Source organism: Triturus cristatus, chromosome 12 (genome assembly GCF_964204655.1).
Source record: "Triturus cristatus chromosome 12, aTriCri1.1, whole genome shotgun sequence".
Lineage (NCBI taxonomy): Eukaryota > Metazoa > Chordata > Amphibia > Caudata > Salamandridae > Triturus > Triturus cristatus.
The window spans coordinates 321,278,038-321,350,126 of record NC_140595.1 but is presented as its reverse complement, the minus strand read 5'-3'; positions in this window follow the sequence as shown (position 1 = coordinate 321,350,126).

The window sequence follows — 72,089 nt, the reverse complement described above, 5'->3', positions numbered from 1 at the left end:
TACACCCATTGGCCGCCACCGTGACTTAAAGTGCATCCCAAAATGTGGTGCCAATTTATTTTTGTGCATAGTATAACTCATAAGCGAAACATATTTATAATGTTAAACCTCCGCCGTGACTATTAATGCATCAGTGGAAAAGTGTCCATTGGAATATAAAATATTATATAAGTCAGTCAGTCAGTGTGATACATTATTTATCTATAATTACAGGCATTTTAGTATTGGTAGAACAGTGAAAAGACCTCATTCTTTATTAAGGTGTGTTATGTGTATGTTTATGTCTAATATGTATCTATTCACCAATATGGACGTGGGCCATGAAAGAATACAAAGAACCAACAACCCAAAACGAGAAATTAAGTGGACAGTCACCCCCAGATTCGAAAAAGTAATAGTTTAAAATACCACAGACCTTATTCTTTTCTTTTTGGACCGCTAGGTGTAGCAAAAAGGGAAGGAGACAGAGTCGCAATTAAAGCTTTCCCTAATGAAATAGGATGGTTATTTAAGCAAGATAAAATCGTCTAGGAAACGCCAAAGTACCTACTTGAAGTGTGGTGTTAATTCCGACCCACACAGACCTTGGGCGTGGGTAAATGCTGGCGCGGCTGGTAATATATCAAAGGCGCTGGATCCAGAATCTTGTATCCAAGCTAAAATAGATTTAGGAGTAGTGGCTAGTATATATCCAATCCACAAACGCTTGCAGTCTATGGCTAAGATCTAGAACATAGGTGCTCTAAATCATACAGGTGTATACAGAATTGTATTGGGGCCATATTTAAATGTATATAGAGCATAATTATAAAAAGGAGCTGCTTACATGTTAAACACGAGCTATGCAACAGATTGGGGGAGTGTACTCTCCGCTCATCTGTTCAAGAGATATCAGCGCCTGCTCGTAATGCAACTGTCATATGAACTAAACACAAGTAGCGTCTGAGTTACGCAACCCTTAATGAATATCTGGTGAGGATACGTACGTCAAAAAAGCAAGCTACCGAAATATCGAAGTTGCTTCTGCATGTCACCTAAGGCTCATAGGGTGACAAAGTAGGTGCATCTAATCTAGATCGCGCATTAACGCATAAGCTAACGGAGGGATGTACACCAGTGATAAGTAACTTATCCATTAGAACACCGCTGTTAAAGTGCAAGTGTGACGGCGTACATAACCAGATCGGGCATGACACTCACCGCAATAGTTCCGAAGTAGCCCGTAGTAGCCGCCCCTTCACGCCGTCTTCCTCGAGTACGAGGTAGGACGAGCGCCATTTCCGTATTTTTAAATCTTCCCCGTTCCCGTTCCGTAAAAATACGGAAATGGCGCTTGTCCTACCTCGTACTCGAGGAAGACGGCGTGAAGGGGCGGAATGTCATGCAAAATACTGTTAAGTTGTGAAGGGCCAGGTACCTGGAATTTGTCAGTATATGTTTAGGGCTCTCCACCAACCACTGCTGGGTTATGACCATATCTTCCAGCTCAAACCACTTGCAAATAGGACCATTGTTTGAATTTGGGGAGAGAGGCAGAAGACTTGCAAGGAATGTTTCTTATGATCCCTGTCAAGACAATTGAATTGTGTTGCTCTTAACTTGTGTTTCTTAGCTGCTACAGAACTGTCTTCCCAGAATTGGCTGTACCAATTCCTAAATTCTAATCCAGGACCAATGAGGAGTGAATGTGCTGTACTGCGATTGACTAGCCTGGATATGCTAGCTTCTGTAATAGTGGACTACCTGGATTGCCCTGGTGCTAGATATGACACAGGAAGAGGAGGCTGGAAAGGAGCCAGAAGAGAAGGTGGAACCTTACTTACCTGTCACTCCCTCGCTGGCTCACTCGGTGTCCTGCACAACACCATCTTAAATCAGAACAAAGAAAGGAGGGGCATTAAAAAACAAAGAATGACAAACGAAAGAAGGCAAAAAACACAAACAGACCAAGGACTCGCTTCTCTTTTTCAGAATGCAGGAAGAGAGATAGAATAAGCATACAAAGAGGAAGTACAAGAGCCATTGAGAGAGCAAACAATGGATCGAGAAGGAGGAGAAAAGATGCCAGTGGCAGACCACACAAGGAGAAGCGACAGCAGGAGGAGTCGAGGAGCTCATGGAGAGAGAAGAGAGGCAGTCACTTTGGCCACCAAGCCTCCAAGACCCCAAGGCAACCAGAGAGGAGCCCGGCCACAGCCAAGCTCACTGAGGAGAGTAGCTTGACCAGGTTAGTTCCCTATACAGGAGTGGTGGGGCGCACATCCAAAGGAGGAGGGAATTGGGCCTAGGAAAGGGCTATATAAGAGGAGAAGATGGGTAAGGGACACCCACAGAAGTAGGAATGCTATGTTGAATTACCAATTTGTGCAGTGTTTATTTTGTTTTATACTTACCCTCAACAGAAGGAAGAATTAGGAAGGCATAAAAGAATGGAGTATTCCTGGTTGGCGGCAAAAGAGGTGTTTTTTGTTTTGGGCTCCCCACCAACGTGTTGTTCTTTGGGCTAAAGATGGAACTGATGCTTTAGAAGGAGTTTATTCCAAAAAACCCAGAGCAGGGTAAAAATGAGATAAGGAATTCTTAAGAAGCAGCAAGAAAAGGATGAATGAGATGAAGATCATATTGGGAAACCTTTAGACAAATACAAAGAAATATATTAGGGAAGGAAAGAAGAAACAACAAGAGAAAAACAAAATGGAAAAGTAAAAGAGCACACAAACTTAACTGTCACCTTCTGTTCTGTCTGGGGTATCCGGTCCTCCTGAGGGAAGAACCTAGAAAGAAAAGTGAAGAGACTGTCAAGAGTGAAGACCAAGTAGACAAGTACTAAAATTCTCATGTGCTATAAGATCTACCAGAAAACCTAAAAACAGAAACAAATTAAGAAAGCATACTCTATAAAAGAGAAAAACATTTTCTTCTAATACGGAGTGTTCTTTTCACCAACCCACATCCAACCCACATCCTTGCATTATGTCAGAAGTGGAATCACACTCATTTGAAACAAGATGGAGAACCTTGTACACCGGTTCGCGGAAGGCCAATAGAAATTAGAATAGGCACTTGAACGCTATGCCAAGTCAGTCGACTTAGAGCGGGGAGTCTTTCATGACACTCTGAAAATTGAAGCTGATCAGTTGCATCTGAAAACCGTTTGCAATTAGCAACAGGAATATCTCAAAGCAAAGGATTGGTTCAGGTTGGCCTAAGCATATTGTTTTAGAAATCTACTCTGAGTGAAGATCCAACAACCTTTCTTGTAAACTTAGAGACAGCAGCCAAAGCCAGCAGTTGGCTGGACGATAGGTTGTGTGAGAAGTTGAGGAAACAATAACAAAGGGGGGGGGGGGCGGAGTTAAGAGGTATATAGGTAGAATCTACCTCCTGTATAACTTTTTATAAACAATGTGATTCTACCCTGTAAAAGTGAAACTTATTTATTAATTTGTAGTTTTTTAGTGATACTAGATAAAGTAAAGTGCTTCATGAATTGTCATAGGAAGGCACTAAGTGTTTTTAAAATACCCCTCACACACTATGAATCCCATGGTGTCATGCTTTATCATAGGGGTCTTCCCGTCCCTCTACGGGGCGGGGCGTGCTGCGACCAGCGAATACGCTGGAGCACTGTTGTTTGTGAAGGAATAGGCTATGTGTAATGTGGGAGTGAGAGTGGTAGGGTTGGTGAATAGTTACAAAAAATTAAAAATTCTCTGGCTAGTGGAAAAAACAAATTTATTCACTTCCCTGGCTGAGAACATTAAAAATGGGGATATGTAGGGGATGTACCTTAATTTAATACTCCCTACTGGGTCAACATGTTTCGTAAGCAGTCCCCACTGCTTTACTCATCAGGGCCTAGTTTGATCCCTACTACACTCGAATATAATACTTGGTTTATATCAATTGTATGCCTATTTCTCAACAATAAAAAAACTGCAAAAGTTGTGCAAGTCTGGAGAATGTTTATAAGGGTGCAATGACCTTTATCGTTTGTAATAATCAAAGTCGGTATCTGAAATGATAAGAGAACATGAAGTAAATAACCCTGTGGTTTTTCATTTGAACACATCACCATTCTGTGGCGTCACCTTATTAAAAAGAAAATGTGATATATTTTTCTCTCTTGCTGTTATTGGCAGTAAGGGTAGTTGTTCTAAAAATCAATGAGAGGCTGCCCGACATTTGCGTAACATAATTGCTGGTTTTTGCACTTGGTTAAGACACAAAACAACATACACACACGTTCATCCCACTCATCTAGTGTTGTTTAGTATTGTATCAAGAGTGATGAATTGTTCATCTATGTAAACAAACATGCTTGTGGTAACGGACTCATCCCGGTTCGTTTCACACATACGTAATGATAGTTAGGTACATACACTATTGGGAAAAAATATCCGGCATCATGAGCTTGCACCGGAAGGAAGGATGCCTTGTAATGGTCACTGTAGATAAAGTGATAAAGCATATATGGCATTAGCATTTATCGATCTCGCCATGTCATCATGGCGCGATTGCAAAGACCTCTGAGCATACGGTGAAAGTGCCTGGTTTTTAAAGACTTTTGTCTCAGTGTTACTCACATGTGAAAAGGTCTCTCCTCGCCTCTGTCTGCCTCCGTGCTGCTCCGTGCGATGTGGTGCAAACATTGGCAAGGAATATTTAACTGATTCGTAATTGGTTAGAACCGGGAACAGCGCCCATCTGAAAAAAGACTAGAGCGTTGCATACCTTCAAAATGGCTACTCTTTTCGTCCAGAGCGGGGGATCTGGAAAGCCTTACTTCCTGGTTTGGCGGGAGGTTTTGAGACCACGGGATTCCCTTTGGTTTTATTAAGAAAGATTGGAGCGTGAGGTTGCTAAGGATGGCTATTCTCTTAGCGCCGTAATATCGAAATGGAAATGTTCGCTTCCTGAAATTGTGATTGAAAAAAGGTTGATTCACCCTGTGTGGTGGAATGAATAACTGCTGGACGGCTATTGTTAATGAGATATCTGCAACTAGTTGTTCTTTGATTTTGCCAAGGCTAAAAAAATGAATGTGCGTGTTTCTCGATTACGTGCTTTTGGTTGTTCCCCAAATTTTTTTAGGAAATATGAATAAGGTATGTGTCATGATCCTATATACTGTTAGTAAGGGGGCGCATTTCGAATTAAAAACAACAATGCCATCTTTTTTTGTGCTGGTTGTGAAAAAAGTGGTGTTAACCATAGTTCAGAGGGTATTCTTTCTTCATTCATGAGCAATGGCAGTTAATGAGGCTCATCATTATTTTCCTGCTGTGTATAAAAGACTCCAAAAATGGAAAGAAAATTGTGGTAGTCTTTAGACATGGCTAACATGGTAAAAAAATGTATTTTAGGCTTTTAATGAAGATTCATTATAATTGGCCCCATGGAATTTCATCGTTCAATCCTCTGATATTTGTTTTGAGACGAAACACCCATCTCTGTTCCTTTTCAAGAAGATACTTTTCATTTGGCACTTGTTCAATCACTGTCCAGGTTATATCTTCTAGTTTATGGCTTAGTTCCAGGAAATGTGATGCCATTTTTGTGGTGTCTTTTTTGCACTTGACGTTGCTTTTGTGTTCACCTATCCTTGTTTTAACTAGTCATGATGTCATACCTATATATTCAAGCAGACATGGACAGGTGATGAGGTATACTACGTTGCTACTGATACACTAGGTACATTTTCTCTGTTCCCACTTGGTACCATTTAGGAAGGTAATTACTTTGCTTTTCTTAGTGAGTGAGCAGACTTTACATTTCCCACATGGATGATGTCCATGTATGTTGGCCATTGCTGTTGATTGGCATGTGGGTTAATTTTTGCGGGGTCTTGTGTGTACAATCATGTCACAAATACTTTTCCCTCTTCTATGAGAGAAAACCGGTTTTGGGAGATTTCGACTTCCACTGTTAAGGATACGCCAATGTTTGTTGATGATCTTGGTGACTTGGTTTGAGTTAGTGTTGTATGTTGCCCATGGCTGTCCTGGGGTCCAGCGGCCCCACAATGTCAATCCCCACTCGCTCAAAGGGGGTACTGACCACAGGGAATGGTTGGAGAGGAGCCTTCTGCTTCCTCCCACTCTTTCCACTTGCCTGGCAAGTCTGGCAGGTCCTGCAGTGAGTGTCTGAACTCCTGCGCATTTGGGGCCAAAAGAAGTGGGTGACAAGCCTTTCAAAGGTCTTGTCCTGCCCCAAATGTCCTGCCAATGGCACATCGTGAGCCAGCCCCAGTAGGAAGGCTCTGAAGCACTGTAGTACCACCAGCATACGGGCTGACCCAGGCTCAGCGACCTTAGGCTCAGAATACAGGAGGTCGTTCTCCCAGTAAATAAAATGTGTTCCAGACTGATCACCGTTGGCCTGGTCTGCAGCCTGCTGCCGCATACCCACGAGAGAAGGGCATTCTTTCTGCTCCCTGCAGAATTCTTCCCTGGAGGGTCCTCCTTCTTGCTGCCAATGGGTCAGCTCAGGCAGGTCTCCCAGTTCGGCTATCTGTTCCCCTGTAAGTTCCAGGGCATCCCCCTCAAGGTCTGCTTCCTCCTGGACCGTGGGAACTTCGGGGGCCGGTTTCCCGTGCCCCTTGCCTCTTCTCCCTAAGGCCGGTTCCTGGTCCTCCCTCTCAGGCTCCAGGTCCTCTTGAGCACCCCTACTGGCTGCCATGGACCGTGTGATGACATACGCCCAATCAGGCATACCCAACATCTCCAGGTGAGCACTCCGCTCCACCTTAGCCCAAGTTGAGCTCTCCAGATCGTTCCCTAACAGACAGTCTACTGGCATGGCGGGCCTCACAGCTACCTGAAGAGTACCAGAGACCCCCCCCCCCCCACTCAAAGGGAACCTGAACCACCGGGCAGTGACTCTCTGTGTTGTCAGCGGCAACAACCAGATAGAATGCTCCTGGGACAACCTTCTCCTGAGACACCAGGTGGCGCTTGACAGCCGTCACACTGGCTCCTGTATCTCTCAGAGCTTCAACCCTATGGCCATTTATGGTCACCCATTGTCTGTATTTCTTAGTGTTCTGAGGCAGCTGGGTTTTGGGGACCACTTCACGGTCTCCTAATGAGACCAGGGACATTTCTACGGAACCCCACCCACCTTGGACACCCATTTCTCCACCCAGGGCTACACTAGCCGTCTGCCGGGGGGTTGCACCAGTGGGTGCTGGCTTACCAAACTGGCGACACTTGAGATCATTGGCAAAATGACCCAGCTCACCACATCTGTAACAGTTTGGGGGCCCTCTTTGAACAGGGGTACCTGTCAGGGCCCCGGTCGGTTTCTGGGGTGGGGGAGGCTGAGAACCCTTCCCTTGGTTCCCTTGGGGATTACTTTGGGGCCTCTTCTGGAACTCCCTCTGTTTACCCTTGTCCCCCCGCTCTTCTGCTGGGGACCCTGCTCACCCTTGGTGGAGTCTCCCACGTGACCCTTGTGGACCCTGGTACTGACCCAGCGGTCCGCCTCCTCAGCAAGCTTTCTAGGGTTAGTCAGCCTACTATCAATCAGGTGTTGGCGTAGCTCAGGAAAGAAAACAATTACTGGACAAGTGCTCCCATGCCATTAAATCAAGAAACCCTTGAAAATGATCAACCTTGCTACCCTTTACCCAACCATCCAGTGCTCTGCAAAAAAAAGTCACATACTCCACATACGTAATATTGGGAATCTTAGTGCAACCCCTGAACCTCTGCCTATACATTTCAGGAGTTAACCCATACCTAGTCATTAAAGCATCCTTCATATGGGGGTAAGAGTTATACACATCTGAGGGCAAATCTAGCAGTGTGTCCCGCCCTTCACTCAAGAACCGCCCCCACAACCCCACTCCCCAATCCTTCTCAGGGACCCGGTGGGAGGACATGGCTACTTCGTAGGCTTTGAGCCACTGCCCTATGTCATCATTTGAAAAAAATTCCTTCACTACATCTTTGGGTATGTACACTCTGGACTCTACCTGCACTGGGGGTGTGCTGCCACCAGAGGGAGTGCTTCCCAAGCCCTGGGCTTTCAACTCCAGCTCCCTCAATTTCATCTCATGCTCCATTTGGCTTCTCTTCTCTTTCCATTGCCAGTTGTCCATTTAGTTTCGCCATCTCTATCTCATGAGCTCTGGTTTCCTTCCTATCGGCCAATTCCTCTGGAGACAGGCCTCTGCCCAAGCTAGCCATGCTCTCTGCCTGCTCAATTTCCTCCACCTCATCAGAGTCTTTTCTTGACTCCATCCAGGCCCTCAGCGCCTTGCAAAGATCTACTTTGAGCTTACATCCAACAGTGGGGACTTTGAATTTTCTGCAGAAGCCCTTCAGCTGGGCCTTGGTGTAGCTCTCTAATCTCTCTTCTTCCCATTCCACGTCTTCAGTTTCAGAGATGAGGGATGCTGCCCATTCCACAACAACTGAACCAGGCATGATTTCTTTAACAACTGGCGATTTCCCAAAAAATTCGAATTAAAAGTAAGTGGTTGCGCTATTGGTCTGCCTTCACTATGTGCGTTCACCAATCACTGTGTATGTATCACAAATGCAAATTCGTAATCCTCACCGCTGACCACCAATGTTAGGATCCGGGTTCTCTGGTTGGCACAGGTAGGTACTTGTGTCAAGCAGGGAACCTTTCCTCTAGTCAGGGTAGGGGGATACACTCCAACAATAACCCCTGCTCACCCTCTAGGTAGCTTGGCGCAAGCAGACAAGGCCTATCTCAGAGCGTTCAGGTTAAGCACTTGTGAACACACACACAGTAACTCAGTGACAACCCCACAAATGGACTCCACACTGGGATATATAAAAAATAACACTTTATTTATATAGTTTAGGCTTCGCACAAGACCAGATAACGTTTAAACGGCCCACAATACTTATTAGACAAAGAGTTCTTGGTTTTAGCGTAGTTTTAAAGTTCTGTGTGCTTCGTTCCTGTCCGTACACTTTGTACGCGGTAAAAACTGCTTGGGAACGGGTCTCACACGCACTGTAGGCGCTTCGGGATGAAGCGTACACCCTACGGTGCGAACAGGCACAGTACCTTTACTTTTGGTGAGTTTGTCACGGATGCTGCACTGACATCAAGCGCGACGTACGGTGCATTGTCCTCCTGGTGCGATGCGTACTACGGTACGTTAGACCTTGGGTGTGCAGGGCTTCAGGGGACGGTGCGTAGGTATGGTGCGTTCTATGTTCGTCGCGGCGTTCGCTTCGTACCATGAGATCGGCAATCTTGATTCGAAGCGCTGGATACAAGCGAACAGTACGCTCTGCACAGGGGAGACATACGCAACTACCGTACGCACCGCAGCCTAGCCAAAGCAGGGGAAAGGAGCGTACGCTGGGTAGTATGGTTCATAGGGGATAGAAGCAAGTACAGTTCGCAGTCCTTCCATTACGGTGCGAGCTACAGCTCATAGGGGCCTGTTAATCGCGTTGCTCAGGCCGGACGATACTTTCCTTTGCGGTGCGAGCTACGGCTCGTAGAGGAGCCTTAGTCACTTTGTTTGGGCCGGACAGCGGGATACCAGCTTGAAGGGGGTACGCTGCGATCAGCGAGACGTACGCAGCAGTTCGAGTCAAAGATACGGGGAAAACGGTCCGTTTTCCAAGGCGATCTCACAGCGGTGAAGTCCACTGGTCCTGGGACTTCGTTCAGGGGGCAAGCTCACTCCCAAGCCCTTGGAGATCTCTCAGCACAAGTCAAATAAAAGTTTCTTGAGTCTTTTCTTCCTCTTCTTCAGCAGCAAGGCAACCACTGCAGGCCAATCCCCCAGGTCAGGGACAGTACTCCTCCATGCAGCTTTTCCAGTTCCTTCAGGTCGGACAGAGGTTTCTTCTTGGCAGGACAGGATCTAGTTTCTTAGGAGCAGGGCTCCTAAATTTATACCACAAATCCTTTGTTCTCTCAGGCCAGGGGGGCCCTTGCCTAGTTCAGTCCAGTTCTGGAGCACTTTGTTGATGCAATGCAGGCTTCTTCTTTCAGGGTGCAGGGCAGAGCCATCAGACGCTCCACAGGGGGCGGAGCCAGCATTGTGGTGGCAGAGCACAGCCCTATTCAGCGTCCAGGTGTACTCCTCCCACCCATCTATATGTCAATCTCTCTATTCACCGCCAGGCTACCTAGCCCTGCCCATCTGGGTTTCCCCAGCCCTGTCACTCACACAAGCCAGACAGCAGATACACATCACGCAGAGGCGGGCTGAAATGGTTAGGCAAGCAAAGGCCAACTTTCTAAAAGTGGCATTTGCAAACGCAGAATATTAAAATAAACCTTACTACAAGATGTACCTTATTATTCTGAGTTCAGGCATACTAAACTCGATTTTCTACCATGTTCCCTGGGTCTGTTAGGATCATAGGATGTAACAATCTTAACAGCCCATTCTGGCCTATGCGAACAGGTAGCCTTACAATAGTGAAAAACGAAAATGGCTGTAATTCACTATTACGACATACCACACACATCAGGGCTTGTCCTACCTTATGCTACAATGCACCCTGCCCTTGGGCCTACCATAGGGGTGACTAACATGAAGTTAAGGGAAGGTTTAGGGACTGGCAAGTGGGTGCACTAGCCAGTCAGCATGTCAGTACCAGACTGCACGCAGGTTCTGCAATGGCAGACCTAGACACATTTTACCAGGCCGCTTCTGTGGGTGGCACAACCAGTGCTGCAAGCCCACCAGCGGCATTTGTATTCACACGCCCTGGCACTCCTGGTGCACTTTACTGGGGTCTGATAGTAAACCAAATAAGCCAATCATGGAATCCAACCAACATATACATTTTACATAGGGAGCACTTGCACTGTGGCACTGGTTGGCAGTGGTACAGCGCTCTGAGCGGCCAACACCATAAAAACATATGAGGCACAGCGACAAAAAGTGGAAGGGAGACTCACGCCAAGGTGCCAGGTCTAACAGGACAGAGTCTGGGTCACTTGCCAGTGACCAGTGGCACGATAGTCGAATGCCCACCGATGTCGGGTGCTTCAGGTGCGAGGAGGGGAAGCTTGACTCTTCAGCCACGAGGAAAAGGAGGTGTCGAGGATGACCAGGAGCTGGATTCCAGCTGTCCCACAAAGGATGTCGAGTGCTGTAGCGTTGGTGCCCGGATTGGACACAACAAGCCTTGGCAACATCAACCCACGCATGAAGAGGAAAGATGCTTCGGTGCGGACCAGGAAGGTCCTGGGGACTCCCCAAGCGATGGAGAATCAGGGCACGTCTGGAGCAACCAGGGAAGCCCAATTAAAGTTAGTGTTGCCTTCACAGGGACCCACCAGTTAACAGACCAGGGATCGGGAAGGTACCTCGAGTGAAAACACAAAGGGCCGGCTTACGGAACACTCGTGGAGTGTATAAAGAATTTGATCCGCACACAATAAGAAGTAAGTAAACAGTTCCACCAAAATATCATAGTTTACATATTCCTTTATTAAGACTTCTTTCTTCACAGTAGCCAACGCGTTTTGTCCTATTTTAGGACTTCTTCAGGGCTCATAGACTGTCCTCTGGGAGATATACTTGTTCTCCTAACTTGGATGCCACCTCGAGTTTATCCTGTCTGTATCACTGGGATATCGTAGTCCCCAGTTACAAAAACGTATTTTAAAATTTTCTTCTGTATTTTTTCTCTCGTGATAATAGCAGCATCACGTAGCTGTACTTGCGTTTTGGGGTCCAAGATTTTTTGCGTACTTAAGTCAAAGGTTTGGCCGGTGTTTATCGAAGGCACCCCTTAGGTGACATCAGGTCATGGTCGACCCAAAATTAGTGATACTTCGAGTGTAGGGGGTCTTGCTTCGTTTCAACTACAGGGTGGATCTTAGAAGCGAGGCTCCGCAACAACCCGAAACACTAAACTCCACCTGCCTTTGTTCTGTTTCCCTTTTTCTTCCTCATTGCTGGAGTGTAGGCCAGCAGTCTTCGGTGGAAAAGGTGCTCGGGGTCTGGGCTACAAGTAACCCAATGCACAGCCTCAAGGGACGTCGAGAAGCTGATGCACTTGCAAATGTGCACTTTGTCCAGGGGTTCCGGTTCCATGGTACCCATGAGGGCTACGGGTCTCAGCTTTGCTGGGGCCTCGGGTCAGCCTCTGGGAAGTCTGAAAATCCACCTCCTGGGTTGCAAATACTTCGGAGTCCGGTGGGAGCTTCGGAGATGCAAACTGGTCAAATGTGTCTTTGGTGCCTGCCTTGCAGGGGAGTAACTCCTTTACTCCAAGGGAGATTCTAGTCGTGTAGATCGTTGAAGTTCTGGGATTTCTTTATCAGAGTTTCGTCCAGGTGTAATCTAATGTCCTGTAGCCAGGGGTTACTTTCTTATACCCAAGGAAGGGGTTGGACATACTCTGGGGACCCACCTATGGGAGGGTCAGGAAAGAGGGGTGGCTACACCCAGTCCCTTTGTCCAGTTTCGCGCCAGAGCAGGGGCTGGTAGCCCCTGCAACGGGTTTGAGCTGGACTATGCACAGGGACACCAAATGTGCCCCCAGTGCAGACTTCAAAGCACTCCTGGAGTGTTCCCACCCAGCCCTAATCCACTAAGGCCTGTCTGGGAGGTCATAACACCTCCCTGTGACAGGAAACCTATTGTCCAGGCCTCCCCTGCCGGAGTTTTGGTTAGCGTTACAACAAACAAATGATGGACGGAATGCTGACAATGCATACATTCTCCCCCAGTCAAGAGATCTGGGTTAAATCCATCGTTCTTTTGCCCACTACACCACCCCAGTTTAGACATGGCCATATGCAAATCAGTCTTGACCCTGTGCCTCATGGGAACAGTCCAGCCCGAACTGCCAAGCCATGTCTTCCCTGGACCGGAATCAAGCATCCTAGGACCGGTTTCTAGCTATCAGCCGTCATTAGCCAGGATAGCTTGACTCCAGTGGCGTAGTGAGCACGGGTCCCACGTCTGGGAATACCCATCCCACTTAGGGCGAAAAGCGTTACAACAAACAAATGATGGACGGAATGCTGACAATGCATACATTCTCCCCCAGTCAAGAGATCTGGGTTAAATCCATCGTTCTTTTGCCCACTACACCACCCCAGTTTAGACATGGCCATATGCAAATCAGTCTTGACCCTGTGCCTCATGGGAACAGTCCAGCCCGAACTGCCAAGCCATGTCTTCCCTGGACCGGAATCAAGCATCCTAGGACCGGTTTCTGGCTATCAGCCGTCATCAGCCAGGATAGCTTGACTCCAGTGGCGTAGTGAGCACGGGTCCCACGTCTGGGAATACCCATCCCACTTAGGGCGAAAAGCGTTACAACAAACAAATGATGGACGGAATGCTGACAATGCATACATTCTACCCCAGTCAAGAGATCTGGGTTAAATCCATCATTCTTTTGCCCACTACACCACCCCAGTTTAGACATGGCCATATGCAAATCAGTCTTGACCCTGTGCCTCATGGGAACAGTCCAGCCCGAACTGCCAAGCCATGTCTTCCCTGGACCGGAATCAAGCATCCTAGGACCGGTTTCTGGCTATCAGCCGTCATCAGCCAGGATACCTTGACTCCAGTGGCGTAGTGAGCACGGGTCCCACGTCTGGGAATACCCATCCCACTTAGGGCGAAAAGCGTTACAACAAACAAATGATGGACGGAATGCTGACAATGCATACATTCTCCCCCAGTCAAGAGATCTGGGTTAAATCCATCGTTCTTTTGCCCACTACACCACCCCAGTTTAGACATGGCCATATGCAAATCAGTCTTGACCCTGTGCCTCATGGGAACAGTCCAGCCCGAACTGCCAAGCCATGTCTTCCCTGGACCGGAATCAAGCATCCTAGGACCGGTTTCTGGCTATCAGCCGTCATCAGCCAGGATAGCTTGACTCAAGTGGCGTAGTGAGCACGGGTCCCACGTCTGGGAATACCCATCCCACTTAGGGCGAAAAGCGTTACAACAAACAAATGATGGACGGAATGCTGACAATGCATACATTCTCCTCCAGTCAAGAGATCTGGGTTAAATCCATCGTTCTTTTGCCCACTACACCACCCCAGTTTAGACATGGCCATATGCAAATCAGTCTTGACCCTGTGCCTCATGGGAACAGTCCAGCCCGAACTGCCAAGCCATGTCTTCCCTGGACCGGAATCAAGCATCCTAGGACCGGTTTCTGGCTATCAGCCGTCATCAGCCAGGATAGCTTGACTCCAGTGGCGTAGTGAGCACGGGTCCCACGTCTGGGAATAGTGGGCAAAAGAACGATGGATTTAACCCAGATCTCTTGACTGGGGGAGAATGCCTGCATTGTCAGCATTCCGTCCATCATTTGTTTGTTGTAACGCTTTTCGCCCTAAGTAGGATGGGTATTCCCAGACGTGGGACCCGTGCTCACTACGCCACTGGAGTCAAGCTATCCTGGCTGATGACGGCTGATAGCCAGAAACCGGTCCTAGGATGCTTGATTCCGGTCCAGGGAAGACATGGCTTGGCAGTTCGGGCTGGACTGTTCCCATGAGGCACAGGGTCAAGACTGATTTGCATATGGCCATGTCTGAAATGGGGTGGCGTAGTGGGCAAAAGAACGATGGATTTAACCCACATCTCTTGACTGGGGGAGAATGTCTGCATTGTCAGCATTCCGTCCATCATTTGTTTGTTGTAACGCTTTTCGCCCTAAGTGGGATGGGTATTCCCAGACGTGGGACCCGTGCTCACTACGCCACTGGAGTCAAGCTATCCTGGCTGATGACGGCTGATAGCCAGAAACCGGTCCTAGGATGCTTGATTCCGGTCCAGGGAAGACATGGCTTGGCAGTTCTGGCTGGACTGTTCCCATGAGGCACAGGGTCAAGACTGATTTGCATATGGCCATGTCTGAACTGGGGTGGCGTAGTGGGCAAAAGAACGATGGATTTAACCCAGATCTCTTGACTGGGGGAGAATGTCTGCATTGTCAGCATTCCGTCCATCATTTGTTTGTTGTAACGCTTTTCGCCCTAAGTGGGATGGGTATCCCCAGACGTGGGGCCCGTGCTCACTACGCCACTGGAGTCAAGCTATCCTGGCTGATGACGGCTGATAGCCAGAAACCGGTCCTAGGATGCTTGATTCCGGTCCAGGGAAGACATGGCTTGGCAGTTCGGGCTGGACTGTTCCCATGAGGCACAGGGTCAAGACTGATTTGCATATGGCCATGTCTGAACTGGGGTGGCGTAGTGGGCAAAAGAACGATGGATTTAACCCAGATCTCTTGACTGGGGGAGAATGTCAGCATTCCGTCCATCATTTGTTTGTTGTAACGCTTTTCGCCCTAAGTGGGATGGGTATTCCCAGACGTGGGACCCGTGCTCACTACGCCACTGGAGTCAAGCTATCCTGGCTGATGACGGCTGATAGCCAGAAACCGGTCCTAGGATGCTTGATTCCGGTCCAGGGAAGACATGGCTTGGCAGTTCGGGCTGGACTGTTCCCATGAGGCACAGGGTCAAGACTGATTTGCATATGGCCATGTCTGAACTGGGGTGGCGTAGTGGGCAAAAGAACGATGGATTTAACCCAGACCTCTTGACTGGGGGAGAATGTCTGCATTGTCAGTATTCAGTCCATCATTTGTTTGTTGTAACGCTTTTCGCCCTAAGTGGGATGGGTATTCCCAGACGTGGGACCCGTGCTCACTACGCCACTGGAGTCAAGCTATCCTGGCTGATGACGGCTGATAGCCAGAAACCGGTCCTAGGATGGTTGATTCCGGTCCAGGGAAGACATGGCTTGGCAGTTCGGGCTGGACTGTTCCCATGAGGCACAGGGTCAAGACTGATTTGCATATGGCCATGTCTGAACTGGGGTGGCGTAGTGGGCAAAAGAACGATGGATTTAACCCAGATCTCTTGACTGGGGGAGAATGTCTGCATTGTCAGCATTCCGTCCATCATTTGTTTGTTGTAACGCTTTTCGCCCTAAGTGGGATGGGTATTCCCAGACGTGGGACCCGTGCTAACTACGCCACTGGAGTCAAGCTATCCTGGCTGATGACGGCTGATAGCCAGAAACCGGTCATAGGATGGTTGATTCCAGTCCAATTAAGACATGGCTTGGCAGTTCGGGCTGGACTGTTCCCATGAGGCACAGGGTCAAGACTGATTTGCATATGGCCATGTCTGAACTGGGGTGGCGTAGTGGGCAAAAGAACGATGGATTTAACCCAGATCTCTTGACTGGGGGAGAATGTCTGCATTGTCAGCATTCCGTCCATCATTTGTTTGTTGTAACGCTTTTCGCCCTAAGTTGGATGGGTATTCCCAGACGTGGGACCCGTGCTCACTACGCCACTGGAGTCAAGCTATCCTGGCTGATGACGGCTGATAGCCAGAAACCGGTCCTAGGATGCTTGATTCCGGTCCAGGGAAGACATGGCTTGGTAGTTCGGGCTGGACTGTTCCCATGAGGCACAGGGTCAAGACTGATTTGCATATGGCCATGTCTGAACTGGGGTGGCGTAGTGGGCAAAAGAACGATGGATTTAACCCAGATCTCTTGACTGGGGGAGAATGTCTGCATTGTCAGCATTCCGTCCATCATTTGTTTGTTGTAAGGAGTTTTGGTTAGCAGCAGGAGGCCAGACTTGTGTCTGAGGCTGGCAGCATCCATTTTGTGATGCCAGGGCTCTGTTAGCTGGTACTGGGTATACCGGTGCTGTCATGTCTCTCCCTCTAGAACGGTGGGATTTCTCTGAGACACTCTGCCAGCAGGACTTACCAGGCGCACCTCTCTGACTCCATCACGGGACGCTGACGCTGTGTGTCCCCCCGCCGCCACTCTTCATCACTGGCCGCAGTTGGTGGGGACTACAGCTCCCGTCATCCTTTGCTGCAGTATCCCGCCTCCCTTCCGGCCAGTAGCGCGCCCGGAGGCGCTTCTTAAACAGCGGCTCCCTCGGTGGAGCGGGGGGCATTTCTCTGAGACACTCTGCCAGCAGGACTTACCAGGCACACCTCTCTGACTCCATCACGGGACGCTGACGCTGTGTGTCCCCCCGCCGCCACTCTTCATCGCTGGCCGCAGTTGGTGGGGACTACAGCCCCCGTCATCCTTTGCTGCAGTATCCCGCCTCCCTTCCGGCCAGTAGCGCGCCCGGAGGCGCTTCTTAAACAGCGGCTCCCTCCGCGTCGCGGGACGTGCGCGGGCGGTGCCGGGATGAGCCCGGGCAGAGGGCGGGCCGTCTGTAGCCATCCGGGGCAGGAGGAGGCAGGGCTGGGCCACCCCTCGTGCGAGCCACCGAGACCATCAAGGTACTGTGCTGTTGTGCCCTACCTACTCTCCCATGAATAGTGTGACTGTCGTACACCACATAGCGCGAACCAATACCAAGGACTGAAGTCATCATCCTACTCCTATATTGTTTTATTGGCTAATTCCATAAGTATTGTGGTACTGTCATATATCGCTACATACCTTGTGCTATTTGCACATGGCCAAAAGGAAATCTATGGAAGGAGGTGGGGGCAGCTCTAACAAAAAAAGGGAAAAAGGCCAAAAAAGTCACTCATGCGGCAGCCAATTGTGTGCTGGATAGGATCGAAGTTATTGTCGATGACTGTCAAGTGCTCTTAGAGGATACTAGCCCTGTATCTACAGTTGTAGGGGAAAAAGCAGTAGATCCTTCTTCCAGCATTTGTAACCGTACAATCCCAAGCATGTTTAATAAAACTAGACAAGTTCCATCTACAATAATTCCTCCCCCTATATTTAATGACTTTGAGCCCAGCCAGAAAAACAAGCAGGACACTCCGGATCCTATACTTAGTACCGAATCACAACCCTCTATTACTCCACTTGAGCTTCCTTGCTCCAATAGATTTGCTATTTTGGAAGACTTAGAGGAGGAAATTCTTGCATGTCGAGACCCTGGCCCATTAATCTCCAAAGTAGTTCAGACTCCCAGTCCTCAGGGTGTATCCCTGGAACAGAAAATTGACCAACTACTAAAAGAGATAGAAAAATATAGTCATGGAACTGAGTAAGAGGGTCCCCCCAATTCCCATGCAGCTGACCACTCCAAGTAGCTCTGGGATCCCAATACCACTTGTACCCTCAATATCTGTCCAGTCTGGCCCTTTGCCAATCGCACATATGGGGAATCATTTAGCTTGCAATATGACTGACCCTATTAGAAAGCCACCTCTGCCCTCTGCTAGTAGCAGTAAACCTTTATTCAGGGATATTGTGAAATCCCAAAGATCTTGTAACGAAACCCCACCTACTTCATCTACATCCGAGGTTGCTGGGCCCTCAAGACCTATTCCTCAGGAGTCCCAGTTTTGCTTTAGAGGCAATACCGTACCAAAACCTATCTCAGGTGACCTGTTGGCCAATTCAAACATAGCCTATATGGTTAAGGTTCCTAGACTTACCATCACCCAATCCTACGAAAATGAGGATTCACTTAAAAATAAAGCCATACATTGGGCCAGGCATGTCAGGGGATGTAGGTCAATTATCCGTGAGGACATTATCAAGGCTAGAAGAATCTCACGCCACAATACCCAATTTGATTGTATTGAGCTTACACTCTCTGATACGATTTTGGCCGAAAATTTGGTTCTTTTAGAATATCGTACTTCAGCTCCAGACTATTCTTGCATCCAGATAAGGCGTACTCCGCTCTGGGTCCCAAGAGGCCACGAGTCACAGGATAGAAATAGGTTGTTAAGCAATGATTCTAACTTGAACAGGGTAGATTGACTGGTTCAAGACCTTTCCTCTAAGTCTTGTTTTGTGGAGTCGGACTCTATTGCTGATAACCATACTACTGCACCACCCCAAAACTCACCACTTCTTTCATTGTCCTCCCCGCTTTGTGAGATGTCCCCCCACATCCAGGCAATTACAACACTTGAAAACTCTATGCCATCTCTTAATTTTGTCTCATGGAACATCGCGGGGCTTGCCAAAAAACTCCTGATCCCGGATTGGCACGACTTCATCAGCACGTTTGATGTCTGTGCATTCCAGGAAACATGGAGCACAATCCCTTTACATAAATCAGGGTATACCACATATTTCTTACCGGCTTTAAGTTCAGGGAAAGGCCGCCCATCGGGGGGACTACTTGTGTGGGTAAATATTAAGCACAACTGGTTGGTACAGACCCATAATAACGTTTCCCCCGATTTACTACACTTGACTATAAAAGGTCCACATGGCGGTCCTACTCTAGAAGTATTTAATATTTATGCTAGAGGCACTGTAGGAGGACAGACGTCCCAGACAGTCTCTGCCCTGGATCACGAACTAACTCTTATTGATCCCAACTCTAGTATTATTATCTGTGGGGACTTCAATTGTACTTTCGAACCCCTAGCCTTGGAAGATCTATTGGGGTCCAGTGAATCTGATCGCAATTGGGGAATCCCGCCCCTAGAGCTTACTCCAATCAAGAAATGGTCTCAAAGGGCTATTCAATTGAATGCCCTCACTCAAGAGTTTAATCTACGAGCAGTGAATGGCAGATCCATATCTGACAAGGGCGGTGCTTTTACTTTCAATAGGCTATCTACTCCATCTCGCATAGATTACATCCTTGTTGACATCTATTTCTGGGGGAACATTCTGGATATGGTTGTTAAAAATACTATAGATAGCGACCACAACCCACTGTGTTTACAAATTAAGGATGTTTGGGTGACCCCGCACCATGTGAACAATCGACTCCCTTTGATGGCAACCAAGGAAGTATCATTGGCAGGATGCAATAGACGCCTTAAATGGCATGGGATCTCGCAACACGAGGGGAAGCTCGCATCCATTAAAGAACTATTAGCTAGGAAACATATTGAGCTTTGCGAAGCTAGCAACAAAACGGATGATCCCCAACTCATACCCTCCCTTTACCACGAGACTATCAATAAGATAGGGGAATTCTTCATTCTGGGGGAGAATTCTCGCTGCAAGGTGGATCCCACGTTTAGCGCTAATCCTTGGTATTCTAAGGATTGTAGAAGGGACAGAGAGACCTTGTCAAAAGCCTTAAGAAAGCAAGATAGAAACTTAATTAGAAAGGCGAGACGAGACTACTCGAGATCTTTGTTAGTCGCCAAACAGAATTGGGAGGAAATGCACTGGCAGGAACTAAAAGAGGCAGCATTAAACCGAAATTCAACGGTTTTCTGGGACCTCTTAAATAGAGGCAAACGGGCCAAAACGGCTAGTATCCCAAATCATATAACGGAGCTGCAATGGTTTAACCATTTCTCTGCTATATATGCGGGAGAGACAGTCCCTGTAGTTCCTGTGGTGGACGACTTGCCCCTTGCCGCTAACTTCCCATCTGAGACCAACTTTGGGACCCAAGAAGTGATCCTGGCTATTAAAAGTATTGCGCCTGGTAAGGCGGCAGGCCCAGATGGCCTACCAGGTGATCTTCTTTTACACGATCCAATCCCATGGGCTTCTTTTATCTCTGTTGTCATGAATGCTATAGCCAAGGGTTCTATAGTACCTGAGTCTTGGAAAGCTGCAGTGGTGATTCCCATCTACAAAAAGGGCAATAGGGAGGACCCTGCCAACTACAGACCCATTAGTCTAATTGATGTGATACAGAAGGTGGTTGGCAGGGTTCTCCTTATGAGACTGAGGTGTTGGATTGAGAATAGGAATGTTTTATCACATTTTCAAGCAGGTTTTAGACAAAAGGTAGGCACTATGGATCAAGTTTTTAGATTTTTTATGATATACTGGAAAGCGGTAGTTTTAGGCAAAGGCACTTTATATTTAGCTTTTATAGACCTAAAGTCTGCTTTTGATTTAATACCCCGTCAAAGGTTGTGGCAGGTTTTATCCCAATTAGGTGTCCCCCAAGAGATTCTTGCCTTTTTAAAGCTTCTCCATGAGAATAATCATGCTAATGTTAGATGGGGTGCTCAGGGCTAGCTTACAGGGAGTGTCGCGGTGAACAGGGGGTACGCCAGGGCTGTGTCTTAGCTCCCACCCTGTTCTCTTTATACATCAACGGGGTGGTGGATCTCCTTAGAGAAGTCCCAGCTGATGCTCCAGTCCTGGCGGGTGAAAAAGTCCCTACTCTCCTGTTCACCGACGACACTCTCCTGATTTCCAAATCCCCGGCTGGCCTCCAAAAAATTCTAAATAGGTTTGATTCCTTTTGCAAGTCCTATGGCCTCATCATAAATACAGAGAAAACCAAATTAATGGTTATTAATCCTCCGAGACGTTTTAGATATGCCTTTAGTCTGGATGGTACACCGTTAGACATCGTGGATTCCTTCGACTATTTAGGCATACGCATTGCAAAAGGGATGAAGTGGAGCTCGCACCTGACCAAGATGCTTCTATGCCACAAGAGGGTGTCTGGTGCCATTATTAGAGAACAACATCTCTCTACTAGTCGACCAATGGCACCGGCCCTTGTGGTATATGAAGCACAGGCATTATCTAGCTCCTTGTATGGGGCAGAAATTTGGGGCTATGAAAACATCCATGACCTGGTCTTGTCCGAGAACAAATTCATGAGGAACCTCATCTCTGTTCCCACTTCATCTCCTCTGAAACCCTTGTTTTATGATTTAGGCAGACACTCTATCCAGGACATTGCACGTCTTCGACCTCTACTTTTTTGGGCAAGACTGCGACGGACACCAGAACTTGCCAAGTATGCTGCAGGCTTAAGTGAACTCATATTAGTGGATACTGGGAAGAGATTAAAATGGATCTCCTATGTAAAACAAACGCTGAGGTCCATTGGCTACGAAGACTGTTGGGAATCACAGATACCCCCTTCGAAACAGGACCTCAAGAAGGCCTACTGGAGTTGGGTAAACACAAGAGAGCTCAACAATGTGAAGATGGGGAAGCTGAGCGAAGCCTTCTTCGAACATAAGTCTCTTAGCAAACTCGAACCCTATCTTGACTTTATTCAGACTCCTCTAGATAGATCACTGTACGTACGCTTCAGATTGGGGTCCCTTCCTCTTAACTGTGTTACTGCTGGATGGAAGGGATTCCCCCTTATTTCTGTTGGCTGCCCGAGTTGCACAGCACCTAAAGAGTCTATCCCCCACTTTTTATTTGCCTGTTTCCATTACAGAAGAGCAAGAGCCAAGTTGCTGAGACCGATTTGTAGAATGCTCGGTAGCCGTGACTACCGTATTGTGTTACGCATTCTGCAAACAGACACCTCGTCCCTTACCATTGTTTGTGGTATTGCTAAGTATCTGGGTGCTGCTTGGTTATTGCGGAAGAAAAATCTGGCACGTTAAATGCACTAAATCTCCTATGTGATCAGTTTTATTACCCATCACTTATCCACTATAATGAATTTTGGGTCCTCAAGCTTTTTGTACTTTGCACATATTGCTCTTATCCACTTTTACAGTCTTTTTAGATATATTTATGATTGATTGATTCTTTTTATTGTCTAACTTGATCTTTTTATACTACTGTATGTTGTGCTTTTATGATTTTTTTATCGAATAAAGCTTTACCTACCTACCTACTCCCACACCAGTTACTGGTGTGGGGGTATGATTCCAAGATGTTTGACACCAAACACAACATGTTTCCATGCAGCCATCCCAAAGTTAGCATTTACTGCGAGGTTATAATGCACTTAAGAGTATATGGTCAGGCTGCATCACAGACAACCCCGGAGAATAGATTCCAAAGGCTGCAGAGGGGCTCTGCTCATTCATGGGTACCCTCTCACATAAAACTAAGCACCCTGCCTTCAGGATTGATAAGGCCTGCCATAGGGGTGACTGATAGGTTTATATGTGCAGTGATAGAGTGAGATATAGTGAACCTATATCTCAGTAAGGGGTGCATGCACCACCTTACTCAGGCTGCAGTAGCAGACCTGTGGTGTCATTTTGGAGGCCTTCCCAGGGGTGGCATAATACATGCTGCAGAACCTGGTAGGCCTCTGGGGTACCTATGCTATGGGTACAAAGTATACCATATACTAGGGACTTATAAGGGCACCCCAGAATCCAATCTGTGGTGTACATGGAATCCATTTAGAGAGGAAGCAGCTAGGCTGGTGTCCTGGATAGCAGGGCCCCAGCCAGACTAAAGTCGAAAAACAGTGTTACATCGGCAAAAAGTGGGGGTAACCATAAGAAGCAGATCCTACTCTCCTACAGGTGGTCTTATTACTTGCCCTCACTGTTAGAAGGAGAAAGTTCTGAGTTCAGAAGACCAGGAGCCTCTTCGAACCTGTAAAGAACATTTAAAACCATACTCCACTTCCTCTGCCTTCTCGAGGTCCTCGATGCCCTCACATATACAAAACTGAAAATCCCAATCTGCGGGTGAAATTGCCAGGCACGGGAGAGAATATTGGGCCCCAGTACTTTTAATGTGGGGAGGGGGGTCACATCAGCAGGTTCTGTAAGATGAAGAAAAATAACTAAGAGCCGATGGAAGTAAACTGTTTTGCTTGATCCATATATTATACCTAAGACATTGGACCCAGTAATCACCTTACTCTCCAGTGGAATCAAACTTTGGTGATGGCTTTATTAAATTTGGGCAGTTAATTCTCTGTCATTAGAGAAGAATGTGTGTCTCTCTATCTGCGGTACCACAAAGGAAAATCATTATAAAGTGTGTACATGGGGACCTAGTAGCAGTAGGGCCTTAAGGGACTAGAACTTACATAGAAGTGCAGTACTGCCAAACAGACCGTTCTTGGTTAGAACATGCCCCCTTTTCAAATGAATAAATACTACCTCCAGATTACTCCAAATTGAAAAAAACTCAAAGAGAAAGAGGGAAAACAAAAGTGGTAAGGTTCCCCTTAAAGAAAATCTTCTGACCACTGAACCATGGGAAAGGGACCTAAATTTCTGAGCCACCCAAAATAATGATAGCTCACTTCAAAATGCCTGGCAGAAGGCTCAAGAGCATGAGAAGTGGGGAACCCAGGCATAGCTGCATTTTATCATACGGAGGGGGCTACTATATTGAGTAGGGAAGCTAGGAGACAAACCTCAATTGCTTTGTCCCGATCTCTGTAGTCATTTTTTGTGGCCACTCCCATTCATTAGCAGTACACTTCAGATTGCAAAATACATCAAAAGCCATTTCAGAACAATTCTATTGGTTAGGTGTATATAATCACATTAGGACTTATTGCCAAATCTGTCAAAAGATCGTCCACCATCCGATCCTCTCCAAAAGATGCCAATCATAGGAGTACCCTTTGAAAGAGTGGGACTTGATTGGTGGGACCGTTAATTACGTCAAATAAGAAGAATACATTGATTTTAGTTCAATTACGCCACATGGTACATAGAAGCTTTTCCCCTAAGAGCAACCAATTCCAGAATTATTCCCACTCATATGATTGACATTTTTTCCATGAGTAGGTTTTCCAGAGGAAATTCGTACCAATAAAGAACTCCATTTGTCCCCAAACTGATGAAGCATATATGTAAAAACGTGGGGATAAAATATTTACCAACCTCAGTTTATCATCCCCAAACTGATGGGCTGCTAGAGAGCTATAATTGAAGCTTAAAATTGACCTTAAAAACGATGATGATGGGTGAAGGCAGGAACTGGGATCAATTGTTACTGTAAGCCCTAAATGTTATCAGAAATCAACTTCAAATACGTTTAGGCTGCTCTTCCTTTGAACTGTTTTTTGGGAGTAAACGAAGAACTCCCCTTGAGATTACGCGAGTCACTTGGGAAGAGACCAGCCAAGAGGAGAAGTCTCTCCTATAATATACTACTCAGTTGAAAATGCAATTAGGAAAAGTAAAAGATTTAGCAAGTACTCAACCAGATCAAGCCCATCAGAAGCAACAATACTTCTATAACAAAGGCACCAAATGAAGGGAATTAAACGCAGGGGATTGGGTATGAGTGTATCACCCTCCTGTGAAAATAAGCTTAAAGCTAAATGGCAGCGTCCCTATCAAATATTCAAAAAGGTCGGTAGGCTCATGTATAAGTTACAAATGTCAAAAACCTGGAAACAAAATGATCATATCAACCTACTTAAGAAGTGGCTGAGACCTTTTCCCCATATGGTTAAAAGGGTAACTCCTGCAGGATATTTAGAGAACACCTTAAATGACCTTTTCCTTTGAGACACACTTAGCTTAATAAACAAAAACAAGAGTTATCATGCACTCTACTTCTATGGGATGATGAAGGTGATTACTGAGGTTCCCATTTCCCCAAAAATGGAACATAGGTTTTCTGTATCTTTTAGGGTAACATCGAAGGTTTATACCTCATTATTCACACCTCTACGCCCCTTCACTGACATGCTGAAACAGTCGGAAAGTTCTTCCACATAAAATGTCCTCCAGAGCCAGCCAGACAGGCCTTTACTAAGTTGAAACAAGTCATATCATCCCCTCCTGTCCTCTGGTCTCCTGATTTTCCATGACCGGTTCTTTTTCATACTAATGCTTCCAATGTAGGGTTGGGGCAGTTCTCTCTCAACTGACTGACTTTCATGAAGAACACCCCATCCTGTTCATAAGTCAGAAGCTCTTTCCCTGTGAGCTGTGCTATCCAACAATTGAGAAAGATTGCTGTACCATCAAATAGGCTATTGACAAGCTCGAGTATTACTTGGATGGACGCCACTTTCTTCTTTATTCTGACCATGCCTCTCTCATGTGGCTGTACAGCAACAAGCAATGCAATCCCATGGTTCTCTGTTGGTTTCTCCAGCCCTATTCTGTTGTGGTCCATCATCGCAAAAGTTCTGATCATATCAAAGTCAACCTTTTATCACGCTTCCCAGTTTTTCAAATTTAGTGGGAGCTTGTGAGGAACAGGAGGACGGAATAGAACTGGAATAGGATGTGGAACCCTGTGGAACCCTACTTACCTGTCACTCCTTTGCTGGCTCATGTATCTCCAATATAACACCATCTGAAATCAGGACACAGAAAGTAGGGGCATAAAAACAATGAAGCTCAAACGAAAGAAGGGAAAAAAACATAGAAACAGACCAAGGGCTTGCTTCTCTTTTCCAGAGTACACAACAAGAAGAAAAGGGACGGAAGTCAGGAGAAGGGAGAGAGATAGAAGAAGGACACACAGAGGAAGTTCAAGAGAATTCGAGAGAGCTGACAATTTAGCGAGAAGGAGTAGAAAAGATGCCAAATAGCTAGTGGCAGACCCCTGAAGGAGAAGCAACGACGGGACAAGTCGAGGAGCTCCTGGAGAGAGGAGGAAGGCAATTGCTTTTGCCACTGTGCCTCTCAGACCCCAAGGCAACCAGAGAGGCACTTGGCCAAAGTCACGCTCACAGGGGAGCATGGCTTCACCAGGTTAGTTTCCATATACAGGAGTGGTGGGGTCTCACGTGGAAGGAGGCAGGAGGGAATTGGACCTAGGAAAGAGCTATATCAGATAAGCAGGCAGGGAAGGGGAAGCCCACGGAAGTAGGAATGCTATGTTGATTTACCAATTGGTGCATTTTTCATTTCTGTTCTATAATTAACCTAAAGAGAACAAAGAATTAGTACGGCATAACAGGACAGAGTATTCCTGGTTGACAAAAGAGGAGGTATTATTTTTTTTGTGATAGACCCATAGAGCAAAGAAGCTATAAGGAACTGACGCTTTAATAGGGGTTTATTCCAAACAACTCCGAGCAGAGGAAAACTGAGATAAGGATTTCTTAAGCAGCAGAAAAAGGATAAATTAGATGAAGATCAGATTAGGAAATCTTTAGAGAAAGATAGAGAAATATATAAGGGAAGGAAAGAAGAAACAACAAGAGAAAAATTAAAGGGCAAAGTAAAATAGTACAAAAACCTACCTGTCACCTTCTGTTCTGTCTGAGGTATCATATCAGGTCCGCCAGAGGGAAGAACCTAGAAGGACAAGAGGAGAGACTGTCAATAGCAAATGCCAAGTAGACAAGAAGGACTTAAATACTCATGTGGTATAAGAACTATTAGAAACCCTAAAAACAGAAGAAATAAAGAAACCTTCCTCTACAAAAGAGATCCTTCTAGTACAGAGTGTTCTTTTCCCTGTCCTGTCAGAGCGCCTGGATACCCGTAGGGTCGCAGCTGCGCTGTACAAATACAATACAATACAATACTAACCCTCATCCTTACATTACGTGCCCCCGTGACCAGACTGTCGAGCCATGTTAGACTTTAGAAGTGCTTGTAACCTGCTGGACTATGCCCAGAGGGGTGGGTGTGCCCCTGATTTGAGAGAACTAGTGGACTACAGCAAGGAATCTGGTTGTATATACGTTCATATTGCTTTTTGCTGTTGGATATCTGGTAGAAGCTGTAAAGAGGGTGTTACTGGAAGTCTGTGCTTCATTTCAGATCAAATGGTCCACCAGCTTTCCAGTTAACTCCTTCCAGCCTGTGTGAGGCTGAACTTTTTAACAGTAGCTCTATTTTGTTTTTGGTGCAAATCCGACCTCTACTGGCCACTTTGACAATGTGCCAATGCTACAACGTGGGATTTTGCCTCAATTTATTTCATTAATTGTATGTTGGCTCTTTTCTTCAAACAATCATAACTCCTGCCCACAATGCAACTTTCTATCATGTTAATGTTGCTTTCATGCTGTTCCAGTACTTTACATCTATATTATCTTAAGCATGTTGCGTTAAGCTACCGCTGAATTCCGCTTTGAAACCTGTTTTTACATTGTGTACTGGATTTCTTAACATTCTGAGAGTTTGCCCCCTTCTTCCTCCCGTAGTTTGTAATCCAGTTATTTACAATAGTGTACACCCAAGATAACTATGTGTGATATGGTGAGAAGACCATCGTTTTAGTGCTTCTCGTAAAGAACATTAGGTTATTTTTCAGTCCTGTTGTGCCTGGTAACTGTTCCAAAGTCTGCACATGCCTACAAGAAAGGAATAACCTTCTGCCCAGACTCTTTTAGTTATGGGCACATGGAAAAGGCTCTTACTACTGATCCTAAAGTCCATTGAGGAAGATTGGGGTTTAATATCAAATTTAGGTAGTACAGGGCTCTGTCAAAGACAGGGGCTGCTCCTCCGCTCTGGCGGAGGAGCGTCGCCCCAGTGCATAAAGGCAGAAAATGAAAAATAAAAAGTTAATAAAACACTTTTATTGTCATTTTATTTTTCATTGACTGTGCCAAGTTTGCTGAGTCTGGTGTGGGGAGAATGGCGGGCCAGGTCGCAGCGTCCCCAGCAGGGGGATGAAGAGTAGTGGGCACTGAAAGTGTGCATGTCAGTTTGACCGGCCGTCCACAACCAACATGCACACTTGGCAGTCTCCAAGCTATTCCTTGGAGGTATCTGCAGCTCTCAGGAGCACAGGCTCCCAGTCCCCACTGTAGCGTGAAACCGGCCCACCCCTCCCAATCCTAGTGCTTCTCTCATGCTGGAAGTAATAGCATGAACAAAGGACTGGGAATACGTGGTGAGCTGGGAGCCTGTGCTCATGGGAACTGCAGTGACGGGAGAAGAGGAGCAGCGAGGCTTGGCGCTGGAGCTGAAGATAAGTGTTTATTTATATTTTATTTTATTGATTTTTTCCCTTAGCTGCCCCCGCACTACCTCACCACGTAGAATGGCCAGGAGCCGCAACTGGTCAAAGATGTCTTTTTGGGCTACTGTAAAGGTTTTTACCTTTAATTTTGGCTTCCACAGAGAGCCAGTGGAGAATTTTCAAAGTTGGCTATTCAAATGTTGGCTATTTTTACTAAATTCACAAGCACTCTAGCTGCTGATGTTTAGATTACCTGCAACTTGCTTAGGTCCCTTTGTTGGCACTAACAAAAAGATTATTCCACTAGTTTAATTCTGCTGCTTTAATGGGTGTATGGCCATGGTATCTAATGGCTATGGTAATCCTATTGTTCTCTACCAGAAGAGAAATAACATCATGGGAGTTTGTAGTGATACATAGGCCCTGATTATGAGTGGTAATTATGGCATGCCAGAGTAAATAGTGCATGAATTTACAGACTTGTCTGATCACAAGTAAAAAAAAAATGGATGTAGTATTTATCACATGCCAAATACTGCATATCTGTAGTCCATGTGCACTACTTTTCACATGTGCTAGTTACCACGGGCAATATGTAGGTAGCCTAACATTTACCGATTCATAAATACCGAATTTTACCGATTCGGTATTTATGAATCGGTAAATGTGATGTAGGTAATGATTCGGTAATGTTTACCGAATCGGTAAAATTCGGAAATTATGAATCGGTATTTACTGATTCGGTAATGAGGCATACCTTCCCATTGATTCCTATGGGCCTTGAGGCCCATAGGAATCAATGGGAAGGTATGCCTCATTACCGATTCGGTAAATACCGTTTCGGTAATGGGGGGAGCATATACAAGGGTGGCAGGGTGTCACATTGACACCCTGTTGCACCCCTGAATCTTGCATGTGGGCACATGTGGCGCACATACATGCCCTAAGGGCATGTATGTCTGCCACATGGCACTCTTAAATCAGCAAAATATTGCTTTTTGCAAGGTATTCGTTATTTATCACCAACCTGTATTTGGTGGTAAATAACGAATTCTTAATACTGATTTGCACTCTTTAGAGTGCTCCCTACATTGCATTTCTGGATTCGGTATTTACCGAATCGGTATTTTACCGATTTCTTATTTTCCGATTCGGTAAATACCGAATCCAGAAATGAGCCCCCTACATAGCAAATGCCTAAATACCGGTCGGTAACGGGATATTTACCGAAATTCGGCCGTTACCGACCGGTATTTGGCTTCCTACAGATGGCCCCACATGTGATATTTACTGCACACAAAGAATAACGCATGTGGTAAGTGTCACCCAATTACAAGTAAAAGAGCTAATTGAAAACCAGTGGAAACACTATGTTAAAAACCTCCAGTCAATAGCAGGTGAAAAAAATTCCTGAAAGTTTAGGGAATGAAAGAAACCCCACATTACAACACAAAGAAACTAAAATCAACATAATAATGAAAATAAAAATAATATTACATGCACTGTTTGGGCAAAAAATAAAAATCACACATATACCTGTGCACAAGGCCAGACTTGTATAAACAGCCATTGCAGAAGCCCACACTTCCATTTCACAGTACACCACCATACATTGAGGGCTGCTAGGCCACTGTATCATGCTATGCCAAATCTATGTTATACTACAATAAACCATTCAGCATGAGAATGAAAACAAAGCCATCAATAAATAACCTCTAATGGGGCAGCAAAGAAGGAAAGGCAGGTTTGATACAGTAGGGCTAGAACTCATAAACATGATTCCACTTTCGATCGATGGGCACCATACAAAACATATTTTCATCATTATGGATACTGTGGATCTACTGCTTCCCCCCCCCCACCCCCATTAAATGCTAGCAGTGCTAGAATTCTTTGCAACACGCAACACACAGCAGACACTATGCTTGGTGAATGGCCTTTCTTAGCTAACCTTCACAAAATACTTTGCCAATTGATGGATGCTTTGCAGAAGGTGAGTGGGCAGCACATACAGTTCCCCTTGGACATCCAGAGTGCCAATGACAACAAAGCAAACATGTATGATACAGCAGGATTGCCGAAAATCCTAGGACCAATTAATTACACTTACTTACACTTGGTGGCCCCATGTAGACAAGCACAAGTGTGCTGCAACAGTAAAATGAGTCGCATTATCAATGTGCAAATGCTGTTTGAGGTGGACCTGTGTATACTGAACTGCTGTGTTAGTGGGCATTCAGTGCTTAATTTGAGCCTGTGGTTTCCAGTGGGGCCCACCAGCACTCAATTTTGGGGACCAGCACTTATTTCTCCTCATCAGACATTTTCTGAGAAGAAGAGAGGGAAAACACACAAAGGGAAAAGAAGGAACCTGCAACAGTGAGATAGGTGGAGTGGCTGATAGTGGATTAAAGCAGCATGAGGTGGACTCAAGACTAAGCAGCTTTAGTATTATGCATGCCGACATGTAATAGCACCAGCCATGGGCTTCTGATCTAGCTTTTGGCTCGGGCATTCATTCTTCTACAAATTAAGCACTGGCAATGTATCAAATTACAATGCCATGATCCTGCAGAAAAGCAACATCACCTTTGACGTACTTGGCAGACAAACCAAAGCTACATCATCAAGATTACAATGGATAAGGATTGTTATAGTCCAATCTCAATACATGTCAGCAGTATCAATATGTTTAACAAATCACATCAGTCACTCTTCACATTGTTGATGATTCTCAGCCAAGTCAAATAAAAAAAACATGTACTTTCACTACAGCTGTCATGTCTCTTACCTTGGATTCCTCTGAGCTAGAGACCTTCTTTCACTCTAGATGCGTTGAGGATGGTCATAATATTTTCTCCCATGGATTTGAGCTGGAGTTGAGGTGGAGAACTTCCACCAGTTGCCACACTTTAGTTCTTGTGTTTGGCAACTCACTTAATTACCTCACATTTAAATATTTGGAACCTGTTTTAATGTTATCAACATCATGTGGATAAGTTGATACTGTATTGATGTTGTCCATTATCTCCGTAAACAGACATGTTCTTGTTTTTTTCAGGCAGTTTAGGTCTAAAAAATCATTTACTGTCATGTATACTCGTGCTGTTTGATATATTAGTACAACACTTGTAACTTTCAACTGCAAAGGAAGTATGAAAACTCCCCCCACCACCCACCTTACTGGTGGTTGCCTATGACTCAGAAGGAGCATGAGTAATGTTGGTGGTGTTGTCTATGTCACTTCTGCTACAGCCAAACTCATAGAGACACTGATTTCGTATTACCTGTAAGGGTGTCTGGAGTGGATCCCCTTGGTGATTAAGGGAGGAATTGTTAGGTGGGGCTATATATACATGCCCTTCTATTTAGGTGTTCATTTTTATGGGATTTTGCCCATCTTCCAAGACTCATGTTTCCCTGTATATCTGGACCCCTAAGTATTTAAAAGTGTTGGGGACAACCTGAAGCACTAGGTCTCCGAGAGTAATCGTTTGGGTATGAGGGCCCTTCCTAAAGAAGAATGCATGCGATTTGTTTGCATTTATGGTTAGTCTGGATATTGTTCAAACAGTGTGAAAGTCTGGGCTGCATGTTGCAGATTGTCATGTAAATCTCTGACGTATAGTACTATAATGTCTGCATTTAGCGACAACGCATGTGTTGTGGGTACAATGGGAATTCCCCAATCCTGTGCCTCTTGTCTCATCTGTTGCACTAATGGTTCTAATGTGAGCACAAACATCATTGGGGATAGGGGGCATACCTGTCTTGTTCCTTTGTGCACTGAGTACGAGCCGGAGATGTGGGCTCCTGTGCGCACACTCGCAGTGGGGGAGGCATAAAGCACTTTTACCCACTTTAAATAGCTTTGGGGGATACCAAATTTATTGAGGGTAGCCAGCATGTACTCCCAACTTAGAGTATTAAAAGCCTGACGTAAATCAAGTGATATACATCCCGCTGCTTGGAAATCATTTGGGGTTGCATCCATTACATAGTAAAGTCTCCGTATATTTAGAGACGAGCTCCAGCCGGGTATGAAACCGCATTGATCTTAGTGTATAAGCTTCGTTATTATCAGGAGCAGGCCAGTAATTTGCTCAATATTTTATACTCCGTATTTAATAATGATAAGGGTCTATATGCAGTAATAATAATAATAATTTCTTTTTTTTATTAGGATGAAAACACATTGATAAAAGATACAATTATACAATCATACAATATAAAAATCATTGCATACAAATAAAACAGCGCAGATTTATTAAAACAAAACAAGCTACTGAAACCTCAAGATATGAGTCTATACACCCCATCGCACCAGCAATAACTTCATAAATACGAAACAATGAGAAATCAATCAATTCTTTATAGCCTAGATCTATGAGCTGCCCACAAAAATCCTATCACTGCGTGAAGGGAATAGGAGTTTGGTAGCAGCTGCAAGTGCAAAAGTGCCACTTTAGACTGCCTAAACTTCAGACTCTTTAGTAAAGGCCAGAGATATCGCTTTCTTGGCACTGAAAACAGTTTACACAATAAAACAAAATTAAGTGTATCCTGTGGAGATCTTATATTGCAGCCACAAGGGCCTTTTTGGTTTAAAGGACGAAATCCAACCAGAAATGCTAAAAGATGGAGCAATTGATTAAATCTAAAACTTGTAATTAAAAATCTGTCAAAGGCGCTGGAGAGTGCAAGAAGATATGGCTCCATTCCCAACACAGACTTTAACATTATAAAGGCCCTCACTGTGGGTTTACCAAGCTCCATCGTTTCATGCTGGTCAATAACAAATTTAAAATATAGGCCTTTTGTTATGAATACATCCCTGGGGCTCAAAGTGTTGTGTGCAAAAAAAAGTCTGGCCTCCCTATGGCCTAGAAGGATTCCTTTATATACCGTATCCAAGGGATTTTGTTACCATGTTCCAGGGCCAAACAATCTTCTAAGATTAGGCGGTTTAAACCCTCAGCTTCGTGTGCCCATATCTTTGCCCAGCAAAGTAGGGGTTTAATAGTCACTTGATGCATCAAATAATCAACCCCTAACTCTTCGTACAAAGACCAAGCTGCCGTGCCTTGGGGGACTCCCAGGATCCAGCGCAAAAACGTATTTTCCACCACCAGTAACCTATGGGAAGGGACGTACCCATTGGCCTTGGATTTATACAGTTTTAGAATGACCTCTGGAGCCCATGAGCCCAGTCTTCTAGCAAAGCTAGAAATAGCCCCGCTGCTTTATTCAACTCACTACGTTTCTCATCTAAAAGGGCTCTCCACTGCAATTGGTTGTCGAATAACACACCTGGGTAAGGAAAAACCGGAACCTTAGTCAACATATGGAGACCCGCTTTAAAACATTTCGACCGGGGGCCTCCGACAACCGGCAACTAGAACATACAACTTAGCAAAATTAACAGACAGATCTACTCTGTCCATAAAAGAAACAAAACAATCTATTAAAATCTGTAGGCCCCGGGCCATGCAGGCAAAAAGCACTGCATCATCGGTATAAAGTAAAACTGGGAGGGCTCACCTTCCCACTCTTGGGGAATCCGATTGCCAATAAGGCCGCCTCAAGAAAATTAATAGAAACTGAAAATAAAAAAGGGGCTAAAATACAGCCTTGGCGCAGCCCCCCAGTACAGATAAAATGATTTGTAAGTGCCTCCTCCTGTGTGTATCTCACTGCCGCTGTTGTCTGAGCATGGAGTGATAAAATCAAATTGAAAATACGAGGGACCACTCCCTCGGAAATTAAAATTTTCCCACAGCTTCGACCGGTTAACTCGATCAAGCGCCGATGAAAGGTCCATGAAGGCTAGATACAAAACACCCAGTTGTGTCAGTGTGTATTTAGCTGTCAGGAGATAAAGATTGAGACCTTGATTGGTGGTTGACATACCTTTGCGGAAGCCAAATTGGACATCCGATAAAATCTGATTGTCTGTGGCCCGCAGGGACAATCTGGCTAAAAGGACCCGGCCTAGGACTTTAACTACAGCATCGATAAGGGAGATCGGGCGATATGATTGCGGAACATCCTTGTCCACCTGTTTTGTAAATCAGGATTATTGTAGCAGTAGACATGGAGGGCAACGTCCCCTTTAGGGCTGCCGCATTTAGAACTTGAGTTAAAAGGGGGCCCAGACCTCAATATTGTCACGGAAGAGATTTTGGGGTAATCCATCAGGACCCGGTGCCTTAATTAGCGCGAGCAGCTCTATACTTGAACGTACTTCATCCAAGGAGCAGCTAATGGGGATTAAATCTGGACTAGAGGGCATGTCTACCTGTGAGTCCTCCAGGGAGCCTGCGTAATAAACCTTTTCAAAATGAGAAACCCACTGGTCTGACGAAATATGGTGGCACACGATCGGTCTAGCTGGTTCCGCAAAGCAGGGATTGTTAATAGTCTTCCAAAATAAAGTTGAATACCTCAAGTCCCCCACTTTAGAAAGATCCTCCCAGGCCTGCTTTTGTAACTGGTGCCTGCTCACTTTCACTACTTCCTTATAAAGACGCCGGCACTGAGTCACACTGTCTTTCTCCCAGAGCACCTGCTTCAAGGCTACCTTTAACCTTCTCAATGCTTGTGAGCACTTGCAGTCAAACCAAGAGTGAGAAGCCTGGGCATCTCTCACTGTCTGTGTAGATAAAAGGCCAGACACTACCTGGGCAATGGAAGTAAATTAACTTAGTATATCTTTGCTTGGGGAACAAGGGTGCAAACAAAGGCCTAACTCAAGCTGACAGGAGGAAAAAAGGTTATAATTAAAGGCCTTAAAATTCATACTTGACCAGCAAAGGCGCCTACCCTGGTTTATTGGGATTAGGGGTGCCTGGGAATTCCGCGGGCCCAATGTATGGCTGTGTGCAGTAATATTAGTGGGGTCCCTGCCGGGTTTGAGTGCCTGTGCCGTGGTAGGAGGTGGGTCACCTTTTTGTCATGCTGTTTGCTACAGTCGTTCCAGATGGGGAACTAGGTGGGTTGTGAAGGTGGAGTAGAATTCCACCAGCAGTCTGTCAAGGCATGGTGTTTTATTGCAAGGGAGTTCTCTGATAGCCTCCCTAATCTCAGTGCTGGTTATTGGTGTGTCCCGATCCACCTTGTCTTCTGCTGTTATCTGCAGGAGTGTTAGGCTATCGAGGAAGTTTGTAATGATCTATGGGTGTGTCGGGGAGGGGGGGGGGCTATGTACAATGACTTGAAAGAAATGCTGTGTTAATCTCGCTCTGTGTAGTGAAGTGTGCCATGGTTGGGGTGTTGATTTCTAGTATGGCAACTTATGGTGGGGTTTGTCTAAGTATTTGCGCCAGTAAAGTGCCTGATTTATCTGCTTTTGTATGTAGCCTCTGTGTATAAGTATGTTGATCTATCACATGCAGGCGTTCTAATAACTCAGCATAGTCCATTCGTGCTTTTTGGAGTTCCGATGTCTTCTCTTTGTCAGTATTGCCTCTTGCTCCAGTATGTTTAGTCCTGCTTCAACATGCTGTAAGTCATTATTCATTGAATGCCGCACCCCAGCTGTTGTGCTTATTGATGTACCCCTTATCACTATCTTAAATGCTTCCCATTTGGGGGCGTGGCTTGGAGCATCAAGACGGCCGTCGCACTCTAAGAGTGCTCCGGACCCCTCCGTCATCCCATCCAAGATCCTGAGCCATCGGTGCCTTACCTACATCTGAGCAAGACGATAACCCTTCCCTGCAACGGAGCCGCGGCCCTGGACCGGCTGATAGACTGATTGAGTCCACCTGGAGCCGCCTTCTTCATCAGTGGCTTGCAGCGTGGCACTAAAGATGGTGGACCCGGCCCCTCTCTAGCCCTTGATGGAGATCCCAAGTCCGTCTGCTGTGGGTTGGCCGGGGCCCCATAAGACGAGGCCCACCGTCGGCGCTCCAGATATCTGCAGATGAAGCTCAGGTTTCCTCCTGAGTGCCTGAGAAGCCTGGTGCGAGGCAGCCACCATAGTGGCCTGACCTCGGCCTCCTTCCGGATCCTTCTCCAGGGCCGCCAAGGCGACCGGTGGTGAAGGATCATCCCATGAGCGAGACCCCCCAGTGCTAGAGACTCTGGACTGGACCTTCGGGAGTCCTAGGTGTCTGGGCCGCACCCGACTGGGACGAGTGACACCAAAACCTGCTGGGCCCTTGGCAAGTCGGAGGGGACTGCGAGACAGAGAGGCGGTCCCTGATCCTGGCAAGACAGTGGTGAGAGCTTCCCGCCCCTGATGTCCTGTTGGTGTGTGGTTGGAGGAGAACCTGCACTCCGGTGGCACGCACCGGAGTGCCGCGGAGTCCGGCTGACCCCACACTCGCTGAAGGCCTTCCCCTCACCTTCCCACAGGCCGAAATCATCTCCAAGGTGTCAAGACCTAGGCTTCTTGCTCCCCGACAGAGACGTCCCACCGGTGTCAAGACCCGCCGTATGGTGGTGGACGAGGGCTCCATTGACCGATCCCAGCACTGAAAAAGGAACAACCCTTGTCTGGGGATCAAGGAGGGGGCCGGTTCTGGGGGGCCCCGGGCATCGCAGACCTGGTGTGGCTGGACGCACTGGTGGTGGAGGCCGTGGCTCACCTCGAGCCCTCGTAAACAAGCTCTGGTCTGAGCCCTTTAAGGCGTGATCTGAATTGCGTCCTTGAGGGTGGCGGCCCACAGCGCGGCGATTGCGATTGCGGACCCGGTCCCTCTCTGGCCAGCTGCGGGGAGGCCCGGGAGCGCCTGCTGAGACTTACCAGAGTCCCTGTCAGAAGAAACCTGTCGCCGAATCTCCAGATTCTGGCTGGCCGCTGGTGGCCCTCTGGACCTCCAGTCTGCCGAGCTGCCTGAACCCGCTTGAGAGCCATCTTGCACCTAACGGCCCACAACGCGGTGATTAAGATGGCAGACCCGCCCCTCTCTAGCCAGCTGCAAGGAGGCTGGGAACGCCTGCTGTGGCTTGCCGGAGTCCCGGGGGGAAGAGACTCACCACCGCATCCCCCAATACCGACTGATGGTGCTCCGGACACCTGGTGAGTGTGGGACCTGGCATAGCGCGATCAGCGCTCCAGTCTGACATTGGCCTTCTTCCCGCCTCTGGAGCTCCCGCAACACAACGAACCCACGCAGGCTGCGTGTCCAGCTGCAGGTGAGGCATTGCTGGCGACACTCAGTGGCTGCGTGGGTGAGACACCTGTCTGATCCTGGGAGGCCCCCCCTGCGCTGAGGACTCCGGTCTGGGGTGGCCGGGGATTTGGCAGCCAGGCCAAGTGGCACCGGGAGCTGCCGTGTTTGCAGGGCCTTTGATGCTGTGGTGAGGAACCCCACCCCATCTGGGCTGTGTGACTGTCCCCAATGGAGCAACGTATCCCCCCGGGGGGGGGGGACTGCAGAGACTGTGCCCGGGAGGCCTGATCCACCCCTGACACACGAAGACACAGGGCGGCAGCCCTGGGGTGATCACCTCAACTCTGACCCACTGTCTCTCACCATCCCTGTACCCAGCACCGGGTGCTCCCTGGCAGCAGGTCCGATGGAGGGCCCGCCTTGGCTGTGTGGACATGTGTGCAGGGGCATAGGCGGCTTGGTCTATGCTACTGTGAGGCTCTTCCGACTTGGGCCCTGCCTCACTTGGGTGATCACTGCACGCACCTGGGGGGCCATTGGGCACTTGCTGCAGTGCCTGCTGGGCTCAACTGGAGTTCTTCCCCTGTTGCTCTGGCCGTAGTGGAGGCTGGGGCCCACCACCTGGTTCTGAGACGGCGGCGGATTACGCGGGAACGGGACCTGAGCTGGAATCCATCGAACTCTTCCCTCATCACCATCCTGATTCTACTGCTGGTGGGCGCAGCACAGTGGGTGTGACCCTGGCCCACAGCTTGGTGCTTTGACTCTGTGGGGATTCGTCCTCCCCCGCTTGGCTCTGGGGGCAATCTCCCGCTCCTGGCGGATCTGCACTTACGAGCACATCCACGGCTGCGACCCCTGGGGACGGCGGGCACTCCGGGGCTCCGACCCCCAATATTTGCAGGCATCCCGGCCGGAGCCACCCTCCCTTGCTGCAATATAGCAGCCTGAAGAGGCTGGAAGCCTGCCTACGAAGACTGGCGCTGGACGCACTCTGACTCTGGCCCCTGCTGGAGCTCTCCCTGCCACCAGCCATGGGAAAAGAACGGGCCCCTAAACCCTCTGCCACCCACACTTAGACGAAAATGGACCAAAACACCACGGTTGAACATGATCCCCTGGGGCAGGATGGGAGCGGCCCTTTTCTCCAGGGTAAAGACTAGACCGCCATCCTGCAAACGATTAGCTCGTCTCAGGCCTCGGTGGAAGGGAAGATCGGGGAGGTCTGCGTGGATATGTCCCTCATTCGGCAGGACTTGCGCAATGCCACAGCCCGCATCTCGGAGGCCGAATCTCGCCTTTCCACGGTGGAGGACGACATCCACCAGTTGAAGGAGCAAGTGACCCGTTTACAATCCCACACCAAAGAATTACATAGATGCGCGGAAGATGCCGAAAACCATTCACGCTGCAATAATCTCCACCTAGTAGGATTTCTGTAGGGAATCGAGAAGGGGCAGATGACCGCCTTTATTGAAACCTGGCTTTCCTTCTGGATGCCCAAGGACACACTCTCAACGTGGTTTGCGGTGGAGAGCGCCCATCGGTCCCTGGTACCTAAGCCGCCGCCCGGAGGCCCGCACCGCCCCATAATAGCTCGGATCCTCAATTTTAAAGACCGGGACGCAATTTTGAGTGAGGCAGGAACCCTGGGCTCCCTAAAATTCCAGAATCATACCATCATGGTGTTTCCAGATTACACCAAAAACAAAGACGTGCAAGACCAACGGCACTCCTATGTGGAGGTCAAAAAGAAAATCAGAGCTCTTGGCCTTCAGTACAGACTCCTTTTCCCGGCCCGCCTCCGCGTCATCTTTCAGGGCAAAACGCAGTTCTTTGACTTGCCACAGCAGCCTGTACTTGGCTGACGGAGTAGCACCCCTTAGGACCCCAGCCTGGCTCCTCACCTGGGCACTCGGGCCCCCAGACTTCATGACCTTTGTCCCCTGAGCAGCAACTCAGGAGGCTAACACAATCATGCAGGGGGCATAGGGGTCGCAGAGAGGCCTCCAGATCATTGAGCCTGGCTGCTCGCGGGTCCGGGTGCACCCCAAGCCCTCCAGGCTCCCAACCCCGGCATAGGACTGAATCTGTTGGGAACTCGTCCCGAGAGCACCTCCCCCTGGGCACCCTGGGCTTGGTGGCCACGGACTCTGACCTCTCCCGCAGCCCGACGATCTGAGAATCCTGGGAAGGTTAGCGCATTAGAGAGGGGGGGCAATGTTGCCTATGAGATTTGATTGCAGAAGAAGAAAACCTGGCTATCAATTTATCATGCTGCTATTTATTGAAGCAATAAATGTTCTATGAATATGTCAAACGTGATAAAGTATTGTGAATAAGACACAATTGTCTTAAGAACCTATTGGTCTAAGCTCTTGTCTGCTTCAATAAATAGCAGCATGATAAATTGATAGCCAGGTTTTCTTCTTCTGCAATTGTATCTAATCGCCCTACCTGGCGTCGTTTGGACGAAACCTCCTTTTATTCTTCCGCCTATGAGATTTGAGCATATACCACACAATGTCATGCTGTGGAACAGCAAGAACAGCCAGTGTCACAAACAGATATGATGTAGGCGGAGTGATTCACCAAGTTGTGGGTCTTGCTGACCCAGTTTGGGCCTGCCCACTGGCTCTGGACCATATCCTGCAGGCTAGATACCCTTGGGCACCTCTCGCTCCCCGCGCGATCCATTTCCATGAACCGCATTGAGCCGAGAAAACACCGCTCCTGAGGTTTCACAGTGCCTTATTGATCCTGAGCTCTCCTACAGCCCAGCGCTCCCAAAGTGAAGGAACTAATCAGTACTGTATTTTCACCACTTCTCTACCAAACGCACCTTGGCAGGGAGCTTACTATGACCGAATGGTCTCTCTGTCCAGACAATATGTATCCTTATGTAAGAAGGGGTCCTCCACGCAATCCAACCCGAACGTTTTAGTTTGGTTACTTACTTTACCTGATTGGGGCGACAGATGCTTCTGTTCCTAGAGTATCGGGTGGGGGAGGGGGCAGGGGGGGTTTGACCGTTGTCCCGCGGTTGATGTTGTTTTATCATTTTTATTTATTTATTTGAAAAGTTTTATAGAGCGCGAACAAGACCCAAAGGGGTATCAGAGCGCAGTGCAGAGTTGTCTTCAGCCATTACACAAAACATAAAGGAGGTAAGTGAAATCACAACCTGCGGGAAAACATTCAAGAGTAACCAGTAGGGTGTATCAGAGGTGCCATAGAGCGATCTCAGTAAAACATCATACAATAGTAAGAACCAAGATGTGCGATGAGCATCAAGGAATATTATCAAAAGGGGATCAAGCAAAAATCAACAAATGATGCAGTTAAAGGAGCTATCGCGGACTGGAACAAAAAGAACGCAAAAAGAAGGTAAAAACATATAGAACATCAGTGAGAATACGTCAAGATTTTGGTTATTAACAAAACACACAAACATGATCAGTGCGATTAACGTTCATTCATTAGTAGTCTTTTGAACAGTTTTTTAAAGGAAGTAGTGGAAGGATTTGATCTGATATTGGATGGCAAGGAGTTCCAGATTCTCGGAGCAAGACCGGTGAACGCACGGTTGTACAATCTTTTCTTTTTGAATCTTGGCGGTTTCAAGAGAAGGGTGGCCGCACCTCTGAGGTTCCGGCTAGAGCCCGATAGCTCAAGTTTATTTGCTAGGTAGTATGGGGTATTGTGGTGTATGGCTTTATGAGTCAGACAAGCAATCTTAAGTCGGATTCCAGCTTCAATAGATAACCAGTTTAGCTGCAGAAGGTCGGGTGAAATGTGATCAAATTTCCTAGATCCCGTTAAAAGTTTGGCTGAAGTATTCAAGGTAGCTTTGAGTGGGGCTAAGCTGGCTTTGGGAAGTCCTGTGAGGGTCACCAATCCATATTCCAATCTAGGGATAATCAAGTATTGTACCGCCGGCCTGAAGTCTTCAGGGGGGGGGGGGGGGAACGGTTTGATTTTCTTCAGTGTGTTGAGTTGGAAATTGCCTCCCCTAGTAGTAACTCTGATATGTGCTTCCATATTTAGATGTTTATCCAAGGTGACACCTAAAGATTTAGCAGAGTCTACAACGTGAGGTGTGCAGTTCAGAGCAGTTAGTTGTTTAATCCAGTCAAGGGTAGGAGCTGAGTGATTAGGTGGGGTGATCAAAAGAAATTCCTTTTTGAGAGTATTTAGTAAGAGTTGGTTCTGGGCTAGCCATTGTTGAGTTTGTGCAAGTGCAGCATTTAAAGTTTTTATATCCTCCTGTGATGAGATCTTCAGGTACAATTGCGTGTCATCTGCATACATGTGGTATTGAATGTTGGCTCTGTTCAGAATGACTGCAAGAGGCTCCATAAATAGATTGAAGAGAAATGGCGAGGGTGTAGAATTTTGTGGGACTCCAATCAGGACATGGGTACTGAAAGCTAGGGCAAGATTAACTTTGATCCTCTGCGTGCGGTTGTGAAGGAAGGAGGCAAACCAATTTAGGACCAGGCCCGACAATCCCATCCTATGTTGTAGGAGATCAATCAAGTTTTCATGTTTGATAGTATCGAAGGCTAAGGACAGGTCTAGAAGGATCAGGAGACAAGGGACATTTTGGTCAAGGGCTCTCACGGCATCATCAACGATGTGAGTTAGTGCCGTTTCAGTGATGTGTCCTGCTCTGAATCCTGACTGGTGAGGATCCAGGAGTTGATATGTCTCAATATTTTTGCAGAACTGCGAATGAACGCATTTTTCAAGCACTTTCGCTAGAGTCATGCTGCTGGTGATAGGTCGGAAGTTGTTAGGATCTGATAGGTCCGCATTGGGCGTCTTAGGAATGGGAGTAACTTGCCCAATTTTTAGGCACTCTGGAATCTTTCCTGTATGAGGGATTCATGGACGATCTTGGACCAAAGAGGGAGAACGGCTGAGATTAAGTCTTTATAGAGCTTGGCGGGTAGAGGATCACCAAACTGGTTGGAGGGTTTGATGGATGACATGTTGCAAAGTATCTCAGTGCAGTCTGGTAGGAGAAAACTGCTCCAAGAATCGTTGTTTTGAGAGAGCTGCCCAAAGGCCGCTGGTAAATTGTCATGGATTCCCCCCTCTCCCCTGATTCTGCGGGTGGTATTTTGGATAACAAAGTTGGGATGGTGGGTAATAGCTCCAGCTCTATTTTCGTTGTTTTTTCAGCGAAGTGAGCTGTAAAATCATCACCACTAGGGAGCAGGGATAACGGAGTAGAGTTCTGGTTAGAAGATTGGTTAGATTGTTCCTTAATGGTCTATTTTTAGCTCCATCATGTTATTATGCCAGCATTCCTATGGTACACTACATGTCCCATGTACTGTTTGCGACCCGCAGTCACATTTGCTGTCCTACACTCAAACCCGACTCCGGTATTCCCGCAGTCAAACAGGGTCTTGCAGACCTTTGATCCCACTTGCACCCACCATGACGGGCATGACTAATATCGGACCTTCCCTTCGTGTACTATCCTGGATGTCAACGGACTCCTCGATAGGGTCAAATGGACGGCAGTCTTCTGCTACGCCCAGCACCAGGCATCTGACATTCTCCTACTCCAAGCGACCCATCTCATGGAAACCACTGCCCCTTCCTAGCGAGATACGGTTATGATAGAGTCTGGCATTCAGGATTTACCCGGGGGCTCGCGGGTGTAGCAATCCTCATGTGGCGCAATCTTCCCTTTGTGCTCACACAGGCCACTAGCGACCCCCAGGGAAGTTCTGTAGCTCTGAGTGGACTGTTAGAAGGAAAGCCTTTCAACCTAATCTTTATATACTCACCTCCATCAATGCTTACAAAGACCCTGGAATACACCACTGACCTCATTTCTTCCCTACCTCTAGGTGCGACCATAGTCGGAGGTGACTTCAACGTGGTTCTGAATCCCCACCGTGACACTGCGTGCGCACCTTTTGCTGTAAGGGCCACACATGCCAAACAATTGACGAACTGGGCGAACTCCGTGGGCCTGTGTGACGCTTGGAGAATTTGGCATCCCCAGACTAGGCAATTTACCCACACGTCAGCTGCACACCACACCCACGCACGTATAGACATCATATGTGTCCCCTCTTCTGATTGCCAAATGATCAGAGATATAACCTTCCTTCCTAGGGGCATCTCGGATCACTCACATCTCGGATCACTCAACCGTCCTTTTGTGTACTGGGAAACCCCCTAGCTCGAATCGCACAACTTGGAGGATGAACGCATGGTTCCTCCAGGCTGAGGAGTTTAGAGAGGCGATCGGGGCAGAGCTTCAACAGTAATTCCTCACCAACACAGGCTCTGTTCCATCCCCGGGTACCCTGTGGGAGGCAGGAAAAGCCACCATCCGTGGCTTCGCCAAGAGCCAACTGAAGCTTAAGCATCAGAATCAGACTAGTCAGTCAGTCAAATAACTTTATTCGATTCAAGGAAATCATAAAAGTTTACAGAAGGATCATACATTCATTTTAAAGTACATAAAATATATAAAAGCAGTGCACAGAAGTTAATTCTAGGTTAAACAGGTTCAAGTAAAACAATTCACTGTTCATAGCGTTTCTTAATTAAAAAAACGGTTTTAATAAAACTAAGCACAGTGCTGCAGATAATGACAGTCGATAGCGACCTCAGATGGATAAAACCCTCTTTATAAGAACACGGACGAATATCTCTTAGGATAGGCTTAATAAAGCGGGCCCTTGGATCTTTATAGAGTGTGCAAAAGAGCATGAGGTGCATTGTGCTCTGCTTGGCTACGTTATTACACGGACAGGGGGTCAGTCTCTCACACCATCCCACCTGTTTTGGAAAAGCTACAAGAAAATGCAGTGTGCTTAAACGAAGTCTGGTCATTAGGAAACGTGAATGAACCTGGGTAGTGAAAGACAGATAACATTGTTGTTAATTTAAAAGAGCACGATCCACTGTATTATTGCCCTGATTTGACAAACTTAAAAACTTATAATAGGCATTTTTAATAACCATCTTCACATTGGGTTGAATACATTTTGGATTTTTGTAAAAATCTTCAAAGCCCATCTTACAGAAGGTTTCTTTGACATAACGAAGCCAAGGAATCGCCATTGCGTTGTCAAGATTCAAACAGTCCCTTAGAATGCCTCTTGAGAATAATTAGTCTTCTGAGGTCCAGATTTTCCCCCATAAAAGCAAGGGGGCGATATTGATTCTGTCATACACATATTCTAGGCCCACCTCCGAATGACAAAATGAGGTAGGAGAGCTACTGGGGATAAGTAAGAGTTGTTTTAAAAAAAAAATTCTAATGTTTGAATCTGTGCACTTTTGGAATATACCCAAACTCCTGCCCCATAGGTGGCCACTGACAGACATTTAGATTTATACAATCTTTTTAATTCAGCTACCGGCTTGTGCCCTAGTTTGCTGGCAAAACGAAAAAGCCCTTCTATAGTTCTATTAGTTTGTTGAAGCCTCATCATGATCAAGTTGTCCCAGCTCAATTTATTATTAAAAAGATTCCCCAAGTAGGTAAAAGTTGGCACTTTGTTAATAACTATATCATTTACTGTATACTTGCGTGATTTAGTTTTGTTTGGGCCGCATGTCATGATAACGGATTTACAAATATTAACCTTAAGGTCCAGTCCTGTCATAAATTCACTAAATGCAGTCAGACATTTTTGTAAACTGTTCGCTGTTAAGATCATCAGGACAGTGTCGTCCGCATTGGACAATAAAGGTACCCTTTTGCCTTCAATCATTGGAAAATCCAATTGTTGTTGAAGCAGGAAATGCTCTAAGCCATTTGTATAAACTAAAAATAACAAAGGGGCCAATATACAACCCTTACGCACTCCCTCAGTTGAAGCAATTGGTTTAGTCTTCTCTCCCCCCTGGGCAATACTGAATAGCTACAGTGGTAGATGCGTGTAACAGGGTAACAAGCGGTTCCTCAAATCCCATGGTATCCATCAATGACCACAGTTTACCACGGCAAACCGTGTTGAAGGTGCTGGACAAGTCCATGAAGGCCAAATGGATCGAAACACCCCTGACATTCATGTACTAGCCCATGACCATTGACAGGTTGAGGCACTGCTCGGTCGTTCCCCTTCCCTTCCTGAAGCCAAATTGGGTATTCACTATAAGGCCAGAGGTATTGGCCCATGACTCCAGGCGAGCAAGGATTACGCGCCCCAGCAGCTTGCATGTTGCATCTATTAAAGAAATAGGTCTATAGCATGTGGGGTCACTTCTGTTTCCCTTCTTAAAAATTGGCGCCACCACAGCGTTTTTCCACGACGATGGGATACGACCCACAATTACTGCTTTAAAAACGTTGAGTAACAACGGAGCCCAAATTTGTGAGTTACTTTTGAATAGGTCCAGGGGCATGCCATCTGGGCCTGGAGCTTTTAGGGAAATACCCTTTCTCAAAGCCTCCTCAACCTCGCCCATTGAAAGTGATGTACTAAGCAGTTGTGCGGTTTCTATATTAATACTTATTACCTCCTCACATTCGCTTAATAGGACACCCTTTGGATTGAATATTTTAGTAAAATGGGTCTCCCAGGCCACTCCCGATATATTAGTATCCATAGCCCTTGACTCATTAGTGAAGAGTGGGCGGTTTATCACCTCCCAGAAACCCCTGGAATCCTTCAAAGCACTTGCTCTTTCAAGGTTATCCCAAGCATGCCTTCTCAATTCTTCCTTTCTCTGCTCAATTACCTTTTTATAGGTCTGCCTAGCTGCCCTTATCATATCCCCATCTCGGGGGACTACATGGAGAGCCTTCTTCAGGTTTTTTTGCGCTGCAGAACACTCTGTATTAAACCATCTTATTTCAGGTGTACTGCCCTTTCTCATAGGTCTGTGCAAATTCTTGGCCAAGTCATCACAAGTTGTTTCAAAATTTTGTATTAGTACATCAGGCTGTGATGTTTCAGTTAGGCAGGTCCTTACTTGTGTTAAATTTGTTTTAATAATAGACTCCTCAAAAACCTTATGATTTATCATGTTCCATTTTAACCTTATCCCATGATTATGAATATATTTTGTTAAACAGTCAGAAACCTTACCCTTTTGCGCCGCAATACGTAAAGAAACGGTAAGAGGATTGTGATCACTAGAAGGATTGGGTTTGACTGCAAAAGTTTCGACAAGGTGTGAATACCTACTAGAGATCAGCATAAAATCAATTGTGCTTACATGGACCCCCCCTGAAATGTCGCATATTGCATCAGTGGGGTACCAACCAAAGTATCAATCATACGTAAGTTGTTCACTACAATAATGGAGTTTAAACTCTTCAGTGCCCATGACGAGATAGTCTTGTCATGGAGCACTATCGCGCTGTGCCCATGACGAGACTATCTCGTCATGAACCCCACCCACTAATAAAACGCCCGGCACAGGAGGGGGAAAGGGCGTGGCACAGAAGGGGTTAACGCATCACCCTGTATGGTATGTTTAAAATGTGTCAAGGGTTGGTCGTCAATGTCTACTAACCCACACACCTTGATCCCATTATGCCGGCATAGGGTGCAGTCAAAGTCTCTTACCCAGATAATACACAAGGGGGAAACCCTCCCTGCTACCTTAACAATCTCCAAGTCAAGTGAGTTAATAACCCCCGAATTCTGTGTTTCGAAGATATTATGGTACCAATTGATTAATAATATAGGTACACTAATCAAATTAAAACATAAAACCAGCTGGTACCATGGGGAGTCAATTACTTTTTCAGTTCTTAATAATTCGTACTGTACCGAGATTAGGGTCGCTAGTCCTCCCTTTGCCCTCCCGGCCAATGATGGTTCAGCTTGGACAGCTAGTATGTCATATCCATCCCACGAGAAATCATCCCTGCTCCAGGTTTCCTATGTACTGGACCCATACCTCATCCAATAGCCTTCGTGAGATACCCGCAACGTTCCAAGAAATTAGGCAAAGGCTAGGGCTATTGGTTTGGCAATTTTGTACATTTAAGAGATTGCCATCCTCCCTATTCGGCGATTGTTCAACTTGAGCGACAGTTAGATCTATCCTAGTAGCCCCTGTTGTTTCCAAACCTTTATTAAAAAGCAGCTGCGGGGGGCAAGGATTGTGTTGAGGGTCAGCGAGTGGTCTACGCTCTTTAGCACTACCACATATATTAGGAGTAGTCTCGGATGCATGGATTTTATCCTCTAATATACTTGTTTTCTGCTTCAGTCAGTCTATGTCTCCGAGACCACTTAATGGCTCAAAGTGATTGTCATGAAACCAAGGTGAAAACTGTGGGTACTGTTTTGTCCTTAGTGAACTGTTCTCTTCCGCTAGGTAGGATTGCAATCTGGGCGGTCGATAAAAGAAGCCTAGTGGTAATATAGAAATCCTTGCCTCGTTTATAGGTTGATCAACCGTCCTGTCTAGTATGGATCTTACTAGGCCTGGCGTCCTGAAGGTCAACACTATGCAATCCCCCGCCAGTGTCTTGTTACTTGACCCTACCCACCTAACCCTACGCGCCATCCTGAATTCAGAAAATAGAATTTTATTATTTATATACCTGTCTTTGTGTTTACAAGATGCAGGGACTTATTTCTCAAAGATTGCCAATCTTCCCTATCACCAGGCAGCAGTGTTGGAACATTAGCTAGGACAAAAATATAGAGTGTTGTTTCTGGGGTCAGATGTAGGTTCAAGTTTGTATCACTGGAACATGAATAACCCAAGTGGCGATTAGCTAGAATACCTACGTTGTGTGGCCTTTCACTACCATTATTATTAGAAACACTATATACTTGCTCGATATTTAGGGAATTTCGAGACTGGCAATTGCTTTGGGGGAATCCTTCCATCTGAGGCAAAGACAAAAACGTTTGCGGGCAGTTGTCCTCCGGTCTTCCTCGACGAGACCTTTCCTGTGTACAAGTTTTCTTTGAAGGTTCTGGGTTATTAACACCCCCTCTATTGTTTCCTCCCATGGGTATATTTGGCCTTGGCCTATGTTCCTCTATCTGTGTAGAGACACTAGGAGGATGTTTTTCTAAATATAATAACCTACTCTCGATGTCAGTCAATTTTTGAAAAATAGGATTTAAGTGTGCAGCAATTACTGTTTCTAGTTTGTCCCAACAACCCTCCTCCAGATTATAAAATAGGGTCTGCTTAGGTACCATTTCTGCTGGAGCTATATCTTGATTTGTGGCAGATGCAAGATCCATATCCAATTGCTCCCCCATTCCACACAGTGGTTTAGATGTAAGTTGGCTATATTTATGTGACTTAATTGCTGCTTGCCCTTTCCTTCTCTTTGGTGGTGGTGCAGAACTGTATCCACCTTTTGATTTGGCTTGACTGCGGTGGCCTGATGATCGGATATCCCCTGACCATTGACAGGCTCAGCAGATGGGGAGTTTGACTTATTAATTCAGAGTGCTCCATTGGCCAAGGTCATTTGTGCACTTGAAGTACTGAAAGTACCAGGGGTATGGGTATGTCGGCTAGTTAACACTTGTGAATCTAAAGACAGTCTACGCTCAGTTAGTTCGATTTCGTGCAAGAGCGCCGATTCAGCCCTAGTTAAGAAAGCATCAAGTGTGCCTACTACACCTTGGCCAACCTTAGATTTTGCCATGTTAAAAGCCCTGCTTAACAACACAAATTGATAACCACCAGATTCATTTACAGGCAAGATTTTCAATAGTCAGGGCTAAAAAACGTAGCTACCGAATTCAAACAATAAAAAGAGCATATCCAACCTAACCTCAGACAGCCCCTCAACAAAAACCCTATACCTTACAGGCTCAGTTCAGGTTCAGTTCGGAAAGTATCCTTTGCGTTCGGCCAGACGAGATCTGTAGTTGTTAATAACCTGGCCCAGCCTCCTCCGGGCTCTGATGGGCTGCTCGCGGTAAGCACCCCCTGTCGCTAGGGATGACGGGAGCTGTAGTCTTTGGCCGCCGCCGGTAAAGTGGCTATGTGCTTAAAGGTGCTGGTGCTTGCTCCGGTCCTCAGGACCTCAAGGTGCCGTCGCTCCAGAAAGAAACGAGGTAAAAAACGGGCTCCCGCCCTGCAGGAGCCCGCAGCCAGGCTAGCTACATATCCCATGGCTAACCGTATAATTCCAGAGATTAGGGACCCGGACGACTTTGACCACCGTTCCCCTTTAGCAATGGCTCAGGCCTTTGCCTCCTATTATCGTGAGCTGTACTCCACGCAGCGCCCCAAAACTTCCCTCTCAGATCTGCTCAACTCGGGTCGCCTTCACCTACCTCGCCTCAGCGCAGCTGCATCTGCTGATCTAGACCTCCCCATTACCCATGAGGAGATCAACAATGCCATCACACGCTCGTCCCCCAGTAAAACCCCAGACCCGATGGGCTCCCACAGGAGTACTACGCAGCCTACGGAGAGACACTCGCCCCACACCTCTTCGATCTATTTGCTGAAGCCCTCAACAAGAGCTCCTTCCCCCTGAAACAGATGTCGCTATCATTGTTGTTCTCCCCAAAACACAGCCGCCTTCGTCCAAATGTACTGACTATCGTCCTATCTCACTCATAAATACAGAGGTTAAAATATTTGATGCAGTCCTCACCCAACGGTTGAGGGCCTACCTCACCGATTTAATCCACCCTGACTAATGTGGGTTCATGCCGCTGCGCTGTCTCCGGTGTCTCCACCTGGCCCTGGCAAACCACCAGTTTCTAGCTCCCTACCTAGCGCTACTTCTCATTGACTTTGAGAAGGCCTTTGACTCTGTGGACTGGCGGTACTTGGACGACGTGCTGGTTGAGATGGGTTTCAGTCTACGGTTTGGTAGCCTGGTGAAGGTCCTTTACTTTCGTCCCCAAGCACGAGTACTCATCAATGGGGTACTGTTGGAGGCATTTCCTATTAGAAGAGGAACGAGGTAGGGATGCCCCCTCTCACCTCTTCTTTTTGCGTTAGCGATTGAACCCCTAGCGAGACTCATTCAGTCGGACGACCGAATTCGGGGTTGGAGGTGGCCCAACTCAGGAGAAGACAAAATTGCCTTGTACACAGACGATGTCTTACTTTTCCTTACGGAACCGGCCCAATCTGGTCCCCACTGTCTCCAGGCGCTGCACGTCTTTGGGCTGTGATTCAACCCTAACAAATCAGTGCTGGTCCCTTTGCACTTAACCAGATACTGCTTCAACTGGCAGTCAACAATACCCATTAGGCGACAGTCCTTTAAATACTTGGAGATCTGGGTCACATTGCTCCCTGATCTCGCTTGGTCCCTCAACATAACCCCAATAATGAAGAGGGCTAAGGAGGACCTCCGCAAATGGCAGAGGCTACCACTGAATCCCCTGGGGAGGGTTGCCCTGTTCAAAGTGATGATCCTCCCCAGATTCCTCTATGTTATTCAAAACACCCCCTTTCGCATCCCAAGGGCTTGGTTCAGGGAAATGCATAGCCTCACCACTAAATTCCTCTGGGGCGGTCGGAGACCCTGTATAGCCTTGGCCAACTACCGAATCCCGTCCTTTGACGGGGACATGGGAATGACCAACTTATACTTATACAACCTTACATGACTGGTTTAACGGGGGATGGTCCGACCCCACATACAGACTCGAGCTGAGTGAATTGTGTCTATCTATCATCCAAACCATGATGTACGGGGGACCTATATCCAGAACTCTACCTATGGTGACTCAAGCTGTTCTCCTGGCCTGGCGGGCACCCTTGCGTCACACCCACTGGACAGGCAGACTGACCCAACACACACCACTCAGGCAAGGCACGTGGCTTAGGGAGGTTAGCGCGCTGCAAGGATTACGGGTTTGGGACCTTATCAGGATTTGGGACGTTATCGGGATATCCCAACTTGGGTATGTTTGGACCCACGCGCCTTTCAAGATCTGCAGACCAGACACTCCCTACACCAATCACAATTCTATAGATATTTACAACTGTGCCACTCCCTAAACTCTCACATATCAGAAGGCGCACCGATACCAGAGTACAGCCCTCCAGAGGCACACATCATGATGGGGAACCTGGGATGGGGGGGCATTTCACGTATCTATCGTTCTCTCACCAACAATACCCCAACAACACTAGATCAGCTCAGAAGCCAATGGGAGGGTTAGGTGGGACCACTTGAGGAAGACGTTTGGAGGGATGCACTGATGGCACCCAAGATGATCACTGCCTCGGCTAGGCTCCGTCTGATCCAACTATACTATTTGCATACATTATACTTAACCCCCGTCCGCCTCTATAACGCTGGTTTGAGCCCGACTGCGTCCGGCGCGCGCTGCGACCAAGACCAAGCTGACTTCTTCCACATGGTCTGGACCTGTCCCCTCTTAGGCGGTATTGGGAATGCATAGAACAAGAGCTCACAGAGGTCTTGTGTTGGGAGGTTCCACACACCCACTGCACACGCTCCTGGGGATTACGGACAGCCTGAATGGGTCCAGGAATGACAAATTGTTCTTTAACATGGCCATGATCGTAGCCAAAAGGGAAATAGCTGATAGCTGGAAGCTTCTCGATCCACCTAGTGTTGCGAAGTGGTGAAAGGGAGTGGACTGGGGTGCAACACAAGAGAAACCCTTATACGAAGCTTGGGGTGGTCCGAATAAACATCGTAAGGTTTTGGGCAAATGATTGGGTCAAATGGACTAGATAAGCATTCCTCGATTGACTCTATGTATTGCAAGGGACCCCTTGGGGTCATGAGTTATGATTGTTTGGTGTCCAAGCAAATTTGGAACCTCTTATCACTGCGGAAATGTACTGTGCTGCTGGTCTGTTAATCTTTGTCTAAAATCAATCAAATTGTTTATTAAAAAAAAATGCTTCCCATTTGGGCAGTCGGGAAGAAGCTGTGTCTTTCAGAACATAATTATCTATCATTGTGGCTACAGTGTTTCGAAATACACTGTCTTCCAAGAGACGGGGGTCTAATCTCCACATGGGTGCGGGTGTAGAGATCCGACCCCAGGACAGTGTCAGTGGGTTGTGATCAGAGATTGTTTTCTCGAGATGGGTAGTGTGTGTTATCTGGGGTAAGAGTGTAGTGGTACATAGTATACGGTCGATTTGTGTATGCAATAGGTACGGTGGGGGATAAAACGAGTATTTGCGCGTGTACCTATTTTTGCTGCACCATGCATCCGATAACAACCATCCCTGAACCCAGGTGCAAAGGGCTTTGGCTTGGCGTACAGAGGCTGTACCTGGCAGATGAGGGTGGGAGCGGTCGAGGACCATATGCAGTACTGCATTAAAATACCCTATATGAACCAGTCGGCTAGAGCCAAGTTGAGGAATCTGTTCTGCTCCGTATTTGGGGTGTATAGGCTCCCTAGTATTACCTGTGTACTGTCTAGTTAATCCCATAGCAGAACATATTGGCCATTGCTATCTATTCGTTTGTCCAGAACCTCAAACAGGACCCCATTCCAGATCCATATTGTGGCCACCCGTTCAAATGCAGAATAGGACTTATTATGTACCTGTCCCCATCATTTCTTCCGAAATTTGACAGCCTCTGCGTTAGTTATGTGTGTTTCTTGTAGGCATGCTTTGTGGATTTTGCGTCTTCGTAATTGCGCATAGATTCTGTGTCACTTGTGTATGGAGCCCATTCCCCAGACATTCCATGTTGTTATATTATATAATCCTGCAGTCTCCATGGTTATATGTGATGGTTTTTTATTCTCCTCCATAATGGGGAAGTCAGAGGGTTCCACATGCTCTCTGTGGCATAAAGGTGCCCACCAGTAGATCTAAAAAATAACGTTAATTTCTGAAATCCAAATACTCGATCCGACATGTTAACTTTGTCCGGCCAAACAGTCATAGTCAAACCTGTACACTTTAAGTAACTGTGTGCATCTGCTAATGAAGTTGTGCCAAACAAATTTGTGGCAGGAGAGTTCGAGGAGCCAAGTGACATTATATTGTCCCTAAAGTGGGGCTCCCGAAACCACAGAATGAACTGCATCTATTCTGGATTAGTGACTGTGGGGGGTGATTATGTGCGCTAGGATATAAGGGATATTTTGCAGCCTTGTATGGTGTGCATTAGTAATCGAGCTGAGGTGTCTATCGATGTTCAGCTTCCTCCCCCACATTGCAAGTATGTATAATACAGTTATTTGTGCATTATTCATGACAGAGGAGGTAGGGGTGAGAAAGGGGTAATATTATATATCACCATCTGGTTCGCATCATGGCATGACTGTGGCGTGATCTTTAGCCCAGCAGGTCATTTGCTAGTTGTGGTGTGATAGTGGAGAATTAAGTCAGACTGTTTTCAGGGTCTGAATGCATCGTGGTATCAGCTAATGAGTCATCTGGTGAGGTCAGTCCTGCTTCACGTAGTGCAGCAGCTGTCTGGATTGCTGCCAGTCGACCTTCTAGTGCTTGTTCCTGTGACGGGGTTGTGTCCGCTTTTTTCAGAGGCAGTGTTGTGCGTCGTCATTTTCTGATTGTTTCCTGTGGTCAGAGGGGGGACTCCGTTGTGTCCCTTCTGATACTTGTCTGGAAAGTTATGTTCGATCCATGTCCAGACCTCACTGGGGCTGTCAAAGAGTGGCTGTTGTTGTTGTATATTATTTTCAGCCGGGCTGGGAACAGCAGTGCATATTTGATGTTTATTGATCTGAGGGACTTTTTCACTTCCTGCTAGGAGGCCCTTTGACGCTGTACCATTAGGATATAGTCTGGAAATAAGGTGATATGGGTATTGTATATTATGGGTGCTTTCTCTCTGGCACTGCGTAGAGGGGTGTCCCGATCTTTATAATTAAATATGCGGGCTACTATAGGGCGCAGTGGTGCACCTGGGACCGGTTTTCTCATGGGGATACTGTGAGCTCTCTCAACTCAGGACAGGTCTGTGAGTCCCTCCGGCCAACTTCCTCCTGTAGTCACGTTTCTATGAACTGTGTTGGATTAGTTCCTTCGCAGTTTTCAGGTAGACCAACTATCCACACCTAGTTGCGGCATGAGCGGCCCTCTGCGCCTTCCACACGATCCTGTAACATGGCCACTTGTTTTTGGAGCTGTATAGGTTTACTGGCTTGGTCCTTTTGCTGTGGGGTTATTTCGGCTAACTGTTTTTCACAGTGTCCACTGACATTCTGTGGTCTTACTTTAGGAGAGTGAGGTCCGTAGTCAAGGTCGCTAGTCGTTGTTTTGTTGCTGTGCAAGGGTTGTGGATCTACTGAAATATAATGTCGAGTTTGCCTCCGGGTGGATCCGCTGATGTGGGCCGCACATGGTCTTCAGCAGATGTGGCGTGTGAGTTTTCAGCTACTTCAGATCTCATGCACCCGGGATCGAATTGATCCATTGTCTTCGCTCTTGTGCGGCCCATATTTCCCAGGTGTGACCACTTGGATTTTTGCATGTTCACTCCTAGGATGTCAGCGAGTAATGTCGTAGAGCCGGAGACTTGCTTCTATGTACTGTTCCTCCTGGATTATACAACATATATTGCACTGTTGGAGAGTCAGTGGGGCATCGCTGGGCAGTTCCGAGTGTAGCCGGAGCTCTATATTCTCTGATGGTAAGTATCTTCAGCATCGCTATGTGAGCATGGATACATTCACAGATTACGAGCAGGGGTGGAGGTAGGCATCTCGGTGCTGCTTGTTATGCAGTATACAGATTTGTGTCCGCGCTCGTACTGTATTACTTTTATGACCATAGGGGGGCCATAAAAGTCTTCTACTCTCCAGCGATGTTCACTGTGCTTTCATCCAGTGCCCGCCAGGATTCAGGGGGAACTCTCCTCCATTCAGTCAGGGTCGCGCAGCTACAGTGTGGCCCCTTCCACCAGCACTTCTGTGCTTTGGAGTCAAACTCACAGGTGTCTCTGCCCGCCTGGCCCCTGGTCACAGTGTTCCTCTTGTCACTTCGCCCCCACTATTATTTCAGCCAAACTGGGTTCCCAACGGATCAGAACTGGGATCATTGTGGTCTGAGAGGGCCCCACCCCCCCGCCTGCACCGCAGCCCACTAGAGTGGGCCTCCGCGGTACCTCCACCTTCTGGGCCCCAGTCCGCTGAGATGCCATCAGCTCACTTCTGAGGCCGTCACTCTTTGCCTCCCTCCGGTACTCGTCACTGCTCAGCCGGTTTCCCCACAGGTTGGGTCCAGGATATTTGCATTATGAGAGAGGTCTTCGCCGCCCGCTCCTGTGATCCCCGTGGGAGTCAACCAGGTTTGGTGCCCCCACCAGCTGGTCTCTGGTGCTCAGTGTCGGCAGCAGTTTGTTTTTATGGTCGTGGTTGTCAGAGCCTTCCCCCACCTCTCATCGCAGCCCGGCCGGGTATAGCTTATGCCAGGCCCGGGATCTGTTCCATTGCTCGGGCCGCTGACTCCGCCATCGACGCTTCAGTGCCCAATGTTCACGGGGCAGTGGTCTGCGCAGGTCCTGGTATAGAAAGAGTTGGGGAGGGCTAGGGCTGACACTCTCCCCCAGTGGTGTCTGGCTCGTCCAGCCTCGATAGGCGTGTCTGTTAGGCCCCAGCCCTTTCACTGAGCTCCGTTGATGTTTGCCACAGAACGGGGAAAGTAACAGGATTGTGCAGTGCTGCCCGGGACCTCTTCCTCTGTGCGTCCGCCATCTTCTGCAGCTTGGCCATGCCCCCCCTCCTTGTTTTTTATAGTGGTATCTACAGCTTAAGATGGCACATTAGATGGCCCTTGTGTATTACCACCGCCTTGGCCAGGAGCTCCAGCTTAGGATCTGCAACTTGTGTTTTCTTTCCAAGCCTTGGTCCATGATGGAAGAGTCTTGCAAGTTTCTGCCTATGATGACTGAGTAATATAAGAGGATGGCAATGGATTCTTTTTGTCTTGTTACAAGGTGCTTTGTCCAAATAAAGTGAATGCCTTCTGCTCACAAGAGGGGCTCGAGATCACAGGACATACCTGTACCATATTGCCTAAGGGGGAAGCACCATCGGCACCCGCACTTTAAAGCATTTTAGGACTCCGGCAGTGCAGGACGCTTCGCCTCACAAGAGGGACTCTAGGGCCCAGGACACACATGTACCATGTTGCCTGAGGTGGGAAGAGCCTCGGCATCCGTGCTCTAAAAGCGTTGTTGGGCTTCTGTGGTGTGGGACACTTCTGCTCACAAAAGGCACTTGAGGTCCCAGGACACACCTGTACCATGTTACCTGAGGGGGAAGAGCCTCGGCACTAGCACCATGTTAGACTCCCTAAGCAAGGAACACTTGCGGTGTCTCCCAGTCCTTGCCCAGGACAAAGGCAGGCCCATTTTCACACGTCATTTCCCGGAAGAGGTTTAACGTGGCTGTAGTGTCGTTGCGCCAGCACAAATGACGCAGACACTAGTATTATTATTATAGGGAGCTTTGTTCTTGTCGCTCTTAGCTTCCCTCGCTCCTACTCTACTCTGCCACTCTCGCTCCTCCCCTTCCGCCTCCTGACTCTCCTCCCCACCTCTTGGTATCATGTGCCTGCCTCTCTATACCCTGCCTCAGTCAGCCCAGGGCTGTAGAGGTCAGGGAGGCCAGTGGACCCCAAGAGGGCCCCTGTCCACAAGAACCCCCCATCAAAAGAATGAGGATTGCCTGGCTAGTAGCCCTAGCCAGGTGATGGTTAAAAACATTCCTGAGGGATCTCCTTTACAGGTAGTTAGGGACCTCCCCCAGAGGGATTCTATTGGGCACAGGCAAACATGGGACCTTAGGGCCCCAAACCTGACCTGTCCCTCCAGTAAGCCCACAAAAGGGACCCAGCCTCCAGCTTTAGGTAGCCAGAGGCTGACCCTGAGAGCACAGTGCAACTCAGTGAAAGAAAGAAAGGCATCCATGGTGGAGGATGATTGGAGGAAGCTGAGGCCTCACTTTGAGGACACTCACTTCAGTACTCCATCTCAACACCAGCCTTTTACTTTGCAAAGACACACCAAAGGTAGAGATTCCCTATGGTGGAGACCCTATGATACCTTTAGGATGAGGGATTGCTTAGTGGACCATGAGACAGGGGGTAACCATGCCAGTGCTGGTTCTTCCTTATATGGCCACTTAGGCAATAGAGGCTTACCTTGTCAAGGCCAGCCTTATCTCCTTTCGTTTGGGGGGGGGGGGTTGTGTAGGAAGGTGGATATCTGACTATGGTTACCCCCAACTTTTTGCCTAGTGTCTAGCTGGTTTTTCGACTTAGTTGGCCTGAGATCCTGCCATTCAGGGTCTCAGGCTGTCTGCTCTCTCTTTAAAATGGACTCCATGTACCCTAGGTACATTCCCAATTGGTAAGGATCACCTTATTGGACCCTGTACAGTGTACCCTAGGTACCCAGGGCATAGGTGTACCCTAGGCCTCCCAGGGGCTGCAGCATGTATTATGCCTTCCAATCAGACACAACTGGCTGATCACTCAGCTGGGGCAAGGTCGTGTAATCACCCCTTGCTTAGATATAGTATGCCGATATCTACCCTTATATATAGACACATGTGTACCTATCAGTCACTACTATGGCAGGTCTTAACAATCCTGGAGGCAGAGTGCTTGGTAACATGTGAGATGGTGCTCTAGCATGAGCTGAGCCTGTCTGCAGCTTTCGGAACCTTGTCCTTATAGCTGTTCTATGATATAGCCTACCATATACTCTTAAAGTGCCTTATAATCTTAAACGGTTATGGTAACTATGGTTTGGCTTTATCAAAACATGTCGTGTAAGTTGTCTAACACTTTGGAATAATACCCCCATACCATTTCTGATGATGAGGATATTATTCCTCCCTTCTAGAGGGAGAGACATGTTAAAATCCTACTTTGCTGTTTAACTCTAACCAAAGCCTCAGCATCACAAAATGGATGCTGCTGCCACAGACACAAGTCTGACCTCCTGCTGCTGGGAGTGATCCCGGCAAGGGAGGCTTGGACAATAGGTTTCCTGCTTGGGGAGGTGCTAGCACCTCCCCAGACAGACTTTAGTGTATTGGGGCAGGGAGGGCTGAAAGGAATGAGACATGCCTGGGGCACACAAGGTGTCCCGTGCATAGTCCAGTTCAAACCGGTGCTGGGGCACTCCAGCCCCAGTCCTGGCGCGAAACTGGACAAAGGGAAGGGGGTGTAACCACCCCCCTCCCAGGTCCCACCCATAAGGCGTGACCTAGCAGGTAACCCAGCCCCCCAGATTAGTATAAGAGTGGTAGCTGGGCCCCAGGAGATTAGATTATCCTGAACCTGCAACTTGAACAGAAACTCTGGACCTTCGACATTCGACATTCGACGAAAGAAGAAGACTGAAGAATCTCCCTTGTGGCCAAGGAGTGGCTACCCTGTGCAAACAGGCACCATCAAGAGACTACCCTTTGCTTTGCTAAAGTTCTACGAGGGACCGACTGCAGAGCCCGACCAGAGCCTTGACTTCCAGACTTCTCCGACCCTGATCCACATCCACAGCCGAGCTGAGATCCGTGGAGGCGACGAGAGACGTGGGACCGGCTACCTGGGAAAAGTGGCTAGTATCTTCAAGCGCAGCTTCTGAGGCACCCTCGAAGTTGTGCACCGGGGATTGAGAAGCCCCAACCCCAAGCACCATCTGCACCGAAGATCAGCCCCCCCACACTCCACGAGTCCTGCGTGGGGCCCTTCTGCATTTTCCTGCTTGCCGCGACTGTCCGGTTGCTTGCCCGCTGGCTAGTGGCCTTTGTGACGACGCATCCTGAAATCTTCACCGCTGGTTTGGCTCCTCCAGACTGGCTCCCGCTTCTTTGCAAAAGAGAAGCACCCCAGACCTTCCTGGTCTGCACCAGAAGCAAGTCCTCCGTTCTTCGTGGGTTCCGCTTGCCAAGGCTTGGTGAGTCCTAGTCCAACTTCGACGCCGCCGTCAGCAAGAGCCTTCGTGGGACAGCTCGCCTCCTGGTCCTGGTCGTCCTCGACGTTCCCTGGTCCTCGTGGCTGCAACGACAAGCTTCACCTTCACCTGCAATCTTCACGACATCGCCTGGTTCCTTCCTGGTTCCACGTGGTCACTGGCTAGTGACATTGACTCTGTCCCTTCTGCTTGCAGGTCTCCTCTCTTCTTGATCCCAGCCTTGGGATCCACCGGACACTCTTCACTGACTGCCTGTCAGCAACTTTCCTTCAGGCATCCATAGAAGTCCACGACGAAACCCGACGCAAGTTTACACCTATGCACCCACAGCCCGTGGGCTAGGTAACTTGGGTACTTCGGTGCTCACAAGGGTAGTGACTATCCTAGGGTCTAGTTTCCGAGTCTCGACTCTCTAGCTGCTTCAGAAGTGTCCTTAAACTGTTTATTTCTAAACTGTACTATTTCTATCGACTATACGCATTACGCGTGAGTGTTTCCACTCTGCACCTGAATCCCGTGGGCCTCCCACTTCCTAACTGTTGCTAGTGTAGTGTAGCCCCAGCGATTCCCTAGGCCTAGGCCTATTCTATTTCCGTGACAGTGGTCCTTATACCACTTACTTAGTATATGGTTTGCGTGGCCCCTAGGGCCTAACTGTATTACTTACCTGTGTGACTTAATGTATGCTTAAATAAGACTGTGTTGTACTTACCTCTAATCTCATAAAGAGTGCTGAGGGTTTGACTAGAATAAATACACTTTATTTTATATATATATCTGTTTTGGTGTCCTTTCATTTGGTATTCAAGGGATTATATATGGTATCACAGCTGGCTTCACATGCCATTCAGAGTTTAGCCTAAGACTGCTCTTGTCCATGCTACCACTAGGATAGCTGGTCTATAAGGCTGACTTTACAACCAATCACCATAAGGGTTGTTTGGACTGATATAAGGTGTACACTAGAACTAGTGACACCATACATCAGGCCAACTTCTCACATTGGTGGCAGCGGTGGGATCTGAGCTTGCTGTTGTAATACCATTGTAATCTTGAGATACTAGATTGAAAGATCACACAGATATTGTTTAGGTACATATAACATAGATTATAATACTTAAGTCCTACTGGACTTAGTGGTTGTAGGTTGAAGGGAGTAACACACCCTGACTACAACTACTAGAGAGGTTTTAGTAGATAAAACTAGTGTAGGTAGGTGCACACACCACACCCTCACTAGAATCATGTCCCTGAATGGAGATCACACTGATACTCCCGCAGGAGAGGAGAATCCTGGACAGGTTCCCTCTAGATATGATGCATTCACTTTCCAGGAGATGAGACAACTGTGTACCTCCAGGAGATTAAAATAGGGTTCCAACCCTACCCTTAGACAGCTAGTGGAGCTTCTGGAGGCCTATGATACTGAAAGAGCTGCCAAGTATGGTGCCATAGCTGTAGATAAGGGTCTACACACCACAGATGAGTCAGATGGGACTTCAGATGAAGAGGTAGACAGCCAGGGCCAAGTAGGAAGACTTAGCCGGGCTAACCTAAGCTTACATGGGAGTTTGCATGGGGTCCCCCCATACAGACCCCCAAGTGGGCTTACACAGAGAAGCAGGAGGGACAGATCCCCTTCAAGGGAATCCATCCACTCCCATGTTTCTAGCATCTCTAATGCTTCCTCTCACAGGGGAATGACTTCCCCTGAGAGAAAGGAGCATGAAGCCAGAATAAGGGAAGCTAATCTGAGGATTCAGAGGGAAGAACTTGCCCTTGCCAAGGAGAAGCTTGCTCTGGCTAGAGAGGAAAAGTTAAGTGGGTCAGAACCCACTGGTGGCAGCAACATTCCTAGAGATAGGGATAGGTCTTATGGCCATAGAAACCTAAGCAAGATAGTCCCCCCATATCAGAATGGGGATGACATCCACAAGTGGATGACTGCTTTGGAGAGGGCCTGCAAAGTACAGCAGGTACCCCAGAGTCAGTGGGCAGCTATCTTGTGGCTCTCCTTTCCTGACAAAGGTAGAGACAAGCTCCTCACAGTCAGTGATGAGGATGCTAACAATTACAAAGTCCTGAAGAGTGCTCTGATAGATGGGTTTGGCTTAACCACTGAGCAATATAGGTTGTTGTTCAGAGACACCCAGAAAACACAGACACAGGACTGGTCTGATTTTGTGGATTGTGCCACTAAGGCTTTGGAAGGTTGGTTAACTGGCAGCAAGGTGCAGGACTATACAGGATTGTACAACTTGATTATGAGGGAGCAGATCCTTAGTAATTGTCAGAACCAGCTTCTCCATCAACACCTGGTAGACTCAGATTTGACCTCTCCCCAAGAATTGGGAAAGAGGGCAGATAAATGGGTCAGGACCAGGATTAGGCCTAAAAATCAGGGTGGTGACCAAAAGAAAGATACCACCAAGCCTCAAGAGAAGGGTGGGGATAAAACAAAAGAGAAATCTTCCTCAGGGCCCCAAAACTCCACACATGGTGGTGGGTCCCAAGCTCCCTCCTCTACCACAGTTAAAAAGCCTTACTGCCATGAGTGTAAAACTCCTGGGCATTGGAAAACTGACAGCAGTTGCCCAAAGGCTAAAAACAAAACTGTTCCTCCAACTACTCCTGTCACACCACCTATTACTGTCAGCAGTAATCCCCCAGGTGGTGGGAGTGCCCCCAAAAATTGGGTTGGGTTTTCTTGGGGAACACTGGGGGACCCTGGCTTAGCCAATTCCCCTACAGCAGCTACTCTTGTCTGTGATGGTGGCATGGGGTTTGCCAACTTCACTGCCTGTCCCAACACTTTGGGTAGGTACAGACAGGAGCCCTACATCAATGGTAGAAAAGCTGAGGCCTACAGAGACACTGGAGCTAGCATCACTATGGTGGCCCATAGGCTAGTTCCCTCTGAGCAGCTTTTGCCTGGTTTCTCATACCAGGTAACTAACATTGATGGCAAACAGAACAGTCATCCCATGGCAGAGGTATGTCTCAGCTGGGGAGGTGTCACTGGCCCTAAAAGGGTGGCAGTGTCTCCAACCTTGCCTGTGGACTGCTTACTGGGGAATGACTTAGAACTCTCAGCTTGGGCTGGAGTTGAACAAGACACCCATTCTAAAATGGTAGGCCTTTCACAAAAGGGTAGTAGGGTTGTGCCAGCCACAACCCCTGTCCAAGTAGATTTCCTCCCTGAAAAGGTTGGAAGGGCAGTGGTAGCCACAGCCCAGGCAAAGACAGACTTCCCTGTAGAGATTGGCAGAGCTGTGACAGTCACAGCTCAAACCCAAACTGAGTGCCTCCCTGAAAAGGTTGGCAAGGCTGTAATGGTCTCAGCCCATACTCAGACTGACATAGGTGTAGTGAAGCCTGAAACTAGGGATCACTCCACACAAACAGAGAGTAGTGGGGAGGAAGAAAAGTCTCCCTCTCCCCAGACATTAGGAAAAGGTCAGCCTCCTCAGGGATCTGACCTCACCCCTTGTGAAGGAACTGCCCCAGAGGTAGCCAGGCCTGGCCTGGCAGAGCCTCTGATGTCAGTGGCCCCTTCCAAGGTGGGACCCAGTCTGGTGCAGGTAGCCTGCCTCTCTCTACCCTGCCTCAGTCAGCCCAGGGATGCAGAGGTCAGGGAGGCCAGTGGACCCCAAGAGGGCCCCTGTCCACAAGAACCCCCCCATCAAAAGAATGAGGATTGCCTGGCTAGTAGCCCTAGCCGGGTGATGGTTAAAAACATTCCTGAGGGATCTCCTTTACAGGTAGTCAGGGACCTCCCCCAGAGGGATTCTGTTGGGCACAGGCAAACATGGGACCTTAGGGCCCCAAACCTGACCTGTCCCTCCAGTAAGCCCACAAAAGGGACCCAGCCTCCAGCTTTAGGTAGCCAGAGGCTGACCCTGAGAGCACAGTGCAACTCAGTGAAAGAAAGAAAGGCATCCATGGTGGAGGATGATTGGAGGAAGCTGAGGCCTCACTTTGAGGACACTCACTTCAGTACTCCATCTCAACACCAGCCTTTTACTTTGCAAAGACACACCAAAGGTAGAGATTCCCTATGGTGGAGACCCTATGATACCTTTAGGATGAGGGATTGCTTAGTGGACCATGAGACAGGGGGTAACCATGCCAGTGCTGGTTCTTCCTTATATGGCCACTTAGGCAATAAAGGCTTACCTTGTCAAGGCCAGCCTTATCTCCTTTCGTTTGGGGGGGGGGGATGTGTAGGAAGGTGGATATCTGACTATGGTTACCCCCAACTTTTTGCCTAGTTTCTAGCTGGTTTTTCGACTTAGTTGGCCTGAGATCCTGCCATTCAGGGTCTCAGGCTGTCTGCCCTCTCTTTAAAATGGACTCCATGTACCCTAGGTACATTCCCAATTGGTAAGGATCACCTTATTGGACCCTGTACAGTGTACCCTAGGTACCCAGGGCATAGGTGTACCCTAGGCCTCCCAGGGGCTGCAGCATGTATTATGCCACCCCTGGTCTGGCCTTCCAATCAGACACAACTGGCTGATCACTCAGCTGGGGCAAGGTCGTGTAATCACCCCTTGCTTAGATATAGTATGCCTATATCTACCCTTATATATAGACACATGTGTACCTATCAGTCACTCCTATGGCAGGCCTTAACAATCCTGGAGGCAGAGTGCTTGGTAACATGTGAGATGGTGCTCTAGCATGAGCTGAGCCTGTCTGCAGCTTTCGGAACCATGTCCTTATAGCTGTTCTATGATATAGCCTACCATATACTCTTAAAGTGCCTTATAATCTTAAACGGTTATGGTAACTATGGTTTGGCTTTATCAAAACATGTCGTGTAAGGTGTCTAACACTTTGGAATAATACCCCCATACCATTTCTGATGATGAGGATATTATTCCTCCCTTCTAGAGGGAGAGACATGTTAAAATCCTACTTTGCTGTTTAACTCTAACCAAAGCCTCAGCATCACAAAATGGATGCTGCTGCCACAGACACAAGTCTGACCTCCTGCTGCTGGGAGTGATCCCGGCAAGGGAGGCTTGGACAATAGGTTTCCTGCTTGGGGAGGTGCTAGCACCTCCCCAGACAGACTTTAGTGTATTGGGGCAGGGAGGGCTGAAAGGAATGAGACATGCCTGGGGCACACAAGGTGTCCCGTGCATAGTCCAGTTCAAACCGGTGCTGGGGCACTCCAGCCCCAGTCCTGGCGCGAAACTGGACAAAGGGAAGGGGGTGTAACCACCCCCCTCCCAGGTCCCACCCATAAGGCGTGACCTAGCAGGTAACCCAGCCCCCCAGATTAGTATAAGAGTGGTAGCTGGGCCCCAGGAGATTAGATTATCCTGAACCTGCAACTTGAACAGAAACTCTGGACCTTCGACATTCGACATTCGACGAAAGAAGAAGACTGAAGAATCTCCCTTGTGGCCAAGGAGTGGCTACCCTGTGCAAACAGGCACCATCAAGAGACTACCCTTTGCTTTGCTAAAGTTCTACGAGGGACCGACTGCAGAGCCCGACCAGAGCCTTGACTTCCAGACTTCTCCGACCCTGATCCACATCCACAGCCGAGCTGAGATCCGTGGAGGCGACGAGAGACGTGGGACCGGCTACCTGGGAAAAGTGGCTAGTATCTTCAAGCGCAGCTTCTGAGGCACCCTCGAAGTTGTGCACCGGGGATTGAGAAGCCCCAACCCCAAGCACCATCTGCACCGAAGATCAGCCCCCCCACACTCCACGAGTCCTGCGTGGGGCCCTTCTGCATTTTCCTGCTTGCCGCGACTGTCCGGTTGCTTGCCCGCTGGCTAGTGGCCTTTGTGACGACACATCCTGAAATCTTCACCGCTGGTTTGGCTCCTCCAGACTGGCTCCCGCTTCTTTGCAAAAGAGAAGCACCCCAGACCTTCCTGGTCTGCACCAGAAGCAAGTCCTCCGTTCTTCGTGGGTTCCGCTTGCCAAGGCTTGGTGAGTCCTAGTCCAACTTCGACGCCGCCGACAGCAAGAGCCTTCGTGGGACAGCTCGCCTCCTGGTCCTGGTCGTCCTCGACGTTCCCTGGTCCTCGTGGCTGCAACGACAAGCTTCACCTTCACCTGCAATCTTCACGACATCGCCTGGTTCCTTCCTGGTTCCACGTGGTCACTGGCTAGTGACATTGACTCTGTCCCTTCTGCTTGCAGGTCTCCTCTCTTCTTGATCCCAGCCTTGGGATCCACCGGACACTCTTCACTGACTGCCTGTCAGCAACTTTCCTTCAGGCATCCATAGAAGTCCACGACGAAACCCGACGCAAGTTCACACCTATGCACCCACAGCCCGTGGGCTAGGTAACTTGGGTACTTCGGTGCTCACAAGGGTAGTGACTATCCTAGGGTCTAGTTTCCGAGTCTCGACTCTCTAGCTGCTTCAGAAGTGTCCTTAAACTGTTTATTTCTAAACTGTACTATTTCTATCGACTATACGCATTACGCATGAGTGTTTCCACTCTGCACCTGAATCCCGTGGGCCTCCCACTTCCTAACTGTTGCTAGTGTAGTGTAGCCCCAGCGATTCCCTAGGCCTAGGCCTATTCTATTTCCGTGACAGTGGTCCTTATACCACTTACTTAGTATATGGTTTGCGTGGCCCCTAGGGCCTAACTGTATTACTTACCTGTGTGACTTAATGTATGCTTAAATAAGACTGTGTTGTACTTACCTCTAATCTCATAAAGAGTGCTGAGGGTTTGACTAGAATAAATACACTTTATTTTATATATATATCTGTTTTGGTGTCCTTTCATTTGGTATTCAAGGGATTATATATGGTATCACAGCTGGCTTCACGTGCCATTCAGAGTTTAGCCTAAGACTGCTCTTGTCCATGCTACCACTAGGATAGCTGGTCTATAAGGCTGACTTTACAACCAATCACCATAAGGGTTGTTTGGACTGATATAAGGTGTACACTAGAACTAGTGACACCATACATCAGGCCAACTTCTCACATTGGTGGCAGCGGTGGGATCTGAGCTTGCTGTTGTAATACCATTGTAATCTTGAGATACTAGATTGAAAGATCACACAGATATTGTTTAGGTACATATAACATAGATTATAATACTTAAGTCCTACTGGACTTAGTGGTTGTAGGTTGAAGGGAGTAACACACCCTGACTACAACTACTAGAGAGGTTTTAGTAGATACAACTAGTGTAGGTAGGTGCACACACCACACCCTCACTAGAATCATGTCCCTGAATGGAGATCACACTGATACTCCCGCAGGAGAGGAGAATCCTGGACAGGTTCCCTCTAGATATGATGCATTCACTTTCCAGGAGATGAGACAACTGTGTACCTCCAGGAGATTAAAATAGGGTTCCACCCTACCCTTAGACAGCTAGTGGAGCTTCTGGAGGCCTATGATACTGAAAGAGCTGCCAAGTATGGTGCCATAGCTGTAGATAAGGGTCTACACACCACAGATGAGTCAGATGGGACTTCAGATGAAGAGGTAGACAGCCAGGGCCAAGTAGGAAGACTTAGCCGGGCTAACCTAAGCTTACATGGGAGTTTGCATGGGGTCCCCCCATACAGACCCCCAAGTGGGCTTACACAGAGAAGCAGGAGGGACAGATCCCCTTCAAGGGAATCCATCCACTCCCATGTTTCTAGCATCTCTAATGCTTCCTCTCACAGGGGAATGACTTCCCCTGAGAGAAAGGAGCATGAAGCCAGAATAAGGGAAGCTAATCTGAGGATTCAGAGGGAAGAACTTGCCCTTGCCAAGGAGAAGCTTGCTCTGGCTAGAGAGCAAAAGTTAAGTGGGTCAGAACCCACTGGTGGCAGCAACATTCCTAGAGATAGGGATAGGTCTTATGGCCATAGAAACCTAAGCAAGATAGTCCCCCCATATCAGAATGGGGATGACATCCACAAGTGGATGACTGCTTTGGAGAGGGCCTGCAAAGTACAGCAGGTACCCCAGAGTCAGTGGGCAGCTATCTTGTGGCTCTCTTTTTCTGACAAAGGTAGAGACAAGCTCCTCACAGTCAGTGATGAGGATGCTAACAATTACAAAGTCCTGAAGAGTGCTCTGATAGATGGGTTTGGCTTAACCACTGAGCAATATAGGTTGTTGTTCAGAGACACCCAGAAAACACAGACACAGGACTGGTCTGATTTTGTGGATTGTGCCACTAAGGCTTTGGAAGGTTGGTTAACTGGCAGCAAGGTGCAGGACTATACAGGATTGTACAACTTGATTATGAGGGAGCAGATCCTTAGTAATTGTCAGAACCAGCTTCTCCATCAACACCTGGTAGACTCAAATTTGACCTCTCCCCAAGAATTGGGAAAGAGGGCAGATAAATGGGTCAGGACCAGGATTAGGCCTAAAAATCAGGGTGGTGACCAAAAGAAAGATACCACCAAGCCTCAAGAGAAGGGTGGGGATAAAACAAAAGAGAAATCTTCCTCAGGGCCCCAAAACTCCACACATGGTGGTGGGTCCCAAGCTCCCTCCTCTACCACAGTTAAAAAGCCTTACTGCCATGAGTGTAAAACTCCTGGGCATTGGAAAACTGACAGCAGTTGCCCAAAGGCTAAAAACAAAACTGTTCCTCCAACTACTCCTGTCACACCACCTATTACTGTCAGCAGTAATCCCCCAGGTGGTGGGAGTGCCCCCAAAAATTGGGTTGGGTTTTCTTGGGGAACACTGGGGGACCCTGGCTTAGCCAATTCCCCTACAGCAGCTACTCTTGTCTGTGATGGTGGCATGGGGTTTGCCAACTTCACTGCCTGTCCCAACACTTTGGGTAGGTACAGACAGGAGCCCTACATCAATGGTAGAAAAGCTGAGGCCTACAGAGACACTGGAGCTAGCATCACTATGGTGGCCCATAGGCTAGTTCCCTCTGAGCAGCTTTTGCCTGGTTTCTCATACCAGGTAACTAACATTGATGGCAAACAGAACAGTCATCCCATGGCAGAGGTATGTCTCAGCTGGGGAGGTGTCACTGGCCCTAAAAGGGTGGCAGTGTCTCCAACCTTGCCTGTGGACTGCTTACTGGGGAATGACTTAGAACTCTCAGCTTGGGCTGGAGTTGAACAAGACACCCTTTCTAAAATGGTAGGCCTTTCACAAAAGGGTAGTAGGGTTGTGCCAGCCACAACCCCTGTCCAAGTAGATTTCCTCCCTGAAAAGGTTGGAAGGGCAGTGGTAGCCACAGCCCAGGCAAAGACAGACTTCCCTGTAGAGATTGGCAGAGCTGTGACAGTCACAGCTCAAACCCAAACTGAGTGCCTCCCTGAAAAGGTTGGCAAGGCTGTAATGGTCTCAGCCCATACTCAGACTGACATAGGTGTAGTGAAGCCTGAAACTAGGGATCACTCCACACAAACAGAGAGTAGTGGGGAGGAAGAAAAGTCTCCCTCTCCCCAGACATTAGGAAAAGGTCAGCCTCCTCAGGGATCTGACCTCACCCCTTGTGAAGGAACTGCCCCAGAGGTAGCCAGGCCTGGCCTGGCAGAGCCTCTGATGTCAGTGGCCCCTTCCAAGGTGGGACCCAGTCTGGTGCAGGTAGCCTGCCTCTCTCTACCCTGCCTCAGTCAGCCCAGGGATGCAGAGGTCAGGGAGGCCAGTGGACCCCAAGAGGGCCCCTGTCCACAAGAACCCCCCCATCAAAAGAATGAGGATTGCCTGGCTAGTAGCCCTAGCCGGGTGATGGTTAAAAACATTCCTGAGGGATCTCCTTTACAGGTAGTCAGGGACCTCCCCCAGAGGGATTCTGTTGGGCACAGGCAAACATGGGACCTTAGGGCCCCAAACCTGACCTGTCCCTCCAGTAAGCCCACAAAAGGGACCCAGCCTCCAGCTTTAGGTAGCCAGAGGCTGACCCTGAGAGCACAGTGCAACTCAGTGAAAGAAAGAAAGGCATCCATGGTGGAGGATGATTGGAGGAAGCTGAGGCCTCACTTTGAGGACACTCACTTCAGTACTCCATCTCAACACCAGCCTTTTACTTTGCAAAGACACACCAAAGGTAGAGATTCCCTATGGTGGAGACCCTATGATACCTTTAGGATGAGGGATTGCTTAGTGGACCATGAGACAGGGGGTAACCATGCCAGTGCTGGTTCTTCCTTATATGGCCACTTAGGCAATAAAGGCTTACCTTGTCAAGGCCAGCCTTATCTCCTTTCGTTTGGGGGGGGGATGTGTAGGAAGGTGGATATCTCTCACCTCCTTAGGTATTTCCCTTCTCATCCAGTATTGCAAATATTTTGAAACATGAATAGATGTCGACCACTCAGGGGAGAAAGGATGTTTTATTAGTAATGGGTCAAACATTTCATTACCCAATGGATCTTTAATATTAATACTCTCTGAACTGTCATCTATTTCCGCTTTTTTAACCTGTATTTCTTCGTCGGATTCAAAATCATCACTACAACTCAAATCTATCTCTGCACTCCCAGATGACTCGTCACATACCACATACTTATGTCTACGCTGTCTTTTATTTATTTCTTCATTTGGGCCTCTAGCTTGCCCTTCAATCATGCCCGCGGCATTTGCTTTTTGCCTGTCTAAACAGCAAACATCTTCATTTTCAATTCTTTTAGATTTTTTCCCATGAAAATCTTTTGAAGAAACATGTTTCCTTTTCCTTGAAACTTTTTTCCCACTACCATGTGCCGTTTCATTTTCTGGAGCCGACCAAAATCTCTCCTCCTCCTGTCTATTTGCTTTTGTCATAGCTAACAATTCTAGCTTCTTTTCCATTCTCATAGAAACTTCTGTAGTTATTTTCTCTATTGCCTTATTTAATTTATCCTCTAATGTTCCTTCACCTTGCTCCATATTTTTTAATTTATATCCTTGTCTCTTCAAAGTAATCTTTTCCTTCTCCTTTCCTTACCTCCAACTACAACTATTTTCAGTCCTATCTTATTTATTTTATTTTTTTTTTTTTAAACTGTCCTCTCCCCTTTACTCTCCTACACTCGACCTTCCCTCAGAGAAAAAACACCGTTTCTCCGTTGTAAAAACGTCGTTGCTAAGCAACCGGCGTCTCTACGGAGTCTTCAAAGGGACATTTCTCGTGCGCGTTTCCTAAATAAACCACCGCGCGATCTCCACACCGATCTTTATCACGTCATATGACATGCATCTGCGTGAAGGTAAGCGCACGCGCGAGCGCGAGTCCTTCAAAAATTTCCGTTATTTCAAATATGTATTCAAACCCGATTTTACTCTAAATTACGAAAAAAATATACTCTGTTACTTTCACCGATCCAAACAACTTTCCTCATCAAATCTTTGCCCTTGCGTGCCTTTCTTTCTCGCTTTCGAAAAACTTTTGAAAAACGCAGTCACTGAAAAAACGGGCAAAATACCCTAATCAACAAGATTTTAAACATCCTTCACCTTCGTTTTGCCTAACCGGCATAATCACTTCTTCCTTGAACCATTTAAATTTTTACTTTCGAATACATTTCACATATATTAAATCAGCCTTTCTCACATTGCCATCTTCATTTAACTCACACCATGTCTCTATTAATTCTATCATTCACCAAGCCAGTACTATCATTCACCAAGCCAACTTATTAAATAAAATTGCGTATAAGTAATTTATACTTATCTCTTTGAGCAGCAGCAATAAAAGAAGGGAGAGCGGAGGTTGTTGATGTGTTTTGTTAGTGTTGGAATGTTCTTAGATATTCTGTATTCTATATTCTCTATGGTATTTGGTTCTATGTTCCATGGAACATAGAACACAAGGAATGTTTGATGATTCTCTGAAAGTCAGTTACTGAAGGATCTTGATGGCTGAGGTGTATTGGAATAAACCTCTACTTGTTATTGAACCCATGGCTATATCTTGTTTCATTTAAACGTTACAATGGCGACGATCACGGGATCTGAAGACGATTAGAAAACAACACACCTCAACATCAAACAGTGAATGGTCCTGGATGCATTTTTGGCGGAATATTGCAGTGAGGACGTCGAAACTTCCGAGTATTTTGCAAGGATTATTTTACAAGTAGCAAAACAAAGTGGGCGGATGGCCTGGAAGGTACTGGTTAATTTTTAAATAAGTGCGTGTGACTCTGGCTTCGATATTTAAGGAGAAGTAAACAAGAATAATATTCTCTGGGTGCTTCGTGTGAAATTGTGTGGTTCAAATTGAAAGCACAAGGTGGCAGCAGAGTAAAGAATTCACTATGTACAGCAATGAGGGAAAAGTGAGATGAGCAAATACTCCTCCAGCGGCTGTAAAATTGAAATGAGAAGGCGAAAATAAAACTTCTCCAGCGGCTGTAGAGTTTACTCACGGGGATGTCGAGTGAGTAGAGGAGTTCAGGGCTGGTGTATATAAATCATCTGGGCAAGTGTAACTTGAGCAGCCTGTCGTCTGTTGAGGAAACGAGCCTGCGGAGGTTGTGGGAAGCGGAGCTCTTCTCTCTCTGAAGGTTGACAGCAACTGATGACGCATGAGAATCCTGGTCGAGGATTCAGTGATGGGTGCGCGTCATGTGAGCAGTCAAAAGGCTTAAGCTCTTTCCTTTAATCCTTGGTGCAGGCAACGACGTTTTTTTTCTAATCTCCTGACAGGTTTGACATTCTCTATGCGCTGGAACTCTATTGCAAAGGGAGACTTGAAGTAAAGGAAGGACTTATTTTTGTGTGTTTCTT